Here is a 66,074-nt window from a genome sequence, read left to right as displayed (position 1 = left end):
CATTCACTTTCTCTCTTACTAGCCACCCTTAGTACAAAGTGGCAACAGTGTTGGTAGAGACGGGTGGTGGTGTCAAGAGCAAGCTTTGACCTTGAGGGACCCATTTTCGTTTGGCCAACTATAACTCCTACCCATGAATTACATTCCTGCTCGTCTCCGAACCATTCCACTCTGTAGCTTTTTTGTTGTATTTGTTTCTCCTTCCTGGTCTACACTGCAAACAAAACAAATGTAAAGTTAAGTAAATGAAAGTCAAGTATACATAACGCACAGAAAGGACTCTTGGTGAATGGTAAGGCTAGGCATACACCAGTTAGTCAAGACAAGACAAGATCAGACACGTTTAGTCACAATACTTCACATTGCTGCTTATGACGCAACTCACACTGATTAGTCATTGCAATCAGACATGTCTTCATAAGCAACTATGTGAAGTATTGTGACTGAACGTGTCTGATCATGTCTTGTCTTGTTTTGTCTTGACTAACTGGTGTGCGTGCCTAGCCTTATCGTTTGTATAACATTCATTCATTTATTTCATTGGCAATTACAGATCATAATTATAATATGATTGGGAGAAGACAACAGGCATAGCCCATAACTGTCTTCTCCCAAATTTTTACAAATAAAAGTTTCAAAAAAGAATAAGGTTAAGATTTCACTTTCACTTCAAAAAGTCCAATTTCCACTTCAAAACTAATGACTAAACTAAAAATTTTGAATTTTGATATTTGAAAACTGATTAAAAACAAAAATATTTCACTCAAATCTCTATAAATTGGAAATTTTTGAGTTATTTTGCAAAATTTTGAGCCAGAAAAGATTTCACTTAACTAAAGATTTCTTATTCAGTATCAAGATTTAGTATTTTAAGTAATTTATTTGCTAAAAAAAACTATAAGCATATTCAAACAATCAAATACTTTACAATAACGATACAACAACATGAAGTACGGTAAGTGTAACTCCCTACTTGCAGCAATGTCTATGACTGTACCCAAAGTAATTGCCTCCTGAATTTATTGAGTACAGTCCGTTGAGGCATTCTTCAATGAATTTCAGCATTAGGCCCACGTTACCTATACGATTGCTGTTGCCGCGGCGTTGGCAACACTGAACCAAGTTATGCACAGCGTTGTTAAAGCGCACTATGGAAGTACCATATTGTTTTCTATTGGACTAGTAAGTCGACTGGCCTACTTGTTTCTTCTTGTGTTCTCATGACGTGTCCCTGGGTGTTTTATGCCCACCTTATGGACTTATTGTGTTGAATGGGATAAAAATTTATTGATTGATTGACTTTCACAAGCGACTTCTAGCACGGCACGAAGCGAGCTGAATTTGCAGTGTATGGCGCTAATCTTGCCATGCCAAGCTGGTCGTGCCAATACAAAAAAATGGCAGGATGTGCAATGCGCGAGCAGTGTATGGGCCGCTAAAGAAACATAGTATATTTTCTTCCCATCAGCTTTTGATGATGCTAGTTTACAAATACCATATTTGATACCAAAGATACCATACATTGACAGCTGGTCGTGCCAATACAAAAAATGGCAGGATGTGCAATGCACGAGCAATGTATGGGCAGCTAAAAAAACATAGTATATTTTCCTCCCATCAGCTTTTGATGATGGTAGTTTACAACAGATGATTAGCATTAATAATAATAATATATTTATTACCATTTGGTTTACAATAAACATTGGTAATCGTCACAAGTATACAAAATAATTAACAATACAAAAGTCTACACAGCTAAAACACAATTACATCTAAAATTTACTTATTAAACAAGATTACAAACTAAGTATACACAGCCTAAACATACACAATAGTAACAGATTTACATAGACTGTGAAATATTATAAAATTCAGGTACCTTGTAAAGTCCACCTCTTATTAGGCCTTTCCTAACTCTATCTTTATATTGGGTGGCATCTGGGTCTCTTACCAATGACGGAAGGGCATTATCAAATCTGAGAGATTGGGCCCTGAAACTTCTCAATGATGCGCTGGAAGAGCACCATTCGACACCTATATTACTTGCCCCTCTTGTATTGTATGTATGCCTATCAGAGTTGAGGCTAAATTTACCCAGGTTCTTTTTGACATAACACAGACATTCCAGGACATACATAGAAGGAAGAGTCAGAATTTTATTCTCAATAAACAATGGTCTACAATGACTACGTGGCTCTTCATTGTTTAATATTCTAATGGCTCATTGTCGATACATCAACCCAAACAGCCATTAGTCGATTTCACACCGATATCTCGCCGACACAACAGGACGAGGTTTACTGTTCACAACGAAAATCGATGTTTATCTCACGATCGTGAATTGTCCTAATGAATTAAGATTAAGGCATGGTTTGAAAAGGTTCACTTACTTATTTGGTTGTGGTATTTTCCGTTGTTATCAGCCTCAATGACTCCAGGTCAGAAGGGGCATTTCGTTCACCCTTCCCCACACTATTTGGTCGCACGAGTCTGCAAAACAATAAACCAAAATGAGATTTCTTCAACAATACTACGATTCATATAACATAAAAATTATTAGCCGAATGGAAACATTTCATTTCACAAACAATAATCCAAAATGTGATTTCTTCAACATTACAACGATTCATAGAACATGAAAACCATTAGCTGAATGGAACATTCACATTAGCTCATTTCACACACACAAACCGAAATTTGATTTCTTCAAAAATACAATTTTTTTTAGTTTGCAAATGATGCCCACATGAGCTTTTTGCTTGTGCGTGGGAAAAGGAAAGTGAAAGGGTGGATTATGAGAAGATCAAACATTCACGTCTATTCGATGGAATTCAACGAGATTCGAACCCGAGACAAGGTAGCACTAGCAGACTGAGGCCCGGTTGCACAAAAACCGGTTGAATTTTAACCGTGATTAATTTCACAAGAACCAATCAGAGAAGGCGTTTTTGAAAAGACGGCTTCTCTGATTGGTTCTCGTGGAATAAATCACGGTTAAAATTTAACCGGCTGTTGTGCAAACGGACCTGAAGGGTGCAACGCCTTAGTCAACTCGGCTATCTGGCCGGCAATATAAAAGCCATTGGATAAATACAATTAAACCAATTCGGATTAGCAACTAGTTTATAAATCTTGTCTATTCTTCTCAACCTTATTATTACTATAGTGAGATTCAATTTACACAATCAGGATTCCTAATAAATACCATCAACTTGGCCCATTGAATACAAGCTGGCAGTTTCAAGTAAGCTGAAACCACGTGGGTCAGCTTTGGCTCTAAATCTAAATGAAAATTAATCAATCAATCTAAAAAAATTAAATCTCTTCAAAGTTAGTGTAGCAATAACATTTTTCAAGCAGAAAAATAGAAATTGGGAATCAAAAAGTACGGTATCAAATCAACAGCTTTCATTTAGGTTATCGTAAACAAGACTTCAATTATTATATATATTACTTACAGTGTTTTAATAATTAGCTGATATGATTATAGGATGTTTGGCTCCAAATTGTTTAGTTTCACAACAAAATTAATATATTACACAAAATTTACACAGACAATCCACACTACAGCTAACGGTTGAGCGTGCAACTCCGAAACTGCAGTCGCAGTGACCACTGACCAGTGAAAGTAATAAGCTAAGCAACGACGAAATCAAGGCTCCTTTCTTCGAAGATTCAGACAGCAGAACGTCTGCTTTCAATATTATCCGCTTGGTAGCGGCACTAATCGAGACCTTCCAAACGTCTTTCTCTCTCGAGGAAATTACATCATAATGCGCATGTTCTATAGTGAGGACCACGTTATAATGGCAATTGCTAATGTTTGATTAGCAATTTATTGTATTGCTATTCTTGTCTATCATTCAACAAAGCGGATAGCGCTATCACTTTCTCTCTTTGCTTTGTTGCCAGATTGTTTCTTAACAATGTAGAAAAATATAATTAATTAACAAAATATCCAATCTTGATTAGGAAAATTCCTTATGAAATCATTGAAAAATATAATTTTTCACTTTATAGACCTAATTCTTTCAAAGAACATGATTATTTCAAACGAGAATGAACAGTTAATACTACATCAATAAACCGGTATCAGCTAGTATCCTATAGAAGGAATTGGCAGGGCTGAGAATCGGCAACGCTGTTCCCCTATCTTTCTCCATGGTACAACGTGGACCTCTCTATAGACTGCTTATTATTTTAACTCAAGCTGCCTTACCTTTTATTTCACTTTTTAAACATAACAAATAGAAATCTTGTAGTCTATATCTAAGAAACTCCCACAAAGTTATAATTTAAGATTTAATATTATTCTTTACGCAATGTTAATCACCTACAGTACACGTCCCATAGCTTAGCCTCAGTGACTTTGAAACAGCATACAGGCAAGGTTCGCGGGGTAATATTCACAGCTTTTCAAAAACATCGAGCTTCAGAGACCCTAGATCGAGCAAACTCCCTACAGAGCTCCCTTGAAGGAAACTCCCTACATAACTCTCTTGAAGGAAACTCCCTACACAAATGAATGATTGACAATGATTCCTAATGAATGAGAGAGTAGCAACGTATCACCAACAATGGAAAGAGCATGTTGAACGAATGTCAACTGATAAGCTGTGTTGTGCTGAAAGGACGAAATTCCAAAATGCTCCTCTTTAAGGATACAACACGGCTGCTTTTAAGAAGTTACAAAAGAGCATCTGCTGCTTATGGAAAGATACATCTTCAAAATGTTTGATGTTTTTCTCACTCATTGAACAGATGAGAGAAAGGTCTGCCAGACTCATTGAGGAGGCCAATAAACTATTATTTCTTTAAACAAATTGAAGCTCAATGAGGATAAAACGAGCACCCAGGTTTGCTCATTGGAGAGTGAAGCAGCTGCAGAAGAACTGTAGTGAGATCCATGTTATAATGACAGTGGAGAAAGATAGGAGATCAAAGTTGCCGATCAAGCTTGTCAATGCCTTCTATAGACGGTATAGCTGATACAGGTTTAATTATGTAATATTAACTGTTCACTCTCGTTTCTAATAATCAATTATACTTTAGGTCTATTAAGCAAGAAATCCATATTTTTCAATAATTTCATAATGAATTTTCATTATTAAGATGAAATATTTTGTTACTTTAGTTTACTTTACTTTTCTTGTTCGTCACTATTACTGAACTGCATTAAGGGAGCAATATATGACACGTCAAAGTTTAATCTAATATCTACCATCCCTCCTATTTCAACACAACAGATCCCACATAACATACATCAATCAAACATTATTCAACAAGGAAGTCTGCTAACCTGTACGGACACAATACACTAAGGAATTCCCTGAGTGTTTTTTTGAACTCCTTCAAGCCATCAATTTCTCTTATGCGAGATGGGATTGAATTAATTGATTTTCATTCCCATATAAAACGGGCCACTCTCCAGCAGGCTTAGTCTGTGATGTGGGTAAACAAAACCTCTAAATCTTGTATTGTGGGGATGACTCACCTGCCAATTATTGTTAATTAGTTATCAATTCTACATTGTCAAAAGGTAATCTATAGCAACAGAGCAAAGCAAGAAATAATATAGCGCTATCTGCTTTGTTGAATGATAGTCAAGGATAGAAATACCATTGCTAATCAAACACTGCCATTATAGAGAGGACCTGACTATATTGAAGCTGCTGGTTTCCTGGATGGACAGGAGGATGAGCTGGAATCATAGTGCTCAACAGGTGTGCAGGAAACTTTCAAGGATATTATGCCTCCTGAGAAAATTGAGACACCTTGTTGACCACATCATGGCATACATTACCATTCACTTTTCCAGAGCCGCATTAACTATGGGTTACTACTGTGGGATCATTCACCAACCATCCATGATGTTCTGCTCCTTCGGTAGAAAAAAGCCATGAGGATAATGACCTTCTCAGACTTCAGGGAACATTGCCGGCCTCTCTTCAGGAGTCTTGAAATCCTCACTGTGTACATCTAGTATGTACTGCGCTCACTGATGTGGGCTACATAAGGGAAAACTGGGATCTGCTTCACAGAAGAGGTGATATACATCAATACAATACCATACCGTACATGCTGCCTCAATCAGCTTGCTTTTGTTGTAATTTTTAGTGGGATTCATTTTATAAAAGTCAGTGGTCATGATAGGACTGCTTAACTTATTAGTTGACAAACTTATTTTTTCACTCTGTACTCTTCAGTAGATAGTTGTCACTCAATTATTCATTCGGGTATACATGATATAATATATGAGTTTTTTCAATTCAATTTATTTCACCAAAAACACAAAACAATACAAAGTTATGACAATTGAAAAAAAAAACAATAATTATTATTCTAAACAGCTATAATTATCACCTATCTACATAAATATAAATAGTTGATTATTGTTGATAATGGTCCAGTATTTTTAATAGAATATTAATGGTTGATTCTTGTTACAGTAATATAACGGTCAAGTACCGTATATTTGATTCACCTCCCTATGAAACCGGTACTGGATAAATGTGATTCAAGTGATCAAGTCATTTCAATATATATGATAGAGAATTAATTGTTGCAGAATAAATTTTACAGCATTTAATTTGGTTTTTCGTTTAATAATAATAGTTCATTGTTGATAATAATCGATTATAACTTGAAAATATATCATACCAGAAAATAATATCTCTTTTCATTAATTGATACGGCAGTAAATTTCCTCAATAGAGATTGTGGTATAGCCTAGGTTATTAAAATTCACACTTCAAACAGAGATAATACTTGTGAAAATACTTGAGGACTGAAAATTTCATGAATTGAAGAACTACAAGACTTAACCTATTTCGGACGATATGTGTTATCTAAATTTGGGAGAGAAAAAATAAGGTAACCTTGTGCTATTCCTCTCCCTATCATTTTGATAATGTACTTATTGTATAAATGAATAAATAAAGATATTGTAGAATTTCTCCATATTAAGTTGGAATAAAACAATATTGTCAGTTTCACATGATTTATTTCAGCCAAACTTAAGTCTCAATACACTAAGGCATCATCTCCAGTGGTATCTGTATTGAGACCAACCAAAGAAGACCACTGAAGATGATGATTATGGTGCATTGAAAATCAAGTTTGGCTCAATAATTTATTTTAATAGGTAATAAATTTGGTTCATGTGGAACTAACAATACCTATCGTTTTTATTTCACCTTGATATAGTTTATCATGTTTACCAAGAAAATATACTTTTCCATGATTTGATAAAACAGTTTATATACCTGAGATGGAATATTCTGGTGGTTCATTATATTTTTTCATACCAACAAACGTCTTGGCAACAATGCGGCAGTAGTAGAGGACTGCGTTGTCTAATGACTGACAAGGATAGCAAATCTATGTTAATCAGGTGCTGACTTTATGAAGTAAATTATTACACTGATAACATGTATAAAGAAGTCTAATATAATTCCAAGCGATTGACGGAGTCATATCAATATATTAGAGTATAATTTGAGGAAAGTTTAGAGGAAAAAAGTATAAATAAATACAGCCTAATGTTTATTTCGTTACTTTGTAAGGCCTGCAAAGTGTACCATTGATCAACACCACATTAGATTAAGAATAAGTGCCGGCTGCACAAAATGCGATTAAATGTTAATCGTGATTAATTTCACAAGAACCAAAATTAAATGACTTGAAGTTCTTAAAGGACTTAAATGAATTAAATGACTAAAATTTAACTGGCTCTTGTGCAACCGGTCCTAAGCCTGTTAAAAAAATGTATGCATTTAGAAACAAAAATTATGGTAAGGGAAACACAAACAATGATAACCAGATGCCGATAAAATAATCATTTATTGAACTTACAGATCAAAACATAAATATTGATCGATGTTTAAACATAAATATAATATGATACGACAGTAAATAAACTACGAGTCAAACATACTAAAATATTTACAACAATAGATTTACCAATAAATAATGCCTGATAAATAAACTCATTAAAAAATTCAGTTGCAAAAATTCCATGTATTGTGCGGACTATAGATGAAATTCGATTTAAGTAGTTTTTATAATTTCAAATCTTTCTCTCAACGTGAAAACAATAGACGTGTTACAAAATCGTGATAAAATATTCTCTAAAATGGCGATGATTTAAATCAATCATAAATATAATTATAACCCATTCATCATTCTTATAAAATTAATATCACAGAAATATAAAACAAGATTACTTGGTACGGTAAATGTTAAGAGTATGATTAAAATGAAATGATGTTTTTATGATGAAAAAATATAAGAAGGTAATGGTTTCAGTAGCAAGTCTTGATTACATCAGATTAATAAAACACATTCGTTCATGTTTGTTGCAAAAAAAATAATATTATTTTTAAAATTACTGTATCTTCCACAAGAATTGATGAGTTTTCCTTTCAAAACTCGTTGTTTAATTGATTCCCTAGCAGTCACTTATTTGATAATATAATATTGTTGGAAATGATCACAATAAATGATCATAATAATTGATACAATAATTCAATAAGCATACCAACGGATTATTATGTGACTATCTATTGTGACTTAAGCTGCGTTTACACCAAAGTTATTAAAAAAATGTTTATTTTTTCGTGCTTATAGATTCTATTTGATTGAACAGAACTTGAAAAACACATAAATGTTAATCATTTATTTATTTATTCATAGACAATAGATACAATGCTGCTAAAAACAAGAGGCTTTCGCCCAGAACTGCTCTAAACTTTAATTTGGAATACACTGTCTAGAGGTTATGTAAATGATAACTTAATTCACAAACTATATTATCATATGTGTATGATAAGTTATGTTCAATCTAATAGAATCTAAAAGACGTAGAAACAAACATTTTGTTAACTTTGGTGGAAACGCAGTTTATTAGTGATATTTCTATATGCATTTCTTGTAACCAAATATTTCTTCTATTCGTTGTATTCATTCTTTTCTGTGTCTACTATTTGCTGTTTTCATTAGTTATTGTTTGATATTGTAATGCAGTTGATTTTTCTTCTTCTACTGCAATAACACTTTATTAATTAATTATTTCATAATGGACGTTCATTTGATTAGGGTAGCTCAAGACGAAGAAGTAGAGGTATATTCAGGAGAGCATGTCATTCTAAAATTAATAGATATTAAATGAGAATATTCTAAAACTATTCTGAAATGGTACTGTGATTAATTATTGTGTTTCATGTCGTTTCTAAGAGTTAGAAACTATTCTGAAATGGTACTGTGATTAATTATTGTGTTTCATGTCGTTTTCAAGAGTTAGAAACTATTCTAAAATGAAACTGTGATTAATATTGTGTTTCGTGTCGTTACCAATCGTTGAGTAATATTGGAAAATAATCTTTCATAACAGATTAAACTGCACATTGAACTGGAATATTTTAAATATTTTGATAATTTATAGAAGATTTATCAGAAATTGATGTTGAGCAACTGCTGGAATATTATTACTGTATGGTATTATTTTGCTGGATAATTATTCATTGGATATATTTATGAAATAACTACTATACAGTAATAGGCTAGTTGGATATCTTTTCATAACTGCTCGAAAACATGAAGGATATTGTGTGTGAACACTGACAGCGGTCAGGCGTTCTACGTTCCGGCTGTCTCAAGAGAATAAAAATATTTACATAAATATCTATAATCTATATCCTCCTTAGACCGCTCTGACCGCTGACCGCTCTCTGGCTGCATACACCCTTTTAATTCAATGGGAACTATTCCAAACCATATATCGTTTCACATTATATGTTCAGCTTTATGTAATATGAAATACTTTCTGTCAATGTGAATAAATGAAGAATCTCTCTAAATGGTTCCACACTATATTCTTGTGCTTCAAGAGATCTGGAATACTTTCTGTCAATAAGATGTAATGTGATAGGAAAAATTGATCATATTTTATGTTGTTCAGCTTTATGAAATCTGAAAACTTTCTGTCAATGTAATTTTAGAATCTCTCTGAATGGTTTCACATTATATTTTCTTGTGCTTCAAGAGATCTGAAATACTTCATGTCAATAATAATGTAATAGGAAAGATTTATAATATTTTATGTTGTTCAGATTTATGAAATCTGAAACACTTTCTGTCAATGTAATTAGAAGAGTCTCTGAAATGTCTCTAAATCGATCCACATTATATTCTTGTGTTTCAAGAGATCTGAAATACTTTCTGTTGATAATAGGTAATGTAATAGGAAAAATTTCTCATATTTTATGTTGTGATAAAGCATTTGTGAAATACTTCAACCAATTGCACTAAACTTAAATAATGATTTTCTGTTATAGAGTGACGATTTGTGAGTTGAACGAAAAGATGCGATGAGATTCGTTCCTAGTGAAGCATTCGGTTCCTTATGATGTGGCCACAAATGAATAGAGACGGAAATTGGAAATATCACACACTGAAAAAAGAGAGAAAGACTTAATTTGCGTTGAAAATCACAGAGCCTTTCACACAGAATTCTTCATGTGAAATTATAAATCTCAACCATAATAGTTGATCATCGTTGTGGACCTAGAAAAGGATAGTACCACCTGCTTTGTCAAATGATAGACAATGATAGCAAATCCAAAGTTGAACAAAAATACTGTCATTATAACGTGGACATCACTATAGGATTGATAGTGGTCAAGCACAAATACATAGACATTGAAGTTGCTTTCCATGACGAAACACTATATAATAACTTTGTTGAAGTTCAGACACTGTGTTACTAGTAAATATTTGAGAAAACACTTACTTTTGTTGGAGTATTGAGGAATGCATTTCACTCCTGAAGAGGAGCTTCATCAGCCTGATGCATCATTGCTGGAGTATTGAGGCTGATGAAGCTCCTCTTCTGGAGTGAAATGCATTCCTCAATACTCCAACAAAAGTAAGTGTTTTCTCAAATATTTACGAGTAACATAGTGTCAGAACTTCAACAAAGTTAAAAAAACATAGACTTTGTTGTGATGTGATATAATTGAGCAATATAGTCACCTATATAAATAATTCCACATTTTATTACAAAATCTATATAAAATATGACGGAACAATGCATAGAGAATGATATTGGCATGTAGGTCTAATATATATTATACAGTAGAATTTTCTCTCATTTTTTTCAAGTCTTGAACCATATTCTCATTCATTTGTGAATTTTATTTGAGAACTACAAGACTGAACCTATTTCGGACTATGTGTCAAGTTATCTAAATTTGGGAGAGGAATAGCAAAGGCTACCTTATTTTTTCTCTCCCTATCATTTTGATAATGTAGGTACTTATTGTATAAATGAATAGAGAAAGAATACATTTGACAACTACAGTGATCCTATCTATTTCTGAGGAAATAATTTCTAGATTAATCGGATTTCAGGTTCCGAAGTGGATAATCCTGGTAGGGTGAATACCGAACAGTAATAAATCCGTTAAACTCTAACTGAACAGTGACAGAAAAGCTGTTTTATAGTTTACAAAATCATTGCCGATATATTAACCCCAAAAAGCTTCTCATGCTATCTTCTTTCTATGGTATCACCATAAATGATACAGTACCAACACAAAATGATACAGTATCACCAAAAAATGATACAATATCAACACAATATGAGACAGTATCATCTGAACTTAATACACAACACCAAAATTTGATACAAAACTTTCAAACTTTGAATGAATTCTACAAACAATTGGATATCTTCTTATGCTATCTTTTCTCTACAATGAAACTTACAAAAAATCAATGAGATCGAAACACAGCAGCTAGGGAAGACCTTAGCTGCTAGTGCCACAATATCCGGCCAACTCACTCACGGTGCAGCTGTTCTGACAGCACTCGTCGTAGACTCCTCTGCGCATGCGCTTACGGTAGTTGGTGGGGAGGAAGGCGATCGCTTTGGCGCGAGATTCAAACGGGTAGTCCAAATCACCCCCGTTTTCACGGTCGTCGCGGTATTCGATGCTTGACTCGTCTGAGAAATGAAGAAAATCAAAATTTATTAGTCAATTTAGACATAATATGAAGCATAATATAAACATTAACTGATCTATCACAGAAAATATTAGGAAACATAATTAAATTATCACAGCACGAAACCCAACATGATTGGAAGATATTACCATAGAGAAACAATAGCATAAGTAGATATCCCATGGTATAGGGCGTTTATGTTGTAACTTTTATTGTTATCTCAAGCTGATAGTCCTCCACATAGTTCTTTCCCATGAAGCTGTGTGACACTGGTAGTCTCTCATATTATGCCGTTCATACACTCTCACCCGGCCAAAACAGTAAAAATCGACAATAATCAACAGTAATCGGCTTGAGTTAACAGTGAAAGTTGCGACATAAACGCCCTATACCATGGGATATATACTTACGCTTTTGTTTCTTTATAATATTACACAACATTGTCGCTTCAAGTTCATTATGAGCAGCATTCTGTTTCTTAGCTTGTGGAATATAATTAATTTATAGTGTTAGTGAAGGGACTCTTTTTGGAACACTCTGTATACAATCGGGAAAATCTCAAAAATGTTTTATTATAGAACGAGCCTAACGACCTCCTTCGTTTAATTCACCTAGTCTCGTCAAAAATTACTTTTCCTTGACGAGGCTGTAGTCGGTGTCCGTTTGTGGTGTTCTTTGTATGTTTGACGATAACTGTAAAATGCTCTCATCAATTAACTTCTCATCTCCAACACATATTCTTTGAAACACTGTATATATTATCGAGTTCGTTGGCACAACAAGATTGTCTAGCTCCTTTATCCTTGCTCTATATAACTGTGCAGTATCTATTCGGTACCGAATTCAAACCGAATTACCGTTCTTACTTGTCGGAACCGACCGAAAACGAATCTAACCAAACAGAAACGTATACGTGTGAAACGAGCCTCACCGATTTTTCACCGGCACGACACGACATATCTCTTCGATTAGCTGGACAGGCTAGAATCATCTGTCAGCCAAGACCAATCAGCTGATCGGAGAGCTTTCAGTCCTGTAGTGTCGTGTCGGCGACAAATCGCTAATGGTGAGACCACATTAGGCGTTTTTTAGTCAGCATGAAAAGACAGGATTCTCTCCGATTGGTAGGATGGGGTAGCTCTCTTGAGACGCCAACCCAATCAGCCAATCAGAGAGCTGAAGCCATGCTGTGCCGACCGAAAAAACGCCCAATTTGGTCCCGCCCCAAGTATGTAAACGTCTGATCACGTACTGTTCAACATAGTTGTTATTTGGCTACTGTGAATCAGTAAATCCACTCTTACACACGCATAAATTTTACATAAATCGTCTCTCGTCTCCCAGACCAAACAAGATTTATGAGTGAATAAATTAAATATAGTGATCAATATAGGCCAAGCCACACGAAGCGTTATTTCAGGAGTTTTCAGACGAGTCGGCAAGGCAGGAAGCTCTGCGATTGGCTGATTGGGTTAGACTTCGGGAATCAGCTGATAATCAGTCAATCTGATAGTTTCCTGCCCTGCCGACTCGTCTAAAAAATGCCTCAAAAAACGTTTCGTATGTCTTGGCCCTTTAGGGTCTGTATATACTGACTCTAAAAACGCCCGAGAAAAACGCGTCGTTTTGATCGTTTATGGTCGTCGTCGTTGTCATGACAATGAGCTAAATGTCCTTTTCTGATCATATATCTGATTTGAGGATTATGGAATGTGAATAAATTTAATAAAAAAGCCTGTTTCGACGTTCACCTTATCCTTGGTTTGCCCATAATACAGCATTACACTTACTACTTGTGAATTATTGAACTCACGTTGTTTCAATTTTAATGCTTACTGGACCTACGCTCTTTCAGCTCTGACTGTCTTCAAAACAATCAACTGCAGAGGACTCACATCATCTTGAATCTATACTTAGATTTCGAAAAACTGAACAAGACCCACTAAAACATCATTTTCTCAAAAAATGGACTTACGCACCTCAAGCTCTAAGGTACAGATATACTCATGCTTCTGCCCATCATATTATATAATGAGTGATGCTTTATTGAAGAAGATAGAATATTATTTGAAATTTAGTTGATCAGAACTAACCTCTAACGGACTTCTTATTGTTGTTGAACATGGTGTTGTAGACGCCCTTGCAGACCAGCTGTAAAGCAGCGACCAGGTTGCGACCGCAGTAGCGCCCTCTCTCCTCTCTCTTCTCGTACACGCGGAATAAATCATTCCGAGCCTCTGATTGGTCCAGCAGTGCCATCACGGCTAATAGTATAACCAATAGGAACAGAGAGAATCTGCAAGTCAGCATCTGTAATCAGGTAGACAGAGGAAAAAGATGATAATACGAAATAGGTGATAAGAGTAGGAATAAAATCAATATTGAGCTTATATTTATGTTTTTACATAGCTTTCGATTTTACTGCCACACATTCTGCTATTGTAATTAAACATTTTACTAACGCCAATTCAACAGTTTGTTATTGTCTGCATATTGGTTTACAAGAAGAATCGGCAAGTTGGTATATGTAATCAACTACACATAAAAGAATATTAACTCATGATAAAGCCTGGTTTTCATTAGTAGAGTTAAATGGTAGAGTTCCCTGGTAAAGTACTAACTATCTTGTGAACTCTCCCAATGGAAACGTTCATGGTAGAGTACTAGTTTTTAGTAGAGTGGGATAGCACCGTGGGATAGTACTCTACCACTTGCCTTCCCCCACCACCGCTTCCCACTCTACTCTACCACTACTATGCTGATGAAAACAGTCTCGAGCTAGTAGAGTAGAGTCTTAATATTATAAAAATTCATTATGAAATATTAATGAAACATATAATTTCTTGCTAAATAAAATATAATTGATTATTTTAAACGAGAATGAGCAGTTAATATTACATCAATAAACATGTAGACCTATCAGCTACCGTCTATAGAAGGCATTGACAAGACATAGTTCTAAAATCATAATTAATTGTTCCTCTAACATCATCTTACTTATTTCTGACTTGAACTGAGTTCATTGAGCTTTTCAAGAAATTCAGTTGCAATCACGGAGTTTAATCAGAATGTATATTACGTTCAACAATTACATAGAATGTAATGTAATTATATGTAGTGCATCATGTGTACATTACATTCTTTATTCACTGGGTGTAATTAATATCATCTACAAAAAACCTCAGTCTTCAAACATTCTGTGTTAAATTTATGAGACAAATCAACAAATAAAAAAAATCAGCAGTAGCATTTCCTCTTGAGGAAAGAAAACTGCAAAAAAATTACAAATTGATGCACATTAGTACCAGTTTTTCCAAGCATTTTCCTTGTTTATCGAACACGTGAGTTTATTGATCTTTAGTAAAATCTTGAATGCAATCATTTTCATCAGTGCATCATACTGTTCTATTCCAATTTACTGAAAAAATCTGGCTCAACAATTACTTTTGCAACTGTTTTATTCAGGTCATTTAAGCCAGAGATTTCTAGAGATTCAAGTTCATATGTGTGTGTGTGTGTGTGTGTGTGTGTGTGTGTGTGAGAGAGATTGATTGATTGATTGATTGAGTACTTTATTTATGTAGATTACAATATATACTGGCTTATACACTTATATACAATAGCTTACAATACAGCAAAATTATAGATGAATTTACATAATATAGACTAGGAAAATAACTATTGAACTGTATATGGTATGAAAAAGCAATTTGTAATATAATAACTATAGATAATAATCATATTGTTATGCATCTACATAAATTAAAGAGAGAGAGAGAGAAAGAAAGAAAGACATAGAGATAGAGAGAGAAACAGAGAAAGTGAGAGAGTGTGAGTGAGTGAGAGATAGAGCAAGACAATACAAGTCATCACAGTTCAGTAGTTTGGATATGAAGAGACAGAAAATATTAGATGACTAGAATATCTAGGCGTTTTTCTATTTTTGTAGATGGTTTTTCCAACAAGCTAGATATGATTTTATCACTTAGATGCTCTATTTTGCAACCGTTATTTTAAGAATATATTTTTGCTACTATTTTTGAACTTGGCTGATCAAAATGAGAATAATTGTCCATGTTATCAATCCATGATAAAACAGTTTAACCATTATATAGAGAAAATACTACTAATATCTAATCTTTAGTGAGTTCCATGTTAGAATGGCAGTGGAGAAAGATAAAAGAAAAACGTTGCCGATCCTCTGTCTAGTCGATGCCTTCTTTAGACCGTAGCTGATACAGGTTTATTGATGTAATATTAACTGTTCACTCTCGTTTCAAATGATCAATTATATTTTATTAAGCAAGAAATTATATTCTTCAATAAATTCATAATGCATTTTCATAATTAAGATGAAATATTTTGTTCATTAATTATTAATTCTACATTTTTGAAAGACGATCTGGCAACAGAGCAAGGTGAGGAAGAGATAGCGCTATCCGCTTTGTTGAATGATAGACAAGGATAGCAATACCATTGCTGATCAAACACTGTCATTATAACGTGGACCTCACTATATCAAATCTCTGATAATTTAATTAAAATTATATCTATTCAACAACAGAAAGCTGGATTAAACAATCAAATTTGTACCTTGAATGGACGGAATATTATGAGAAAATTGAATTTAATGGAGGTGGAAAGAACAGTATATCTAAGAAATACTTCTAACAGAAGAAACTGACTGAATTTTAAACTGAATATCAAATTTCAATCAAATCTTAAATTAATATAATATAATCAATATAATAATGTTACACTTTCTTGATAAGGACTTCTCGTATTTGCTTACAGATGAAAATCGAAGTAACCTTTTTCCAACGTTTTATTATGATTTGTGTATATTTTCAATGATAAAGGAAAGCTTAATAAATTTATTTAAATAAAGGTTGAAGTGATAGTAAAATAAATAAATAAATGGCAGATTTTAAACCAACTCACCGTTGCCAGCTAGTATCTTTCACCAGGTACAGTTTATAAAATTTTTCCGAAGTGATTTCTTCGTGACCGAAAAATTCTAGAGTCGCCGTTCTTACGTTTGTAGTTTGCCGAAAATAATTTAACATGTAATTTTTTGAGGGCCGCTTTAAGTTTAGACGCCGCGTACCGATTTCCCTAGATTTTCCTTGTAAGAAGAGGATAAACCGAGTTTTTCTTCGATTTTTCCAGCGACTCTGCCAGTCAATGGAACGAAAGTGAAAATCGCGTAATCACTGACAATTATCGGACAATTCTAAAAGCGGTTCATCGATTTAGCAAGCAATTGTCGTGAATTATTGAGCATAACATGACTGGAAGCGAATGAATGAAAGCTGATGGCCTAGACAGTCGGGTGACGTTTAGTTGACTGACTGTTGAGAGAGCAAAGCCGGCATTAATAACTGTTACCCCCACCAAGTAACGTTCTTGATAATTGTTACGACTGGCCCACTGAGTAACTGTTACTTCTGAGGGTGATGAGTGCAGAAGTGAACAGTCAGAGAGACTATAACACCTAGTTGAACAAAAGTATGTTAACTTTTAATCCCGATTAAATGCCAGGAGAACTAATCAGAGAGTCTTAAAAAGAACCTTCTCTGATTGGTTCTCGTGGAATTTAATCACGGTTAGAACCTTCACTGATTGGTTCTCGTGGAATTCAATCATACGGTTAAAATTTAACAGGTTTTTGTGCAACCAGGCCTAATTCTCTTAAGACTTAAGACAAAGAGACACAAAGAGATGAGGTGGTAGAGAGGACATTACTGCCCAAACTTCGCCACGTGATCAGATAAAAAGTCATTCTATTCTATTCTAATCTATATCATAGAGAATAGACAGCATAAGAAGATATCCCATGTTATAAGTCGTTCATGACCCAATTTTAAAGCTGAATTTTGTTAAATCAAGCTGATCATTGTCGACTACTGTCTATTATCTGTTTTGTTGGGGTGAGAATGTGAGAACGGCACAGTATGAGAGACTACCAGCGTCACATAGCTTCACCAAAAACAAACCAGCACTAACAGCTTGAGTTAACAGTAACATTTGCAACATAAACGCCCTATACCATGGAATATCTTCTTATGCTATTTTATTCTTTATTATATGCTATAAGTAATAAGTCTGACTCAAGATTTAAGACAAAAAGAGACTGTGGTTAAGTGATAGAGTGGACATTACTATCCAAACTTCACCACCCCATCAAATGAAAAAGTCATTCCATTCTAATCTTCAAACTGTAGTAAGAATTCACTTGATAAAGCCAGTGTAAATTATAGGACTACAGGGTTGTCGATTCTCTGTTACCACAGCCACAGCCTCTATAGTAGATAACTGTAAATCAAGTTATTCCAGTATTAATTTCTGTTGTAAAATTAATTTTCAATTCTTGTTTATAAAGATCAACTCAATCCCAAATATACTCTACTAGCCGTCAGGCTCGCTTCGCTCGCCATATCCGTCTAGCCAGGGGGCTCCGCCCCCTGGACCCCCGACTGGATAGTCCAAGAATGAGATCAGCAGGCTCGCTTCGCTCGCCTGCATTTTTCATTCGAGCATTTTTATCATATGTTAAGACAATCCAGTCGGGGGTCTAGACTAAAAGGTATGGCTAAACGGATATGGCGAGCGAAGCGAGCCTGACAGCTAGTAATATAATATTCCCAGGAATAGCTCTGATTGAAGTAGTAGTGCCCAATCAATTTTTCCGCGATAAATGCATTTCAATCTTCAACTTGGTGCCAACCTAACAAAGTCAACTCAACTTAATGCCAACCTGACAAAATTATTAATTTAGTTGTCAGTTAACAACTGTTTCGAAGAGGTACTCTATCTAGATTATAGTTCTATAGTAACATATGATGTGGACATTTCAATATTATAATTAAGAGATTGGGAGAAGAAGAATATACATGCTAAAAGACGAACTTCAAACCCTTAAAAACAACCCTTAGGGTTAAAATACTGCCAAAAGATTTCTTAGTGCGCCTCTAAAGGGCCAACTGAACATACCTACCTAATTTGAACGTTTTTTGTCCGGTAGATTTTTAGTTCTGCGAGTGAGTGAGTGAGTGAGTGAGTGAGTGAGTCAGTCAGTCAGTAAGTGAGTGCCATTTCGCTTTTATATATATAGATTTGCCAAGAAAATATATTTTCTCATGATTTCCATGATTGAGATAGAGTATTTTGGTAGTTCTTCATAGTCAACAATCGATATGACAACAGTGCGGAGGTGGAAAAGGATAGATCCATCCGCTTTGTTGAATGATAGACAAGGATAGAAACACCAATGCCAATTAAATAATTCCATTATAACGTGGACCTCAAACACTATATATAGTGAGATTCACGTTATAAAGTCATTGGAAATGATAGGAAATTAGCAGAGGATATAGATATATAGATGATAGAGATATCTGCTCTGTCCGATGGCTCTGTTAATAAATGACTATCGAATTCACTTTTATACCAGTATAATGACTAATTTTTCATTAAATAATTGATTTCAACATTGCAAGAACCATATCAAAAACTGATATAGCAAATTCTCTATCATGTTCTACTTTCACAGAAAATCTCTTATTTCCATTGGAAGTTTCCTATCTCACTCTGGCAACTCGGAACAAGCTAAAACCATTCTATTTCTCCCTCACGCGGAAGAAAAAGCTTTATTGTGTCCCTTTCAGTAGAAACTTCCCTCTTCACTCCTCTAAGCCCTCATTAACTCCACGTTCCCTCTCATTTGACCGTCTTACAGGGAAACACTTTCTCTGATTCTGATAGGGTTCATTCTTGATTTTCAAAGAATACTTTCTTGATCTTCATAACACTACAATTCTAATCTTGTGAGAATTGAGATAGATATCGAAGAGTTATTAATAATTATAAGATTTTCCATCTCATTTGACCGTTTCATAGGAAAACACTTCCATTGCTTTTCTGATTTTTGATCTTACCATAACACTTGATAGAACCATAGCACTTTTAATTTTCATATTGTGATAATAAATAATAGCTCTCACAGATTTCTTGAATTTCTCTGTAAATAAATTCGATGTATCGGTATGAATAAAGCCCTGTACACACACATCGATTCTTGTTTGTACGATATTTTCCGACCTTATGAATTCTATCAGATTAATCGAAAATTGAAAAACATCATCTGTTTGAAATCAACTATTCAAATCCAATGGAATTTATAAGGACAAAAAAATATCGTTCGAACAGAAATCGATGTATGTGTAGCTAGCCTATAGTTATCTATATATATAAAAGCGAAATGGCACTCACTCACTGACTGACTCACTCACCCACTCACTCACTCACTCACTCACTCACTCACTCGCATAACTAAAAATCTACCGGACCAAAAACGTTCAAATTTGGTAGGTATGTTCAGTTGGCCCTTTAGAGGCGCACTAAGAAATCTTTTGGCAATATTTTAACTCTAAGGGTTTGTTTTTAAGGGTTTAAAGTTCGTCTTTTAGCATGTATATTCTTCTTCTCCCAATCTCTTAATTATAATTGAAATTTCCATATCATATGTTACTATAGAACTATAATCTAGATAGAGTACCTCTTCGAAACAGTTGTTAACTGGCAACTAAATTAATAATTTTGTCAGGTTGGCATTAAGTTGAGTTGACTATATTAGGTTGGCACCAAGTTGAAGATCTAAATGCATTTATCGCGGAAAAATTGATTGGGCACTGCTACTTCAATCCTGGAATATTATATTACTAGCCGTCAGGCTCGCTTCGCTCGCCATATCCGTTTAGCCAGACGTTTAGTCTGGACCCCCGACTGGATTGCTCTAACATATGATAAAAATGCTCAAATGAAAAATGCAGGCGAGCGAAGCGAGCCTGCTGATCTCATCCTTGGACGATCCAGTCGGGGGTCCAGGGGGCGGAGCCCCCTGGCTAGACGGATATGGCGAGCGAAGCGAGCCTGACGGCTAGTTGACTATAAGGTTTTCAAACTCATTTGACCATCTAATAGGAAAACACTTTCTGCAACTTATAGGGTTTTTGATCCTTGATCTTGGTAGAATCTCATTACAATCTGAATCTTTATCTTGTGATAATAAGGTAGCTCTCACGGTTTCCTTGTATGTTTCCTCTCTGAATGAACTTGACGTATTATCAGTATGAATGAAAGTAGTATTATATTACCTGAATATTTTAATATATTACCATAGAGAAACAATAGCGTAAGTAGGAATCCCATGTTATAGGGCGTTTATGTTGCAACTTTTACTGTTATCTCAAGCCGATTACTGTCGATTATTGTCGATTTTTACTGTTTTGACCGGGTAAGAGTGTATGAACGGCACAATATGAGAGACTACCAGCGTCATAAAGCTTCATAGGAACGATCTACCTGGACTATCAGCTTGAGATAACAGTAAACGTTACGACATAAACGCCCTATACCATGGGATATCTACTTATGCTATTGTTTCTCTATGATATTACTTTCTTATCTGGTATGAGTTATATTTTGCCGTGAAGATGATATTGTTGTAGATATTCATATTCAATTAAAACTACTTGATATCACCGAATCACTAATTTATTCAAAGAATTTCAGATTAATGAGAACCTTTTTTCAGATGTAGGAGATACAGTTGCAGAGGTGATTGTTTAGCAAGATTTTCCCTGTAAATTTGGAATAGGAAAGTATGAAGCATTGATGGAAATGATTGCATTCAAGAGTTTTCAAAAGATCAATGTACTCATGTGACCGATAAACAAGAAAAATGCTTGGAAAAACGAGTTGTAATGTACAAGATATACATTTTTCCTTCTCTTTTTCCTGAAAGGGAAAAATACTTGAGTTGACTTTTGATTGGATTGTGAACTGGAGTTTTTTGTAGACAATATCATACCTTAATTGCAATAAAATTGGCCAAAAAGTGCAATGAACTCACGCCTCGAATAATATGAGGAAAATGATTTATTGTAGAAGAGTTTTATTGCTTCGATCTTAGTTCGAATGTCAGTCAATGTGGAATGTATGAAACAATAAGAAAGTAAGATGCAAGAAAAGTATGAGAAGTAAGAAGATAACTTTGAATTTTTCAATTTATAATTTTCCTATTATATTAAGCGAGCAATTTCTGTATATATTTATATATTGGTTTTTTATATGGTTATTTACATCCAACGGATCTCGAAAACGGCTCTAACGATTCTCAGGAAATTTTGAACATAGTAGGTTTATGATATAAAAATTCGATTGCAGGTTTCCCCCCTGAGAAAACTCGCTGAACGACATGAAAAGGATAATAATTATTCATCCTTGGAAAAACAGATGATAATTTCGTCGTCTGTCGATAACAGAAGATGTGGGAGAGGGACAGAATAATGTTCAGCTGTTCAACTATTTGAAAATCAATCAGCTTATCTCACGAGAAAAATTGTAATCTAGAAGTTTTAATCGACTTGATCAAAATAATCTGAGTTGTTGACATGACATGGTATATCATTTTAAATTAGAGTATATCATAATTTTCAAAGTTGATCATTATTTTACAGTTTTAAGTGATTCAAATCAAATCAATTTATTTTCACATGCATTACAAAAAAAAATTAAAATTTCATGAATTCAATTATAAATAGAATATATCAATTGAAATAAAAAATGATACATTATTACATTAAGCTAGTATATCGATGGCGTGGAATTCCCAAGAAGACAATACGTCTGTGAATGGGGAGTGTCATTTTTTATTCAATTTGGTTTGTAAACAATCTAAATGAGAACTTTTCTGTTTTCAAATGTTTGGACTGAAAATTGGACCTGAATTAAAATGTATGGAACATAACCTACTTTTTGGACTACTTAATTATAGTGTATAAATAAAAATTCGGGGAAGAAACAGTTTTGGGCTGTGCCTCCTATTGGTCATTCCAAAATCATTTTGAAGAATTGTGTTCTGTTTATCAATAAATAAATAACGAGCGAAGCTCGGTGCCTCGATATTATACTTTTGAGGCTATGAACACTTCACTACAAGTTTAGACCATTCAACTCAAACCTTGATAAAAACTTGAATACAAAAATACAAGTAAACTTGTCTAGTGTAAACGCCCTTTAAATCAAATCAAATCAAATAACTTTTATTGTCAGAAACACTTTCACATGTTAAAACAATCGTCAAACAAACATTTACACCAATCAATAGGTCTAAAATCATAAAACACTTTCAATTATAGGTAAGTATTGAAAGCGTGCTACTTAACAAATATTGTATTAAGGCTATACTAAGAATTCCTCAACTGAATAGAGGCATTTTTGTAGAAGAATAGCTTTGATAAATCTTTTGAATTCTTTGATTTCTAGATGCCTAGTCTCTAGAGGAAGTTTATTGAACAGTTTTATAGAATTAAATTGCCAGTTTCTCTGAGTGCCAGTATAACGTTGTGAATCTACTCTCACGTCCTCCCTGTGTCTAGTACAATAATAATGATGTATATCAGTATGAATGAAAGTAGTATTATATTACCTGAATATTTTAATATATTACCATAGAGAAACAATAGCGTAAGTAGGAATCCCATGTTATAGGGCGTTTATGTTGCAACTTTTACTGTTATCTCAAGCCGATTACTGTCGATTATTGTCGATTTTTACTGTTTTGACCGGGTAAGAGTGTATGAACGGCACAATATGAGAGACTACCAGCGTCATAAAGCTTCATAGGAACGATCTACCTGGACTATCAGCTTGAGATAACAGTAAACGTTACGACATAAACGCCCTATACCATGGGATATCTACTTATGCTATTGTTTCTCTATGATATTACTTTCTTATCTGGTATGAGTTATATTTTGCCGTGAAGATGATATTGTTGTAGATATTCATATTCAATTAAAACTACTTGATATCACCGAATCACTAATTTATTCAAAGAATTTCAGATTAATGAGAACCTTTTTTCAGATGTAGGAGATACAGTTGCAGAGGTGATTGTTTAGCAAGATTTTCCTGTAAATTTGGAATAGGAAAGTATGAAGCATTGATGGAAATGATTGCATTCAAGAGTTTTCAAAAGATCAATGTACTCATGTGACCGATAAACAAGAAAAATGCTTGGAAAAACGAGTTGTAATGTACAAGATATACATTTTTCCTTCTCTTTTTCCTGAAAGGGAAAATACTTGAGTTGACTTTTGATTGGATTGTGAACTGGAGTTTTTTGTAGACAATATCATACCTTAATTGCAATAAAATTGGCCAAAAAGTGCAATGAACTCACGCCTCGAATAATATGAGGAAAATGATTTATTGTAGAAGAGTTTTATTGCTTCGATCTTAGTTCGAATGTCAGTCAATGTGGAATGTATGAAACAACTGAATAAGAAAGTAAGATGCAAGAAAAGTATGAGAAGTAAGAAGATAACTTTGATATTGATTGGATTTTTCAATTTATAATTTTCCTATTATATTAAGCGAGCAATTTCTGTATATATTTATATATTGGTTTTTTATATGGTTATTTACATCCAACGGATCTCGAAAACGGCTCTAACGATTCTCAGGAAATTTGGAACATAATAGGTTTATGATATAAAAATTCGATTGCAGGTCTCACCCCTGAGAAAACTGGCTGAACGACATGAAAAGGATAATAATTATTCATCCTTGGAAAAAAAGATGATAATTTCGTCGTCTGTCGATAACAGAAGATGTGGGAGAGGGACAGAATAATGTTCAGCTGTTCAACTATTTGAAAATCAATCAGTAGCTTATCTCACGAGAAAAATTTTAATCTAGAGGTTTTAATCGACTTGATCAAAATAATCTGATTTGTTGACATGACATGGTATATCATTTTAAATTAGAGTATATCATAATTTTCAAAGTTGATCATTATTTTACAGTTTTAAGTGATTCAAATCAAATCAAATCAATTTATTTTCCACATTGCATTACAAGAAAAATGTAAAATTTCATAAATTCAATTATAAATAGAATACATCAATTGAAATAGAAAATGATACATTATTACATTAATGCTAGTATATCGATGGCGTGGAATTCTCCCAAGAAGACTATACGTCTGTGAATGGGGAGTGTTATTTTGTTATTCAATTTGGTTTGTAAACAATCTAAATGAGAACCTTTCTGTTTTCAAATGTTTGGACTGAAAATTGGACCTGAAATCAAATGTATGGAACATAACCTACTTTTCGGACTAATTATAGTGTATAAAATAATTAAAATTCGGGGAAGAAACAGTTTTGGGCTGTGCCTCCTATTAGTCCTTCCAAAATCATTTTGAAGAATTGTGTTCTGTTTATCAATATATAAATAACGAGCTAAGCTCGGTGCCTCGATATTATACTTTTGAGGCTATGAACACTTTACTACAAGTTTAGACCATTCAACTTAAGCCTCGATAAAAACTTGAATACAAGTAAACTTGTCTAGTGTAAACGCCCGGTTGTTTTAGTGTTCAATTGGGTTAATCAATAAGTACTAGGTTTTGATTGAGATTTAGAGGTGTTTATTCTAACAAATTATATCTTAGTGTGAAGTTTTATTATTGTATGGTGTTAATATAAAAGTTTTTAATTTGATTTGCTTCTGGTGAATCTTTGTTTATGAGCCTTGATTTGTTATATCATACATAAACAACAAAACAATGAAGTTGTACACGTGATGAACCCGTGATTGACCAATCAGAAGCCTGCAAAAGACTGATACAAGTGATTATGTATGCAAGTGGTGTGCACTCCTCCAAGCCTAAGCTTTTCCCCTCAGCCCTAACAAATATTGTTGAGTGGTTCTTGGAACAGTTTACCAGAGGTTATTGGTTTGTGAGGAGTATATCAGTAGAACGAGGAGGAGGAGGAGGAGGAGGAGGAGGAGGATGAGGAGGAGGAGAAAAGGAAGGAGAAGGAAAAGAAGAAAAAGAAGAAAGAGAAGAAGAAGGAAAAATAGTAGATGATGATGATTAGAATTGAGTTAGTAGTAGATAGTAGAATAGATGATTAAAACGTGTTACGGAACAAGCATAAATGGAAAAGTGGAAGAAAGTAATCATGAGCTAAGAAAAAAGGGAAAAGAATGGTTATTGAGGAGAAAAACACATTTATGGATGATATATGAAAAGAGAATGTTTAGAAAAAAAAGACAGAAATAATAAGGAGAGAAAAGAGAGGCTACTGAATGACAAGAATGTGAGAAAAATGTGGATTAGAGGTTTAAAGTGAGAGATGTGGATTACTGTGGTAATTATGGAGCAAGTTTCTCTATTATTCTTTATTGATTCATACAATAAGTACATCATCAAAATGATAGGGAGATTTAATCGATTTAAAATGGTAGGTATATCGATTTATACATGACTCGTATCAATTTGATCATGGAAGATGAAGAGGTAAGTCTAGAAGAAGACAAAAACCAATGTCTGAATAGGAGTGGAGTGTTGTAGAGCAGAACATAAAAGTGGAAATAATTGATAGATAAAGTGATACAGGAAGTATGTGAGGAAATGAGGAAGAATGACTTCCCAGGTGTTGAGAAGATACAATTAAATACTAGCTCCGCAAGGGTCCATCTTAAGACTTGGCAAACTTAAAACTTGTCGTAATGAAATCTTGAAGAATCGAGAATACGCCTATAACCATCCTCAATTAGTTAAGAATCTATATGCAAAAATTTCAAGTTAATCAGCCCAGTAGTTCAGACGTGATGATGCGTCAGTCGTGAATTTTCCATCCCGTACGTGTATAAGCCAGTTCTTTCCTTTATTATAGTACTAACCATCAGGCTCGCTTCGCTCGCCATACCGACTGGGTCGTCCAAGAATGAGATCAGCAGGCTCGCTTCGCTAACCTGCATTTTTCATTTGAGCATTTTTATCATATTATGTTAGGACGATCCAGTCGGTGGTCCAGACTAAACGTCTGGCTAAACGGATATGGCGAGCAAAGCGAGCCTGACGGCTAGTAATATAATATTCCCAGGAATAGCTCTGATTGAAGTAGCAGTGCCCAATCAATTTTTCCGTGATAAATGCATTTCAATCTTCAACTTGGTTCCAACCTAACAAAGTCAACTCAACTTAATGCCAACCTGACAAAATTATTAATTTAGTTACCAGTTAACAACTGTTTCGAAGAGGTACTCTCTCTAGATTATAGTTCTATGTTAACATATGGTATGGCCTTTTTTCAATTATAATTAAGAGAATAAGAAGAATATACATCCTAATGGTCGAACTTTAAACCCTTAAAAACCACCCTTAGAGTTAAAATATTGTCAATATTGCGCCTCTAAAGGGCCAACTGAACATACCTACCTTATTTGAACGTTTTTGGTCCGGTAGATTTTTAGTGAGTGAGTGAGTGAGTGAGTCAATCAGTCAGTGAGTGAGTGCCATTTCGCTTTTATATTATTATAGTATATAGTATAGATAACACAAAGGAAATCACAGTTGAGAAAGACAGAAGGAAAGAAGAAAGTCTAGTATCGAGGCTAGTTTGTTGTGAAGAAGATTATGTGGGTGTAGGCCAATGATAACGTTAATAAAAGTTGTATAAGAAGAGTGCGGTTGGAGGGGAAGAAGGGGGAATGTGCAGAGTAGAACAGAACAGCTGACTAGATAAACAACAAACAAACAATTTAATCTAGAAGGTGCTGGGTCATTGTCTATTACTAGGGGACCCATCTATGAAACAATGATGAATTATTGTCCTTGATTGATGCAAGAAGAGATGTCCCCTATTCTCAATTTTGAAGTCTCTTCCTCACTCTCTCTCTCTCACACACACCCCTCTCTCTTTCTTTTTCTCTTCTCCTCTCTCACATCCTCTTTTTTAAGAGTATACTCACACTCACCCATCCACTTTCTCTTTCTAAATAAAGTACTCAATCAATCTCTCTCCCTCTCTCGTTCACCCTGGCTAACTTACTCTCTCCCTCACTCTATGAGTTAATGATTGACCTTGTCTTTGATCAGTTCACTATCCCCTGGTCACTTTTGTTAGGTGCTTCATTTCCATTAATATTTCACTTTCATTCAGCAAATGAATTTCACTCTCAATAAATGCACTTTATCTCAAATGAAAATGAGCTATATTAGGCGAAATTCATTTATTCGTTTATTTGTTGATATAATTACAAATCATATGAATATGATCGGGATAGAGCACCAGGCATAACCCAAAACTATTCTGTTCCCAAATTTTGATAAATAATAGAATGTCCGAAATAATAGGAGACCCATAGTTTAATAAAGTTGAGACCTTTACTAATACGATAGAGGAATCTTCATTCCTCTAACGTATTGGTATAGGGATCATATTGATTCAGTGGGTGGGATTTATAATTTTTACATTTATTTCCAGTTGTAAATGTTTTCACATTGATTATTCAATCAATTTTGACAAGTTTGGGAATAATAAAAATTGTGGAGAAACTCTATATATAGAGAGGGTCACGTTATAAAATAGCAGTGATTAGCTATGGTATTGGTATCCTTGTCTATCATTCAACAAAGCGGATAGCGCTATCTCTTTCTCGCTTTGCTCTGTTGCTAGATTGTCTTTTAACAATGTAGAATTAATTATTAATTAACAAAATATTTCATCTTAATTATAAAAATTCATCATGAAATTATTGAAAAATATAATTTCTTGCTTAATAAAATATAATTGATTATTTTAAACGAGAATAAACAGTTAATATTACATGAATAAACCTGTATCAGCAATCGTCTATAGAAGGCATTGACAAGACGGAGGATCGGCGACGTTGTTCTCCTATCTTTCTCTACTGCTATTATAACGTGGATCTCACTATAGAATTTGAAAGAATAGAAAGGTTCTCCCGATTGATTTAATAATAATAATAATGTTTGAAACCAACATTGATTCCCATTAATTTTATTGGGAGAATATTTTCTTCTTATGTTTCCAGTAAACTTAACAATTTTCCATGATATTTACAGGTTCCATTTTCATTCATCACCTTTCTTCACTTCTCCATGATCTACATACTTTTTCCAGCTTCATCAGTTTTAACAATTGAAAAAAAAATGTTGAAAACTTACGAACTTCTTTTAAAAAATTCATACTCCCTTCTCATCGTAAGTTGGGAATTTTATGAAGGTAGTCAGTAGTAAATTTCATAATAGTCGGGCCATTCTCAAAATCTCAATAATTTTTGGAAATTTTTTAAATATTTTAAATATTGTTGATTTTTTTAAAAATATTTTAAATATTGTTGATTTTTTTTAAATTTAGATTTTAAATGGTGTGATACTTTCCATTTGTAATTTTATCAGTGGGGCCAATTTTCCTTTGTTGCTTATGGGGTTTTTATGGCGTTTTCTCGAAGTCTTAGTATAATAAACTCACGACCGTCACATATACTTCTAATAATTTTTTTATGTAAATCCCAAACATTTGAGTATTGTTTCCATGGTTATAAGGTTATAAACACTTATTTTAATGTCAAACTAACATAAATTTGTTTTAAGTCCTGTTTAATTTGCATTTATATATTACATTTTCACACCAATTGTATATTTTGTAAGGTAATAGACTAGGTTTTTTCCAATTTACAATATATCTTAAGGCTCCCTATAGAAATTGACACTATTGGAGAAAAAGGTAAATCAATCTTATTCAAAATATAATGTCAAGATATTTTAAAATACTATACATTTTACTAATTTTATTATATTTTAGTATGTGACGGTTGTGAGTTGTGTGTGACGGTTGTGAGAGAATTGCGACGGTCGTGAGAGAGTTGATGTCTCGGCAAGAACAATGTTTGGAGAAATAGGATAATTTAATAAACAGTGTTAAAATCTGTATAGAAGTTTAATAAAAAAAGAAAATTAATATATTGTATATGTATAAAGAGAGCAGAGAAAAATATAAACAGATTGTAAATAGATGAAAAGCCAAACTTAAAATGTCAATACTATGACTCAATTTTGAAAATAGATGTAGAAGCACTGACATTGAACTCATTAAGTCTCAACAAATTTCAGTACAATTTAACGGAGAGAATACTATTTTTAGAAACCCTATAAACGGTGTGAGTGGGTGCACTAGATTGGACAGTACATATACTAATACAGATATACATATACAAAACCATATGTATGTACGATGAACGCTTATTTATAAAATGATCATCTCTACTAGAGTGACATTCTCTTTAAACTGTCGGCATTGTATGAATGGGTAGCTTAAATGTTATCCATATGCTGATAGTTTGAAGTGAAGATTGGCAACACGTGTAGCAGTTTTGATTTTTGTTTGTGTTGAGAGAGAATAGCGACGCAGTAACTGTTTCAATGATAGCACAGTACGCTGCTTGAATTTTAATGAGAGATCTTGACTGGTACTCTACTATAAGTTACTAGTAATATAGAGGAAAGATAGCATAAGAAGATATCCCATGGTATAGGACCATGGTTTATGTTTCAAATTTCACTGTTTACTCATGCCGGCAGTCCTAGTAGTTGTTTTTGGTGAAGCTGTGTGACGCTGGTAGTCTCTCATACTGGTAGAGAGTTAGTGGGGAGGATATTTTTAATATTCTTTCCGAAGAATGGACATTGATATGTCCAAAGCTCCGCCAATTTATGTAAATGCATAACAATATGATTATTATCTATAGTTATTATATTACAAATTGCTTTTTCATATCATATACAGTTCAATAATTATTTTCTTAGTCTATATTATGTAAATTCATCTATAATTTTGCTGTATTGTAAGCTATTGTATATAAGTGTATAAGCCAGTATATATTGTAATCTACATAAATGAAGTACTCAATCGATCAATCAATCAATACTGTGTTGTTCTTACACTCTTACCCCAACAAAATAATAATGATGATAGACAGTAGTCGACAGTAATCGGCTCGAGTTAACAAACAATCGGCTTGAAATTTGCAACATGAACGACGATATAGGATACCATGGGATATCTTCTTATGGTATCTTTTCGCTATGGTAGTGAAGGGAGATTTACACGTATTTTGACTATAAAAATGATGTGAGTTGTAATTTTGGTCAAGGTGTGCAGAGAATATTATCGACAGTAATCGGTTCGAGTTAACAAACAATCGGCTTGAAATTTGCAACATAAACGACGATATAGGATACCATGGGATATCTTCTTATGGTATCTTTTCGCTATGGTAGTGAAGAGAGATTTACGCATATTTTGACTATAAAAATGATGTGAGTTGTAATTTTGGTCAAGGTGAGCAGAAAATATTATTTTGCTCCTCTGATATCACTAGAGAGTGGAAACTGAAAAAGTTTACAAGAGATTGATAATGGTGTAGCAACGTAAACAGGTGTAAAGTAGTGGTTTTGTCAATATTGAGACGCTTTTTGTGTAGTTGAGAAGTTGATATTGTGGTAATTATTCATATTGAATGAAAAATACTAAGAAATTGTCAAAAAACCACTGATTTAAATCAGCCTTAGTCTTTTTCATTCAATATTGAGACGCTTCAATTCCATATGAGAATACCTACTGTGTAGCAAGAATACTGTATATAGTGACAATAACAGCCTATGATGAAGTTCATTTCACTTTCATTAATCTTTGTGGAATTGCGTGGAATTCATTTTCAACCAATTGCGAAACATTATCATCATCTTACGCTACAGAAATATGTAAACAAATTAATCAAGATAAATGCAGTGCAATTACTGAGGAGTTAAAAACAAGTACAGAGGAAATATTTTTGTTGAATTATCATCGGCATTTTTGCATTTTCATAGTGAGTTTCAAATCAAGCTCTTAATAGCGTTTCTTTTGAATAACATCAAAGCTTCCTAATTGAAAAAAAAAACAAGTTTTTTTACTGTCACAAGAATAATTAAATGCATTTTAATAGTGAGTTTCAAATCAAGCTCTTAATAGCGTTTCTTTTGAATAACATCAAAGCTTCTTAATGGAAAAAAGGTATTTTTATTGCCACAAGAATAAAACTGTTTTTTCAATCATGGAGAAATTCCACAATATCAATCAATCCTCATTCAAAAAATGCTATCACCAATGCTTCTCATTTGAACAATGATGTCAATTTGAAATGAATTACACTGTAGTAAGTGGACAATGTTCTCAACTATTCTCTATATTTCTCTACTATATCTAAGTATATCTCAACTATATATCAGTGATGCGATCACTCTGAATTAATAACGATTAGAGTCTGAATGCCCTGTGAAGCTCATTATCCATTTGAAGATGTCACAACGCAAATTACAACAATTACCAACGAGCATTTCAAAAATAAAAGGAGGAACAGTATTATTGGAGACTAACCGTCTGTCGTCTCATTATTATAGTGAAGTCCACGTTATAATGGCAGTGGAGAAAGATAGATCAACATTGCCGATCCTCAATGCCTTCTATAGACGGTAGCTGATACAGGTTTATTGATGTAATATTGACTGTTCATTCTCGTTTAAAATAATCAATTATATTTTATTTAGCAAGAAATTATATTTTTCAATGATTTCATAATGAGTTTTCGTAATTAACATGAAATATTCTGTTAATTGATTATTAATTTTACATTGTTGAAAGGCAATCTGGCAACAGAGCAAAGCGAGAAAGAGATAGCGCTACCCGCTTTGTTGAATGATAGACAAGGATAGCATTATCATTGCTAATCAAACACTGCCATTATAACGTGGACCTCACTATACTTGGAGAATGAGCAATCTCTCTATAGTGAGGTCCACGTTATAATGGTAGTATTTTTTTTGTTTCTCCTATCTTAGTGATAGTCCCTAGTGATAGTATAATTCTTCCACCTCTACATGAATCCTCCTTGGAACTCTGTACACCATGAGATAATATCTTCCTATGCTATTCACCATCGTAATATCATGGAGAAAATATAGCATAAGGAGATATCCCGTATATAAGTCGTTTATGTTCCAAACTTCAAGCCGATTTTTTGTCAACTGAAGCCGATTACTGCCTATTATTACTGTTTTGTTAGGGTGAGAGTGTAAAGGTGCGTACAGATACACGTGCCGCGAACATGAGCAATTTACTTTTAATCAGCTGACTATATCTTTTTACAGAAACTGTATAAGATATAGATATAAAAAGCTTGGCACCAGCTGATAAAAAGTGAATTGCTCATGTTCGCGGCGCGTATATCTGTAAGCACCTTAAGAATGGCACAGTATGAGACTACCAGCGTCACATAGCTTCACCAAAAACAACTACAAGAACTATCGGATTGAGTTAACAGTGAAATTTGGAACATAAAAGCCCTATACCATGGAATATCTTCCTAAGCTGCGTACACATATTCGCGCTTCCAACCCGCACCGAGCACGCTCCTCCCTCGTACCGCCCTCGTACCACCATCGAACCACAGTCGCTCCGCCCACGCACCCATCATGAACGTTACGGAAGATGTTAGATCTTCTCGCGTTCCCCGGTCGAACCACTCTTGCTCGCCGCCGATCATCAATCGCTCTGCTGGAGTGACGTTCGGTTGCGGAGCAGAGCGAAAGTCTGTATATATGCTAACGTTTATTGTTAAATTTTGGAGTTGTGTATCAAGTTGAAAAGATAATGTATCATATTGTGTTTCATAATGTATCCATCATTTTTTTGTAATACTATATAATTATTTATGGTGATACCATAGAGAAAATATAGCATAATTGTCCAGTCAACGAAGGGCTATAAAAGTTTGGAATACAATTTCTGACCCCGCAGTTCTCCTATGAACAGAATCGGCCACGCACTTCTCCTATCTTTCTCCACTGTCATTATAACGTGGACCTCACTATAATTATGCTGCTAGCCTCTCAATCAGGGAAACTAATTAAACATAGTGTGATCTTGAAGCCAATATTTAATTTATAGTTTTTCATCCTCTGGTGATATTCGATATTTCACGAATTTTGTATATTTAAATGAATATAATAATTCAATGCTACACTAACTTGATAATCACTTAGTTATGACAGAATAATTATCTTCTCATGCTATCTTCTCTCTATAGCATCACCTTAAATGATACAGAATCAACACAATTTGATACAGTATATCATCTCAACTTGATACACAACACCAAGATTTGATACAAAACTACCAAACTTTGAATGATTTCTACAAACTATGGGATATCTTCTTATGCTATATTTTCTCTATTGTCATACCCACTCACCTTTACAAAATTTTGGAAGCCCGATCCAAACAAAACCCTGAGTCCCTTGTGATAGAGTTCTTCCACCTATATATATCCTCCTTGGAACGCTCTGACCGCTAACAGCTGACCGCTGACCGCTTCGGTGTACAATCGTTGTATGACACAAGCCTCTAAAGATTGTCTCTTTTTATATATCGTTCCAACAAACCCGTCAGAAAAAATTACATAGAAAAGGGCATGCATGTATCAACATGTATGTGTGAATATGTTCATGAGTGTCTGTTTGTTTGTGTGTGTGAGGTTGTAGGCGGTAAACAAGGCTAAAATAAACAGGGGTTTATTTACCCCTTATCCCCCTTTGAACCCTCTCACCCCTGAACAAACAGGCAGTTTCCTTGAATGAAACAAGTTGGCTCCCTTATTTCTGAGGGTTGGGGGTTGAAGAGGTTTATTTTTAATCTTTTTCGTACATATTTTTCGCCCTCGTATGTCTGACAGTGTTTGCATATTGATGGGAAATTTATTATCAAATATTTGCCAGCTGATTGGGCTTTGAACAGTTATTATTTTTTCATCATTGTGTGGTGCGGGAGAGAGAGAGAGAGTGACGAATGACCTCGTTATGTTATGGTGAAGCTATTTACATTTATTACGTTGTCTGCTGGCTTCTGAGATACAAGAGAGGGTGTGAGAGAGACAGAGAGAGATAGTTTGTGTGTGAGTAAGAGATATGAAGTTTGTGTGTGTGTGAGAGTGGTAAAGATTGATTGATTGATTGAGTACTTTATTTATGTAGATTACAATATATACTGGCTTATACACTTATATACAATAGCTTACAATACAGCAAAGTTATAGATGAATTTACATAATATAGACTAAGAAAATAACTATTGAACTGTATATGATATGAAAAAGCAATTTGTAATATAATAACTATAGATATAATCATATTGCTATGCATCTACATAAATTGGCGGAGCTTTGGACATATCAATGTCCATTCTTTGGGAAGAATATTAAAAATATCCTCCCCACTAACTCTCTACCAAAACGTTAATTTCGTTATTTAAACTAAGGATTTATTTATTAATGGAAATATTGTAAAAGTTTTAATCAATATGAATATTGAAGAGAAAAAAAAACAAAAAATTGATAATGTAAAATAATTATATAGGTAGATAAGATCAAATAATTGATTAATAAAATGAAGTAGGCTGAAAGTAGAACAGGGTTATCAAATTTCAGTAATATACAGCAGTATGCAGTGGATAATTGAATAACATGAGTTTATAAATATATATATATATACAATTCGTTCTATAACATGGTTTAAAGGTTTATATTGGTGGAATGGGTGAGGGATGGTTGTCATGTGATCGTTCTAGGGCCGGACAGTTTCAGTCATTTGTTCAAAATATGTTTTTTAAAGTCAGGTTGAAGCTCGCTCGGCTCTCGATAGACCTGATAGAAACAGGAAGTGTATTCCATGCACGACAGGCACTGACTAAGAAGATTTTGTGAAAATAGTAGTTCGATGATTGGGTATCCTTAAAGTACTTTCTCCGGTTCTAGTATGTGAAGCATCTATCCTCCTACCTTCAGAGACAAATTTGAAATCATCTTTAAAATAGTTCGGATTACCGTATTCAAGATATCTCTAACAAGCTTGACTATTCGAAAAAGCCTCTGATCGGGAAGCTTCAATGTTGAACTAGCAATGTGGGCTGGGGTGATATGATCATGGCGTTGGAGAGAGTAGACGAAACGTAGACAATAATTTTGGCAACGCTGTAGTTTATCATTCAGAGTGACTTGCATATCATTAAGAACAGAATTACAATACATTAAATGTGGGAAGATGAGAGATTGAACCAATAATAATTTAATGTTTCTAGGGAGGATATCGTGCATTTTCTTCAATGCATGCATGGCTGAGAATACCTTTTTACAAGTTTTGTTCACTTGTTCTGACCAGTCAAGAGTATTATTCATAATAATGCCTAAATTTTTAACTGAGCTACAGTAAGGAATGTCATTACCGTCTACACTAATTTTGTGAATCGATTCAAGGTCAATATTGTTTATAAGACGAGAATATCCAATTATAATGGGTTGTGTTTTGATGGGATTAAGCTTAAGGCCATTTTTCTTTGTCCATTCCACTATCGAATTGATATCCTGATTCATTATTCCAACTGTTTCATTAATTTTTGTTATGGGACAGCTTAAATAGATTTGAAGGTCGTCTGCATAAGTATGGAAACTGGAGAATTTGATAATGGAAGAAAGGTCATTAGCATACAAAGTGAAGAGGAGAGGGCCTAAAATTGAACCTTGTGGTACTCCATGCATAACGTTTTTCCAAGTTGACTTTTTGTCACCGACAGATACACATTGTTTCCTACCTAATAGATAGGATTTAAACCAAACTAACGAGTTGTGACTGAAACCAAGAATAGCCAACTTATTCAGAAGGACTGTATGATCAACAGTATCGAATGCTTTAGAAAAATCAAATAGGGTGAGGATGGTGCATTTTCTTTGGTCCATAGCTAACCTTATATCATCAGTGACACGAAGCAGAGCTGTCTCAGTTGAATGGAATTTTCTAAAGCCTGATTGAAAGTTATGAAGCTTACTATTGTTGTCTAGAAATTTTACAACTTGAGCATGAATGAGTCTTTCTAGCACTTTGGACAATGCAGGTAAAATACTGATTGGTCTAAAATCCTCAACTTTATTGGGTGATGGAACTTTATTTAGAGGGCGAACCAGAGCAAACTTCCAGTTTTCAGGGAAAATGCCTTCTTCAAGTGACTTGTTGAAAATGTATGTAATGGTTGGTAAAACAGCAAATAACATCTTCTTGATAAATTTAATAGGAATTTTGTCTACACCCATAGCATTACTATGAATATGTTGAATTGCTCTGAAAGTGTCTTCTTCTGAGATTGGATGGAAATGAAATTGATCAGTGATTGGTAAATCTAAGTTTGTAACCTGCTCTTCAAGATCATCTATATGATTAGCAATGACAATTTCGTCGCGTTGGTTAGAGTGTGAAACGAAATGGTCATTTATATTATTCAATGGTAAGTCAATTTGTGGATTCGATTTCTGTTTGCCAAGCCCGAATTCTTTTATTCCCTGCCAAAGTGATTTAGAGTCTTGTCTATTGTTTGTCATAAACGAATTCAAGTACCTAATCTTTGAGTTCCGTAATTCCTGTTTAACCCTATTTCTAAGGCTCCTATACTCTATCAAACTGTCCAAGTCAAATGTCTTTTTAAATTTTCTATGTGCTTTGTCTCTACGTCCCATCATCTTAAGTATGTCTTCAGTCATCCACGGTACTCGTCGTTTTCTATTAATCCTCCTTGTCACATAAGGTGCATGTTTGTCATACAAAGTCAAAGTCCAATTCTCGAAAGTCTTGACCATGTCATCAACTGAGGGTAATGCTTCATTTGATGCCATGGAGTCTGAGCCACATCAGTCAGGAAGGCGGCTTCATCAAAGTTTTTGAAGTCTCTATAAGTGATAATTTTCTGTTCTGGCTTGGGTATCTTATGGGAAAGTACACAGTAGATCAAATCATGTCTAGAAATAGCTGGGACTGAGATTTGGCCTGCTTGAAAACCTCATTGGGATCACTAACAATGAGAAGGTCAATGAGTGTGTCTGATTCATTAGTATGATGAGTTGGATCGAGGGGTAAAATAGTCATGTTTAGGCATTGGAAAATTGTAGTCAGTTGAAAGTAGTCAAAGTTACGATTCGTCATGTTCAAGTCGGTGTTCATATCCCCCATAACTAGTATACGGTTATAACAAGGCATAAGAGAAAGCAAGGCATTTTCGAAATCTGTGAAATGACCTATTTTGGTGGGCGATAACAGATACCAACGAGTAATTTATCATTACTAGATAAGGATAATTCGAGTAGCATAAACTCTGGTCTGGAACAATACTCTTGTTTAGATGTGATTAAAACTTTTGTTTTGATACCATCTTTCACATAAATTGCTACACCCCCACAAGCTTTATTTAATCTATCATTCCGGAAAAGATTATATCCAGGCAATGCAACAAAATTTGATGAAATACTAGGCTTCAAAAATGATTCGGAAATTCCGATTATATTAAAGTCCTGAAAACGGAAGATTGCTCTGAGTTCATCAATGTGGCAGCTGAGGGATTGTACGTTAAGGTGAGCAGCCTTGAAAAGTTTTTGAAAGAGTGGAGCTTATTTGCTAGAAACATACCTGCGTCATTATTACTATTATTGAAATAATCATACCTACTTGAGGGCGAGCGAGCTGACGTGTCAGTGAGAGGCATCATGGAAGCAGCAGACCAATCGTGAACCGACCTCAGAACGACACATGACGGGGAAATGGGGATGAAACTGATAAAACTTAACCTAAATGAAAAAGTCTCTTGATTCGAGTGCATTCAGTATGCCATGACAGTTCGGCTCCCTTCACTATTTAAAGCACTAGTTCAAAATTCACTAAACACAATAAGATGTAGATGTGTGGAGTCTCGGTCACAATAAGATTGAGAAAGAACTGGTAGTGGGAGATCTGGTCCAAGTGGAGATAGAGCGAGTAGGTATCCAGTAGTGGAAGAATCGGGTCCAAGTGGAGGTAGAGCGAGTAGGTATCCAGTAGTGGAAGAATCGGGTCCAAGTGGAGGTAGAGCGAGAAGGAATCCAGTAGTGGAAGATCGAGTCCAAGTGGAGACAGAGAGAGATGAAATCCAGTAGTGGAAGATCGTGTACATGGTGGAGATAGAGCGAAATGGGATCCAGTAAAAACTGAAAAAGAGAAGAAGAAGCCAGCAGAAACACGAAAAATCTTTGAAGAAAGTTATCAATAGAGGAAAGATACTTCTATCTATTGTGTCTATTGTGTAGTCTATTGTGTATTGTATCTATTGTGTAGTCTCTCAAAGATAAATAGATATAGAAAGAGAAATAAACATTTGAACATGCTGGATAGCTAGTGGAAAAATCACAGGGAAAATAATGATAATAATAGGGAAGAAAAGAAGAGAAAGAAGGAATGTGCACAAATTGCGAAGAACTTATGAAACTGAACTATAGAATAAGAAATAGAACATCGTATTGTGATCTTGAATTAATCAAGGAGAGAAGAAAAAGAAGAAAAGAAAAAGAAAGAGAAGAAGAAGAAGAAGAAGAAGAAGAAGAAGAAGAAGAAGAAGAAGAAGAGAAGAAGAAGAAGAAGAAGAAGAAGAAGAAGAAGAAGAAGAAGAAGAAGAAGAAGAAGAAGAAGAAGAAGAAGAAGAAGAAGAAGAAGAAGAAGAAGAAGAAGAAGAAGAAGAAGAAGAGAAGAAGAAGAAGAAGAAGAAGAAGAAGAAGAAGAAGAAGAAGAAGAAGAAGAAGAGAAGAAGAAGAAGAAAAGAAGAAGAAGAAGAAGAAGAAGAAGAAGAAGAGAAGAAGAAGAAGAAGAAGAAAAGAAGAAGAAGAAGAAGAAGAAGAAGAGAAGAAGAAGAAGAAGAAGAAGAAGAAGAAGAAGAAGAAGAAGTAGAAGAAGAAGAAGAAGAAGAAGAAGAAGAAAAGAAGAAGAAGAAGAAGAAGAAGAAAAGAAGAAGAAGAAGAAAAGAAGATAAAGAAGAAGAAGACGAAGAAGAAGAAGAAGAAGAAGAATAGAAAAGAATAATAATTATCATCGCAAACAACAATATTCAAGTAATCATTATAAATATAAGATCAAGAAGAGAAACGAGAAAGAAAAAATAAGAAGTTGAGGAGACGATGGAAAAAGTGCTAGACTGTTTTAGATGAGTTTTAAATAGTATTGAACGGTGAAGTGTGAAAAATATTATATAGTATTAGAAGTATAATTAACTATTGGGAGTTGCAATAACGATAAAAGTAGTAAATTGAGAGCTGTAATAGTTTAGTGATGAATGTCTAAGATAACGTTAAATGAAACACAGCCCCTATATAAGCATATGAACAGACTACCCACCCCTCTGTTCTATCAATAATTCTTCACACATTAGCTTTTATTGTTCAAGCTGTGGCAACAGTAGAAGATACCATTATATAGGAGATTACTATCTTTACCTATAGATTACATCCATATCTATAACATATGTTAATCATCCAATTTATTTGAAAGTAGTAAATTGAGAACTGTAATAGTTTAGTGATGAATGTCTAAGATAACGTTAAATGAAACACAGCCCCTATATAAGCATATGAACAGACTACCCACCCCTCTGTTCTATCAATAATTCTTCACACATTAGCTTCTATTGTTCAAGCTGTGGCAACAGTAGAAGATACCATTATATAGGAGATTACTATCTTTACCTATAGATTACATCCATATCTATAACATATGTTAATCATCCAATTTATTTGAAATTCAGCATTTCGAAAATTATCAATTATGGAGATAATTTTGGTAAGAGATGTAATAATTATTAGTAAGAATAGAGATAATGATTCTCTAAGTACCCTCTGGAGTATAGTAGTTGATGCATTGAACGTAGTTTTGGGAATTAATATAAAGATAAATTATTAATCAGTATTAACAAATGTGGATCTCCTTAGTTTGAAATAATTGCCTCATATATAATCATAAATAGCAGTGGAAAGATTCATTTATAGAACAGAAAGCCAGCTCATGAAAAATGCCAAGGTATATCTACTGTGAAATGTATTAATACGAATTTCCTATTATTGTAGTGAAGGGCACCTGAGTCATCAAATCCTGAAATGATTTAATTTACCTTTATTTTCTGAAGGTCGGTCATCCTCTCGACTGTGTGGACCCTCTTGGATCCTCCCTCGCCGATAGAGATCTTGATCCTCCCGTCCGATGACCAGACATTCCTATGCCCATGACGGTCGGCCGCAGCGTTGAGGATCTTGAGACGCTCCGCAGTCAGATCCTCGCGAATGGTGACGCCGGAACCCTTCAGCTTCCTCTTAGCGTCGAAGATCATCTTCCTGGTCCGGTAGCTGCAGAGTCGTACTATGATGGGTCGGTCCTTGGGTTTAGCTTGCCCTTGTTGAGGTGGTTGACGCCTTCCAACGCGATGCGAGCGGTTGACATCCGCCAGAGTCACGGGCACGTTCAGCTTCTTGTTGAAGACATCAAGCGCCATCAAAAGAGGGTTGAAGACATCAAAAGAGGGAGAGAGAGAGAATGTGGTGAATGGGAAAAAATAAAGAGGAATGCTTCAGAGAAATAGAAGAGTGAAGAAAATAATGTAAGAAAGTAGTTAGGTAAGGAATTCAGGTAAGATGGAGGACGAAGATGGGTAGAGAGAAAAAGGGAAAGTGATAAAGAGAAGGAGAAAAAAAGACAGAAGGTGATAAAGAAAGAATGGGAGTGAAAGTGAAGATGGGCGAAGGAGTGAGTAGGGACTGGGATAGAGAAGTAGGAAGTGGGGAAAAGAATTTGTAAGGAAGGAGTTCGGTAAGTGATTGAGGTGATATGAAGGGAAGGAGTGTGAGTGAGAAAGGGTAGTGCAGGAGGAAAAGGGAGAGACAACCAACTACAGTGGAATAGTGAAGATAAGAGAAGAGTAATAATAGAGAGTGAGAAGGTAAGCGTAGTCTTAATACAATATGGCAATAATATTTTGTATTCTTTCTTATGAAGGCAGGAAATTGAAGTGGGATGAAGGGATAAGAGACAGAGATAGAATGAGTGGAGAAGAAAAATGAGAGAGGAATAAGGAATGAGTAGGAGAGAGCGTGAGTTGAATAGGGAGAGTGTTAGAAAATGAGAGTTAGTAGAAGCATAGAGGAAAGATAACATATTTAAAGTGAAATATTTACCTATTTGGTAATCCCGTCCTGTCCCCAAACCTATGGATTGGAGTACAGTTAAGATTTAATTCACGAAAACGTCGACAACCCCAAAAGTAAGTCTTTAATTTGCACTAACCTTGGAACTGGCGAGGAAGTGGACTGTATCTCGTGTGTAGAAGGTTACTGCTGACGATATCCTGTCTTTATGCGTAGGCCTATATGATATTGCACATATATCACGAAACGAAACGAGGTAATTACGTTCAACTCGAATGCCACGGAAACAGGAGACACGGAACGAAAAAGATGCTGACTTCTCGAGCACTATTCTTGAAGTGGTGGGTGGAAAGATAAACGGGAAGGATGAAGGAGGGGCGAGGGAGAGAGGTTATCTTGCCTCTTTGGGTGAGGGGGAGGGGAGGAAAGCGCAAACTAATCAGCCCACAATCAAGGCTGCCGATCGTCCGTGAATCCACCATCTCCGCCCGCCTTGGAATGCCCCATTTCCAAGAACATAAACTCAAAACTAAAATTTAAAGGTAAAAGAAAAAACAGAACAACAAGCACTGAACGGTAGGAAAGGAAAAACTAAGGGTAAAAGGAATAGGAAAGGAAAACGGAAAACTTAGGGTGTGGGTTAAACTAATAGGGAAGTAAGGGGGCAAGTTTCCTAACTGGCCTAACATACTCACCAGAGTTAGTTTTCACGTGAGCTGAGCGCACAACACCCTTAGCATCACTTATGATTGGGTGACTCTACCTAACGGGTATTATAAGGGTGATGAATTGTCCTCTTTAATCCATACTAACTGCCCTACCTGAAGGTTTGTGTCACTCTCAAACCACTTATTCTTCTGTTGAAGAGTGTGGAGGTATTCACTCTCCCACCTCTTCCACAATCTCTGAGTGAAGCGATTAACCTTTTCCCAACGAGACAGTCTGTGCTCGTTGACATCACTCACGTCAATTTCAGGAACCGCCAACAGAGGGCGATGAACAAGGAAATGTCCGGGAGTCAGCGCCTCGTAGTCATCAGGAGATGAAGAGAGCGCATACAACGGTCTCGAATTGAGTATCGCCTCAATTTTCACCAACAGAGTGGAAAGCTCAACAATAGTTAGGACCGAATTTCCCACTTCACGAAACAAATGGAATTTCACATTTTTAATATTAGACTCACAGATTCCATTCATGAAAGGAGCATGTGGAATATTAAAACGAAATTGGATGCTTTTAGATGACATCGCATCACAGACGTTGGATTGATTTTCTGATGATCTGAGAAATTCAACAATTTCCTTCAATTGTCGCGCAGCACCTTTGAAATTCGTCCCTTGATCACAGAATATTTCTTTAGGCAATCCACGCCTAGAAACAAAACGATGGAGAGTGTTAATAAACTCTTCGGATGAAAGACTTGTAAGCACCTCAATGTGACAAGCTTTTGTTGCCAGACAGACAAACAGTGCAAAGTATGCCTTGTACGTACGAGCTTTGGGCCGAATACTCTCTTTGACAGTGAAAGGACCAGCTAGATCGACCGCAGCCTTCAGAAAGGGAGCACTGGGAACAACACGAGAGCTGGGAAGATCACCCATGACGGGAGCAACAGGAGTTGCATTGAATAAACGGCAACGAGTACAATTGAAAATCACATTTCTGATAACACTGTGTGCTCCAACAATCCAAAAATAACGCTGAATAAGAGCACGCACTATTCTTGGTCCAGCATGAAGATGAGAAATATGATAATACTCAATGAGGAGTTTAGTAAAATGACTATCTTTATGTATCAAACAAGGATGCTTGGCTTCATATCCTAAAGCACTATTAACCAATCTGCCACCAACACGAATCACACCATCACAATCCAAGAATACAGACAATTTTTGGAAACTCTTATCACAAGGTTTACCCTCTTTCAATAGGTCGAGTTCACGATTGAAATGACACTTTTGAACAATTTTAACACAATAAATTTGTGCACATTTCAACTCTTGAACACTAAGTGCGCCTGATTTACGACAGACACCACTAATTGATGCTTTACAGTTATTCACGAAACGTAAAACATAAGCACAGGAACGTAACAATCTCATGTATGAGGAGAAACGTGTTATCTGAATAACAGCAGTCTCTTCAGTGATATTCAAAACAACACCTTTATTTTGTTTCACATCAGGCAGAATTTCAGTAGCAGGGTAAGTCATAGATGACAACGGCCAACATGACAACGAATTAGAACACCACGTTGGAGCATTGAACCAATCTTGCGAATTGCACAAGTTTTGGGGAGAAAGGCCTCTTGATCCAACGTCGGCAATATTGAAATCAGTACCAATGTGATTCCAATCTGAAATATTAGTCAACTCTAATATTCTCACAACACGATTTGCAACAAACGTTTGCAACTTGTAAGGAGGTATATGCAACCAAGATAAAACAATAGTTGAATCACTGAACAGAAACGTAGATTGAAGATTGATTTTTTCCAGTGAAGGAAGGACTGAAACATACAATCGCGAAAGCAACAACGCAGCTTGAAGCTCTAATCGAGGAATAGACAGAGTTTTCAACGACGCAACTTTAGTTTTAGCTTTCAACAGGAAGCATTTCACCGTAGATTCTGACGACACAACTCTCAAGAAGATACAAGCACAGATTCCTTTCTGCGATGCGTCGGAAAACCCAAGTATTTGACAAGAAAAAGCATCACCATAAACGCATCGAGGAATTGAAATTGAACTTAGAGCAGGAAGCTCTCTCATCAGCTCGTTCCAGCATTCGTTGTAGTCAACAGGAATCGGCGTATCCCAATCGATGTCCAACTTCCACAGCTCTTGTAAAAAACATTTCATTTCGAATATTACTGGAGCTATAAACCGAGAGGGTCATACAGACGCGCGATAACGGACAGAACAGTGCGCTTAGAGTTTTTCTTTTGAAACTCTGGAACGGAGACTTTAATATGAAAACAATCAGTAGTTGGGTTCCACATTATGCCAAGAACTTTCACATTTGAATTAGGCTCATCACTGATATGAAGTGGTACTTGAGTGTTTTCAGAACGAATCAAATCCAAGAACTCAGGAGAATTACTGCTCCATTTATTCAACTTTATATAAGCACAGTTTAGAAGATTACAAAGTTGTGATTTTATTTCACAGATTTCTTCCAACGAATTAGCATCTGTGAGAAAATCGTTGTGATATAAATCATCACAAATAGCTGCTGCTGCCAACAGAAATTTATCTCCTTCATCATTCGCCAGTTGAATGAGAGCACGTTGAGCAAGAAAACCAGACGGTTTCAAATCATATGTGATTGTTTTGAGCTCATAAACGACAATATCATCAGAAGGATCTTTATGAAACAATATGTGAAGGAAAGAACGATCTTCTTCATCAACAAGGGTGGCACGATACATTTTCGTAACATCACACGTGAATACGAATGAGTGAAGTCTGAATCTAGTTAACACATCACATATGTCATTTAACAATTTTGGACCTGAAAGAAGAACTTGATTCAACAAAATGAGACTCTTTTTAGCAGACCCATCAAATACAACACAAACCTTTGTTGTAGGTGATGATGGATTGAATACACAAAAATAAGGAATAAAATATTTACCTGGTTTTTTAGCAACTTCCATATGATCCAAAAAAAGATACTCTTCTATAAATGATACGCAACCAGATTTCAAACAAGCATCACGCAGCATACGATGCTCCAACGACAGAAAACGATTTAAAGCAACATCATGAGATTCATGAAACTTGAGTTGATTAGTGTCAACTTTGAAAGAAAGACGATCAACATATCTTCCTTCAGTATCACGCGTGTGAGTTTCAGCAAAATGTTTCTCACAAAACTCATCATCGGGACTAGGAAATTTATGATTAGGAATTTCTTCACTTTCCCAAAACTTATGAACCAAATTATTCAACGAGTACTCAGAGGTGGGACACGTCATTAATGCAGTCAATGACTGATTAAGAAGACCGGAATGATTTGGAAATTCACCCAAAATAATGTCACCAACACGGTAGGTATCACGCAAAACTAACACTCTTCACTAGATGAGACTTGACTATGATGACGTAATATTTTGTTGAATAACTGACATCCCAATAGAAGATCAATGGAACGTTGTTCATAGAACACAGGATCAGCAAGGTTTTATTCTTTCAACTCATTTTGCACTTTCAACCTGAGATAAATAGGGGGCAATTAACCAACTATTTTATTAATCACGTAAGCCTCAGCTTCTAGACGAGGGTGATTTGAGCCCTTAGGTTTCAACAAACATTTCACAACACCAGAAGAATTCCCTACACTCGAGGAATTCAAACCAGAGAAAATTTGATGACAATCATGAACAGATAAACCAAGTTTCATAACAAGATCTTTTGTGATGAAATTAGCAGTACTACCAGAATCAATCATTAAACGAACACCAATAAACGAACCAGATGAATTTTTAATAACTGCTTGAGCAGTACCTAGAACAACACTCGTTTTAGGAATTAAACTAACAATTGATGACTTATCAATAACATTATCAGTGATACCACAATGCTTAGAAGAATTTGAATTCTCAACAACATTCATAGTGCTATCAGTTTGAGTAATTGAATCAACGGATTTCGATTTCAAAGCAACTTTAGAGTTGTTATAAGTAGATTTCTGATAACGAGCAGGAGAATTCGAACGGCTATTATCACTACTACGAGGATAATGAAGTAATTTATTATGCCTTCAGCCACAATAACACAACGATTAAGACTTGCATTGGTTTACAGCGTGAAATTTGGAGAAACAATTGAAACAGACTCTCAATGATTTAATAAATTCATTCCTAGCTTTTGGATCTCTTTTCAAGAAAGCAGGACATTTGAATAACAAATGATTCATTGAGTTGCAAAGTGAGCATTTTGTTTCAGCACTATCATTTAATTCACAAGTAACTGAGCTTCAAATACAATTTAAACAAAAAAATTCAAGTGGAAAAGATTGAGGATGAAAATCTCTACAAAAAATTATCAGTAACATTTTCACCTAGAATTGAAAATAAGCTTGAAATTCGAGAAAATGTTATTATTTCAATTGCAAACTGTTGGCAACTGTTGATTCTATTGAATAAAATATTCATTATGAAGAGATAGCAGACTTCGTGTGTCTTCTGGTTATTGTCCTGTCACCAGCTGGCGTATTTCTTTGAATAATAGTAGACTGTGATGCGCGTGAACACTAGCGTCAGGTGATCAATTTTCATAACGGCAAGGAAAGTTCTGTGAGTGTGCCACACCAGATTTTTCTTATTACAAGTGCTTTCCTCAACATACGTTTAACACCAATTGATCTAGCTCTGGAATTGAGGTCCTCGTATTGTAAGGAGTGTAGATATCCATATAAAAAAACTTTAATAATTTCCATTTTCTAAATAAAACAATGATTGCTAAGATTAGTTCAGGATAAAATTCCAGACAGAATCTTCGAGGATATCCCGAGAGGTTTCTGACTTAACTATGAAGTTGACAAATCTTGTAAACTACCTATAATAGAGTTAATGTATCTTTCTAGTCACAACCTGACTTCAATTATTCGAAAGACTGTTACTGAATTCCACAAGTCCAAAATTGCTGTAATTCCAGTTAGTAACTGTTAAAATATTGGAAGAATAGCTCCAGATAAAATTGTAGTCACTTTAGAAGTTTTTTTTACTTTTAAGTATTTCGAGATTATAAAAAAAATATACCAATGAATCAATCAACTTCCAAAATAATTGAGTTATATCTATACAAAATAATAAACTAATACTCTGTAAGCTTATTAACAGAAGTGTTGTGGGCTCAATTAAATTGATTTCACCCTGTTTTATCAAGAATAAGTGTAAAGTATCATATACTGTACATTGTATCATTTTCACTTTATTAATACTAATACAAATCTATTCATTCATAGTCTCTGATGCTTTTGAGTATTTATTTATTCAAAATTATTTAATTTTGAAATAAAAATTCCTAAGTGAAAAAAAGAAAATGGTAGCTATAAGGATAACCGCTGAGTTTTGGATACTTCAAATACGACATTTGCAGTCTCCTATCATCCAGGAACAATACCCTAGAATGTTTGACACTACTTCTGAAATACTCTGTATAATAGTCTTTGTAGTATCATCCTTAAATGTACGGCGATGCGTCGATGTTTTTCACTTATCGATGTTAAGGTGAAAAAAACATTGATGTTTTGTCTTTTGATACCCATCCCTACTCATCACTGATATGAAGTGGTACTTGAGTGTCTTCAGAATGAATCAAATCCAAGAACTCAGGAGAATTACTGCTCCATTTATTCAACTTGATATGAGCACAGTTTAGAAGATTACAAAGTTGTGATTTTATTTCACAGATTTCTTCCAACGAATTAGCACCTGTGAGAAAATCGTCGTGATATATATCATCACGAATGTTGACAAGAAGGAAAGCTCTTATCAGCTACCTCGAGCTCAAACGATTCACGTGATATTTTGTCTAATTGACAAATAACCAATGAGTACAAGATATAATCAGCCAAATCAGGAACTTTCAACGATTTCAGAGTGGTAATACTATCACCTACTTTAACAAGAAAATCTTGAAGCGATTGTAACGAAGGTTTAAATGGGATTGAACTAGTTTTCAAAATCTCATTTACGTAGTAGTTAGCTAGCACCCTATCACTTTCATAACGCTTGCATAGAGTTTTCCATGCCAAATCAAAATCACTACTTATCTGAAAAGATTTTACTACTCTAGCTGCTTCGCCTTTCAACAAATTATGCAAAATATGAGATTTATGAACAGGAGAATAATATTTATCATCCACAATCAATGATGAAGAGATATTTTTGAATCTAGGCCAGTCTGAAATATCAGAGTCATCAAACGGTTTTATTTCAGTCGGAGGTAATATCATGTTCAAATGGGGAGAAAGAGAGGTTGAGGTTGAGGGTTCACTTTTCTCCTTCGGTTTCTCATTTTTAATTTGATTCAATTTATCACGAGCATTCATTATTGCACAGGATAAATTATTAATAGCGGTAAGTGATTGATATTCAGGTTCTTCAGTAGGTTCAACTTGAATAGATAATTCATTGATTTCATCTAAGAGTGCAGAATATTCTTTCACAGCATTTTCAATAGATATGCTTCTTATCAAAAATTGAGATTGAATTTTAGGATCATTGATGTCCTTCAACAAGTCATAAGCTTGTTGAACACTGCTAAACAAAGTTTCTTTCTTCTTCACACGAATAGTAAGCAAGGCTTGTGGGCTTGCCATTGTAACTAAGTAACTGATTAGATAAACAAGGAGATTTGGAAAGGAACTTTGTAACTGGATTTAACATGGATATCAGTGCATGTATCAACAAGTAACTCCACTATTAACAAATTGAAATTTAAATTGAAAAATAAATCTCTTGGAAATAGAACATATCCCAGGCCTGGTAGGACCATGTGGTGATCCCGTCCTGTCCCCAAACCTATGGATTGGGGTACAGTTAAGATTTAATTCACGAAAACATCGACAGCCCCAAAAGGAAGTCTATCAATTTGCACTAACCTTGGAACTGGCAAGGAAGTGGACTGTATATCTCGAGTGTAGAAGTTACTGGTGATATCCTGCCTTCATGTGTAGGCCTATATGATATTGTACATATATCATGAAATGGAACAAGGTAATTGCATTCAACTCAAACGCCACAGAACGAAACGTTGTTGACTTCTCGAGCACGCTTCTTGAAGTGCTGGGTTGAAAGATAAATGGTGAGGATGAAGGAGGGGTGAGGGAGAAAGGTTATCTTGCCTCTTTTGGAGAGGAGGAAGGGGAGGAAAGCACAAACTAATCAACCCACAATCAAGGCTGCCGATCCTCCATGAATCCACCACCCATATTATTATTCAATATATGATATAAATAACATTACATCACCCAAGAAATTCCCCCACGTCTTCGAACTGCCAGAACATCTGTTTATTGTTTGGTACTACTATAAGCGAGCAGTCATTGTTTGTTTACTACCAGCTAGCTCACACTCCCCCATCGGCCAGACAATCCTCCCTTTCACTTTCGCACCCCTTCTTCTCTATCTCAACAATTGACTTGTCAGTCACTTTCACTAACTCTTGACTGCAGTCTCCTATTCTAAACCTTTACTATGAAAGTTATTCTTAGTTGCCGTGGAAAGTATCCTATATTTAAAACTTGAGATAAAACCCCAATCAACTGCTACACTTGTATATTCCTAACTATGTATTTCTAAAATTAGCAAACTCTTGACATGCGGTCAATTCAAAAGCAATTACTACTAGACTAAACTACCTATAACTATTACTTGAGACAGGTATCCAGATCTGCAGGAGTCTACAAAATAAACTTATAACTATGTTGTTGTTGCCACTGGTATGCTACATAAACTACCTACAGTACCTAATAATTCAAATATTCCGTTCATACTTCAAATCAATAATAGGCTACACTGTATCTTTCACCCCATTATTTCAAAAATGAATACTGATAACCATAATTCCTAATTATCAACATAAAAATTACTTACTAATTTGCACAGAATAAAAAACACACATTTCTCTAAAATGACTAATCAATTCTAATCGCCACATCAACTATTTATATCCAACCTACTTCATGTGATCATCCCTATATCTCGTAATTATTGCAACTATATGATTACTTGATAACCCACTTACTAATTCAGTTTTTGATTTCTTAATGAACTTCCAGTTTGAATGAATAACAATCTATTTCTAACTTCAAAAATTTCCAATTATAACCATTAAGAAACTCACATCTACTTTCCCATTTTTAGTTTATATCCCCCTGATTTTCATAGATCTCCCAAGAATTAAAATAAAATAATAATAAACAATGATAAATCGAATAGTAATTCGTGCCTTATTATGGTATAATCCCAGGTTACTCTTGACAGTATTTGCCTCATGTTGATGAGCCAACTTTGTCTAGATCTACACTTACTGATTGCTTAATATATGGTGACTTTGAAATTTAAATAGTAATATGAAAATTTGATAATATAAAATTTGAAATTTATAACCCAGGCGCCACATTAATTACTAGGGAACGACCCTCAAAATTTGAATAAACAACTACCACAGCATAACTCTTTAGCAGAGACACGAATTTATTTGAACTATATAAAAACAATGTACATCACTTTAATAAAGACGCAGTCCAGCAATCAATAAATGAGGAGCTATACATCTTTCCCAACTATATTGCTTCACAACATGATTAAAACAACACAAAATTCACAATTATTTATTTTCGCTTGAAGACTGGGCAGTAGGAAACTACTGTTCTGAGAGTGCATGCCTTTTTACAGCAACTGTGGACTATTTCGTCGCGTCGACTTCTCCTGAAAATATCGACTTTTTTCTCGATCTCCTCCGAGTTCAACTCACTATCGTCGTCCTTGTTCAGAAGTAACCATTCTTCCTCATCCAACAGTACCAGTTCTCCTGTTGTCAACAGAAAAAAAACACGTTTTTTGAAACAGTTTTTATAAATTGAAATTGACAATTTGAAATTCACTCACTAGAAACAGACATATTAAGGAATTCTTCAATCATATTTATTTATTTATTTTGAGATACATATGTGAGCACAAGGATTATAGTCCCTTAATATTAGGGTTATGAATAGAGTAGATATTGTCAATTTTGCATGTGATTCATTTTAAAAACCAAACTGTGTTTGGAATTTATTGAGATATTGCATTTTTCAAATGCCAATGAATTAATATTATTATTATTAAACGAAAATCCCAATTAAATGCTGTAAATCTTAAGTTTAATGCTATTATCTGTTCTGATTAAATTTGCATTATTATGTAGTGTTATTATGCAATGAGTCTTGCAATTGGGACCTAGCAATACATTGTCATTTGTGATAAAGAATCAACAAATCACCCGAAGACTTCTGCTACTGCAAATATTGACAACAGGGTAAACAGCTAGATGAAAATTCGATGAACGCTACTTTAAGGCTGTGCAAAGGCTGAAAATAAACTTTTTACTCGTGATATTTTTCGAAGTTTTTTGATTTGTATATCATCAAGCTATCAAAATGAAAAAGTTTTCTTGGGAAAACATTTTTTTCTGAACATTACTTTTTGAGATATGAGCGCCTGAATTTTAAATTTTTGGGACAGAACATTTCAAATTCGGTACGATATTGTTGATATAGTAAAACCAAAATTTTCTGAAAATATCAATTTTTAAGATAGTTATTCAATTTACTAAAAATAACCAGAAATAACTTTCAGTTGAGTTATTTTTAGTGAATTGAATAACTTTTCCAAAAATTGATATTTTCAGAAAATTATTGTTTTACCAAATCAACAATACCATGAAGAATCCATCCTCTAAATCACATGGATTTATATCGTACCGAATTTGAAATGTTCTGTCCCAAAAATGCAAACTTCAGTCGCTCATATCTCAAAAAGTAATGATCGGAGAAAAATGTTTTCCCGAGAAAACTTTTTCATTTTGATAGCTTGAAGATAGACAAATCGTATAACTTTGGAAAATATCATGAGTAAAAAGTTTATTTTTAGCCTTTGCACAGCCTTATTAACAAACAATATAATGTCCGGGCTGACAATAGTTATTTGTGCAACTAGTGCGCAAAGTGACAGTTTGCTGCACCGAAAGAAAACGTTTACGCCCGAGCCGTAGGCGAGGGCGGAATGGTTTCTTGAGTGCAGCAAACGAACTTTGCGCACGTATTTCACATTAAATTTTTCCTACAGTTACCATTGAATATGAAAAGTGGATAATTATGGGTAAAATTGCCTGAATAATGTAGTAGTGTTTGAATGGCGAGGCAGCTGTGTGGTGTGTGCTGTGGTGGCACTGTGCTGTTGCTGTCCTTGGTTATAATATATAATAGTAATAATTAGCGCGTTGTGCTTCGTTTCACCTCTGCTCACTATAGCAGCCACAGCAGTCACTGATACCAACTTAATTTTGATTTTGCTGCACTGGTGCTCCATATAACCTACTAACTATTTTGCGTTGTCATGCTGCAAATCTGGAGTACGCAAAGTACTCACTTTGCGCACTAGTGCGGAAAAGTGATTCTTTGCAGCCTGCAATCAGTGCACAAATGGTCACTTTTCAGGGTATCTGTAGGAAAATAATATTTGCATAGTGGCGCTCATCGAATTTTCATCTAGCTGTTTACCCTATTGTCAATATTTGCAGTGGCAGAAGTGTTCGGGGTGATTTACAGCATTTAAATGGGATTTTCGTTTAATAATAATAATTAACCAAACTATAGTTTTGTTGCTCAAGGCAACATCCTCAGTGGTTGGCTAAACTCGAAAAAAAATCGGAGAAATCCGTAATTCCTCCAGAACTCCTCAGTTTGATTTGGCAGGCATAAGTAGTACTCAAAGGAGTATAAGGAGAATAAGCTATAAATTCAGGAAAATAATTCGAAAAACTCAAAATTGTGCTCAAAGTCTGAGCTTTTCTGAATTTTTCCAGCTTTTTTCAACAAGTAATCTACATAAGATATTCAAGTTTGGTACACAGATACTCAGGTCCTTTCCGCTAATTAGGCCTATACATAAAAAATATTCCTTTCACCAACGTTTTCCCGTGTTTTCTAACCTTTTTTAGAGTTAATTGCCTGAAAATTCTCAACTTGATTCACAATTGTAGCTGAGGTATTTGAGATGCTCGTTCAGCGGGCTTCCACTACTTTTTACTTTCCTTGCCCTATTACCATAGGTAAGGAAAGTATTGCTCTGTAAAAATTCCAGGAGCTCCGCCCCATCTATGCAAAGTTTGATTTAAGATTCTCAGGCTTCATAATACAATTTAAACAAAAATTTCAAGTGGAAAAGATTCAGCATGAAAATCTCTACAATTAATGTTCAGTAACATTTTCACCTAAAATTTAAAATAAGCTCGAAATTCGAGAAAATGTTATTATTTCAATCGCAAACTGTTGATTCTATTGAATCATTCACTATGAAGAGATAGCAGACTTCGTGCGTTATTGTCCTGTCACCAGCTGGCTTAGATCTTTGAATAGTAGACTTGAGATGCGCGTGAACACTAGCGTCAGGTGATCAATTTTCATAACGGCAAGGAAAGTTGTGTGAGTACGCCACACCAGATTTTTTTATTGTTGTCTATTCTCTGATTCTTCCAAATACTGTAAATGTAAAACAAGGGCTAGATATCACGAAATCTGCAATAATTCTCAAATGAGAACTGTATTTTTTTACGAGTTGCGGTATTATCCTGTTAAATTATTTATTCAAGAACTGATCTACAAAATATATTCAAGTTTGGTAAATATATACGCAGATCCTCTCATATCTATAAATCTACGAGAACTGCTACTGTCAGGTCCACGTTATAATGGCAGTGTTTGATTTTAGCAATGGTTTTGCTATCCTTGTCTATCATTCAACAAAGCGGATATCGCTGTCTCTTTCTCGCTTTGCTCTGTTGCCAGATCGTTGAATTGATAATCAATTAACAAAATATTTCATCTTAATTATGAACATACATTATGAAATTAATGAAAAATGTAATTTATTGCCTAATAAAATAAGGTAATAAATTGTAGATTATAAACGGGAATGAACAGTTAATATGGTACATCAATAAACCTGTATCAGCTACCGTCTATAGAAGGCATTGACAAGACAGAGGATTTTTATTTCAAATTCAAATTTATTTTCAAATTTATTCAAGTAAGTTACAATACATTCTGGTTCATACACGAATCTATAATAAATTACAGTACAACAGCCAATTATGCAACAAATTTCACATATTATGAAAACTTATTGGCAACATTGTTCTACTATCTTTCTCTACTGCCATTATAACGTGGACCTCACTATAGAACTACGTCAAAAATATCAAGTACTGGCCGTCAGGCTCGCTTCGCTCGTCATATCCGTCTAGCAAGGGGGCTCCGCCACTACCTCCGTAAACAAAGCCGTAGTGCATTCGTGTTACGTCAGCACAGGTGGGGCTCCTACACCAATAAAAATTCGTTGGTTTCAGCTGATCTATATCAGCTAGAGTTTTTATTGGTGTAGGAGCCCTACCTGTGCTGACGCCACACGAACGCACTACGGCTTTGTTTAAGGAGGTAGTGGCTCCGCCCCCTGGACCACCCACTGGATCGTCCAAGAATGAGATAAGCAGGCTCGCTTCGCTCACCTGCATTTTTCATTTCAGAATTTTTAACATATGTTAGGACGATCCAGTTGGAGGTCCAGACTAAATGTCTGGCTAAACGGATATGGCGAGCGAAGCGAGCCAGACTGCTAGTAATATAATATTCCCAGGAATAGCTCTGATTGAAGTAGCAGTGCCCAATCAATTTTTCCGCGATAAATCAGGAACTTCTAAATAGGTATTTAGGAGGTACTGGATAAATTGGTATTTAGGAGGTCCTGGATAAATGCATTTCAATCTTCAACTTGGTGCCAACCTAACAAAGTCAACTCAACTTAATGCCAACCTGACAAAATTATTAATTTAGTTGCCAGTTAACAACTGTTTCGAAGAGGTACTCTATCTAGATTACAGTTCTATATTAACATATGGTATGGACATTTCAATTATAATTTTAAGGTATTGGAATAAGAAGAATATACATGCTAAAAGACGAACTTTAAACCCTTAAAAACCACCCTTAGAGTTAAAATATCGCCAAAAGATTTCTTAGTGCGCCTCTAAAGGGCCAACTGAACATACCTACCAAATTTGAACGTTTTTGGTCCGGTAGATTTTTTAGTTCTGCGAGTGAGTGAGTGAGTCAGTCAGTCAGTGAGTGAGTGCCATTTCGCTTTTATATATATAGATTAAAAATACGGATTGCTTTGTTTACCTAGAACAGATTTGTTTTCGACTGCATCACTGTGACTGCACACCAAAGACATGAGCTTGTAGAGATGGTTTCCACATGACCTGAACTTGTATTCACCGGAAGCAAACACTTCTCTGCTGATGTCGAGATGCCCCAAAGCTGGACTGGCCGATACCATTCCATTGCAGGAAATCAATGCAAGAACTAGTAATGTGGCTGTCAACATCTGCAAAAATCACCAAAATTTATTTATTTATTAGAACAGTCACAAACACGATATTTGGAAAGAGAAACAGGCAATTGCCCAAAACTTCTTCAATTTCTTGATTTTGGCACATAAATAGTCCAAAGTGAGGTTAAGTTTAAAATTTCTGTTTTCACCAAAGATTAACACTCAGAGAATACGTATTCGAGATATGACTGATGAATTTTGAATTTCGAAGGGTTGATAAGAGCCAGAAATAACACTAAACAATCCGAAAGTTTCAATAATATTGAAATAAACTTGAAAATTTTTAGCAGAAAATTTAAAACTACTATCACTGCAACTATTAGCTGATTTTTTTGAATTACTAGAAGTAATAACTATAGTCAACCGCAGGTAAATAGTTCGATCGACGGTTGAGTACCTCCTCATCCCCTCGCACACATAGACGTTGCCAATTCGTCAGGTGTATCATAAACATATTAATTGAATCCCATTTATAATCAGCTGTAGCCAACGTCGATCAACTCTTATTTGGCAACATTGCACTCATCCGTTCCAATTTCCATCAGACTATTTTCGTGCGGTTGACTATTATAGTAAATCCCTCAAGATGAAGAACCCGCTCGGAATACTATAATATGTGAATATTTCCTATTGTAGTGATAATAATGTGAAATTTTTCTTCTATGTTTGGTTTTGAAGCATCTAAATTTAAAAAATTACTTTGTGAAAATAATTAAGAACTGAAAATTTTGTGAAGTGAACAACAACTACAAGACTTAACCGATTTCGGACTACGTGTAACCTTTTCTGAATTTGGGAGAAGAATAGCACAAGGTTACCTTATTTTTTCTCTCCCTATCATTTTGGATGATGTACTTGTTGTATCAATCAATGAAGAATAAAGAATGCAACTGATAACTTGTCATTGTAATTATGTTTTTGGGACGAATAGAGATTTGATTTGATTCAATACTTGTTTCGGCTGGACACGTTAAGCCGTCGGTCCCGGCTGCCTAAAAAGCAGTCGTTAGGTCATGTCAGAGGCCCTGAAATTGATCAGTTGCGACCTGAAAACTCTGACACCAGACCTGAGCCAGCCAGGTCACTCGATATTATTATTATTCAATACTAAACTACTACGGTATTAATACTATAATATACCCAATAGTATAACTCTTATAGGCTATTGAAGGATATGATATTCAAACATGATTTTTAAATAATATCGATCAACTCCCGACTTCTGATTTCAGTTAGAAGCTCCCGCATGCTCAGTTTAAAACGCCCATTCTATGATATAAAGTGCAGGTGTATTCTATGTATATTTTTGAATAAATATAACGGCAATCAGACTCAGGGTAATGAGGGCACATTCAATATTCAAAAATTTCTGACAAGCTCTATCAGGGCACAAAACTAAACTGTATACTACTGTTTATAGCTATAGTAAGAAGAATTTAGGTTTTCACTATAGTGAGGTCCACTTTATAATGGCAGTAGAGAAAGATAGAAAAATAGCATTGCCGAATCTCTGCCTTGCCACTGCCTCCTATAGAAGATATCTTATACCGGTATATTTGATGTGATATTAACTGACCATTCTTGTTCAAAGCAATCAATTATATTTTATTCGTCGAGAAGTATATTTTTCAATGATCAAATAATGAATATTCAAAGTTGAGATTGAATATTCTGTTGATTAATTATATTTCTACAAGATCTGGCAACGTTGCAGAGCTAGTGAAGGATAGCGTTGTCTGCTTTGTCGAATGATAGACAAGGTAAGCAACACCAAAGTTAATCAAGTACTGCAATTTTAACTTGAACCTCACTAGAATATAGAGATGATTTTCAGTTACACTTTTGCTTTCAAGTTAATTATATTCAAAAACGTCTATCGCTTGGTAAAGACTGAGTTCACAGTAATGCAGGTTTCGTTTCCTTTTTTCCCCCGTTCACAATGGTACCAATGAAATGGTATAATATCTCATTTCCTCTATATTCCTAAATATGGCACCTATTATTATTTAGCGTATGGCAGATATACGACACATATATATGTAGCTTATAAGTTCCAAATGCTCATTATACACAAAATATTTCCAATCTCTTTGAGCTTTTAGAGCCTGTGAATGATTGAAAGTGAATATGAAAATTGCAAAATCATTAAAATAAATTAATTTCTCCCATTGAAAGTATTCGACTGTCAATATTGTAGAACCGTTTCATAATGAAATAAAAGAAGCCATGATCCTGTATCAAATAAAACTGTAGAATTTGACAATATATGAGTGTTTTTATTCCATTGAAAGTACTCTCAAATAACGGTACTTTCAAATACCTGTACTCTGTACTTGAAAAATATTATATGAATATTATTTATGTTACTCATGCAACGAGAAAGTATCTTGTAATATTTTGTGAAGATTGTTGATTAGATCATACTCCACAAACTCACCTATCTTACCTGTTTTAGTTTTAGGAAAACTAAGGGCCGGTTGCACAAAAGCCGGTTAAATTTTAATCCTGATTAATTTCACGAGAACCAATCAGAGAAGCCGTCTTTCCAAGAAGGTCTTCTCTGATTGGTTCTCATGAAATTAAGAAGACCTTCTTGAAAAGACGGCTTCTCTGATTGGTTCTCATAAAATTAATCACGGTTAAATTTTAACAGACTTTGTGAAACCGGGCCTAAATCCAACAATTTTCCAATAAATTCAGCAACTCAAGTGGAAAGTTGTGTAGGAAGCTAATGATGTTGATGTTCTTATGATGATTCCAATGATGATGACAGTTGAGAGGAATTTTTAATTTTCCTGTCAGAAAAGCGTTTACATACATGACTGCCTCCAATACACACGTTAAATGAAGCTATTTTTTGTGGAGGTCGTATATTTATTACATGTAAAACAAGGATATGATATGCCGATCAATTTTCTATTCCAGCTCAATATTATCATAGAGAAAAAAATATGCTCAACTTCATTCATATGGCCCAATATCATAGAGAAACAATAGCATAAAGTAGATATCCCATGGTATGGGGCGTTTATGTGGCAACTTTTACTGTTATTTCAAGCCGATTACTGTCGATTATTGTCGATTTGTACTGTTTTGTTGAGGTGAGAGTGTATGAACGGCACAATATGAGAGACTACCAGCGTCACACAGCTTCTTAGGAAAGAAATGCGTGGACTATCGGCTTGAGATAACAGTAAAAGTTGCGACATAAACGCCCTATACCATGGGATATATACTTATGCTATTTTTTTCTCTATGATATTATTTTGAGCTATCTTGTGTGGAGGACGTAAAATTATACCAGAGAAAACGGATACTCAAAGATAAACAGAGAAACGAATAAAAGATTAATTGACAATGGTGTAACAACCGAAACCTGTCTTTCCAACTTTCAATAAAATCTGTGATTTTTGACAATTTCAGTCTTTTCATTTGATAAGAACAAAATATTGTTAATTCTATGACAATACTTTTAAAACGAGGATATAATAAGACCGATCAATGTTTTATTACAGTTTAATATTTTTCTTGCATGGCAAATGATGTATTCAACATCAAGGTTCGCGTAAAACTCCTTTGATATGAATCATAATTCGATTCATTTTCTTGTTTAAGTTTGTAGTGTGTATATTGATGTTGCGGAACTTTTCTATAAGAGAGACTTGAGATGTTGTCAAAAAATCCACATTGGATTCTTCCAAATATTTGGACTTCGGATTTTTCGACAATATCTTAAGACTCCTCAATCATTTTTTTGTTGATCTATTGATGCAATTGTAGGCTACACAATTCATTGAAACAATATTGAGGGAGAAACTCAAGGAACTACAGCACAAAACTGTAATGATATAGAAATCATCAAGTATCACTTTGATAACGATTCTGGCTCTAAAAAATATTGAAAGACTGTTAATTCTAGAACAACTAGGCCTATTTAGGCTAACATAGCAATTATCTCCCTGTATCTCCGTATAATGACAGTGGAGAAAGATAGTAGAACAACGTTGCCGATCCTCTGTCTTGGCAATGCCTTCTGTAGACGGTAGCTGATACAGGCTTATTGATGTACCTATATTAACTGTTCATTCTCGTTTAAAACTATCAATTATATTTTATTAAGCAAGAAATTATATTTTTCAATAATTTGAAAATGAATTTTCATGATTGAGATAAAATATTTGGCTAATGAATTATTAACTCTACTCTCAGACGATCTGGCAACAGAGCAAAGCGAGGAAGAGATAGCGCTATCCGTTTTGTTGAACGATAGACAAGGATAGCAATACCATTGCTAATTAAACACTGTCATTGTTATAACAGTGTCCTGACTATAGTTCGAAAATCCAAGTTTGGATCGAATTCATCTACTTCCCTTAACTATCATAAGATATTTAGTTATATGATTACGGCCTTATTGAGAAAGATTAAGTGCCGGTTGCACAAAAGCCGGTTAAATTATAACCGTGATTAATTCCACGAGAACCAATCAGAAAAGCCGTCTTTTTAAAAACGCCTGATTGGTTCTCGTGGAATAATCACGGTTAAAATTTAACCGGCTTTTGTGTAACCGGCACTAAGTAATTTTGTTATTTTTAGAGCATCTTTTGAACATTGCCAATATTTTCCACGCTTGAAATTCCAAGTTTGGATCGAATTTATTCACTTCCCATTACAATCAAAATCTATTTAGTTACGTGATTAGTATATATTTGAATTCCGTACTATGATAAGCTGAGAATGTCACGAGCGTAAACTAGCCTTGAATTCATATTATCACAAAGTTATTCTCTATGATAATATGATATTATACTTGTAAAAGGTTCATTGAGAAGACCAAGGCAAACGAAAGGACATCATAACCGTTTCAAAACAGTTTTTTCGGACTACCTGACACAATTTATTTTGTATTATTATTTAAAATCAATAGAGAATAGAATAGAAACTTCATTTGTCACAGAAACACAGACAATACGGTTTGATATACAAACAAATTCGAATAAAAATAAAAGGTAGAATAATTTTGTCGAGGTATAAATATATTATTCAACTAAACAATCTGAACAAATTGAATATCAATCTAATTAAATTCAAACCGGTTTCGGGTTTTCTGACGATTTAGGCTACACTGAGAGTTGAGTATAAGAGAGGCCTGACTACGCCCTAACTTCGCTCTCTAGGAAAAATAAAGACAGAAATTCTATTCTGTTCTACACTAAAAACAGATATAGTGTGGGATTCATTCATATTAAGGTGGAATGAAAGAGAATTTTTGTCAGTTTCACATAATTTATTTAAGCCAAACTTTAGAATAGTTACAATACACTTAAAGCATCATCCGAATTGCGTGATTGAAGCTGGATTTGCACACAATAGTGAAAGTTGACAGTGAAAATATGATTTCCATAAGTTTCAATGGGACTATCCACAGTCACTCATTAGAATAGTCCAATTAAAACTCGTGGAAATCATATTTTCACTGTCGCTGTTGTATGCGAATCCAGCTTCTAAGTGCATTGAAACTGTTCTAAAGTTTGGCTTGAATAAATTATGTGAAACTGACGACAACATTCTATTTCATTCCACCTTAATATGAATGAAACCCACAATATATCTGTTTCTGATGTAGAATAGAATAGTCTGTCTTTATTTTTCTTAGAGAGCGAAGTTAGGGCGCAGTCAGGCCTCTCTCATACTCACTATAACTTGTAAGAACCGCCGAAACTGGTCTCGTAATCCAATGATATGATTTGTTCGAATTCTATTAGACTGATTCAATTCAATTAGATGAATCCTATTATATGAAGCGAGCAATTTCTGTATTTATATATCTGGTTATTTTTATATCTGGCTATTTTTATATCTGGTTATTTATGTTTAACGGATCTCGAAAACGGCTCTAACGATTTTCACGAAATTTGGAACATAGTAGGTTTATGATATAAAGATTCGATTACACAAGGTCTTATCCTTGAGAAAACTCGCTGAACGACATTGAAAGGATAATTACTCATCCTTAGCTGAAACAGCTGTGGATAGTAAAAAAGTGAGTGAGCGAGTGAGTATGTGAAAAATCAAAATATCGCATCCCCGAAATTCATAAGATGACGTATAGCCAGCTGTGAAGTATAAACACGATCATTTTAGAGAATTGTGTTCTGTTTATCAATAAATAAAAATAACGAGCGAAGCTCGGTGTCCCGATATTAATATATTATACGTTGATAATACTTCTTTTTTTATTCGAATTTGTTTGTATTTCAAGCTGTATTATTTGTGTTTCTGTGACAAATAAAAACATTTTCTAGAGTTCAAATGAATCATGATTTGAGAAATGAAATTTATTTGGGTCGTGTCATCGGAGAACATAAACTTGATTTATAACGTTTTAAACAAACTGAGTCTCTTCGAAAACTCTTCAGTAACTTAGATATTGTCAAATTTCACTGAAAATTTATTAAAAACTTTAAAACAGAACCATGGTTTCACGCAGTTAACCAACGCATCATCAGCTGTACTATGCGTTGGTTAACTACGTGAAACCATGGTTCTGTTTTAAAGTTTTTAATAAATTTTCAGTGAAATTTGACAATATCTTTGTTTTCTTATTATGGAGAGATTTCTCAACATCACCATCAATTCTACTAATTTTATCTTCAGTAACTGACAACTGAACTTAAAAAAAGATAAAACAATTTGCTATTTGGTATGATAATTTATTTTATATAGATGTTGTTGAAATTGCAGCGAAATAGAAGCATCAATGAAAAATAATATTTGGAAATGAAAATGATTTATACCTTTTCAAACTGAGCCTCTGAAAACTATTTGATAAAGTGAGAACTGTCCGGGAGGTGTTGATAACTTTCTGCAGCGCTCAAACACTACACTACAATCTTCATTACCAGACTGAGATTCGGAAATACTCGACTTATAGTATCATTACTTGAAAAAAAAGCGTTACAATCATCAGATCATTGGTCATCACGTACACAAATACCGCTGTGCACTTGTGTTAGTGAGTGATCCATGCTTTAATGGCAGTATTTGATCAACATTGGTGTTGCTATCCTTGTCTATCATTCGACAAAGCAGATAGCGCTACCCTTATCTGGCCCCGCAAGGTTGCCAGATCGGTTCTTAACAATGAAGAAATATAATTAATCAATAATTGATACATTATTCAATAATTAAAAATATATATATTTTCTCAACCAATCGATCATCTTTAACAAGAATGAACAATCAATATTAGGTCTACATCAAATACACCAGTATCAGCTATCCTCTAAGGCAGGCAGTGGCAAAGCAGAGAATCGGCAACACTGTCCTACTATCTCTCTCCACTGCCATTTTAACGTGGACCTCACTATAGTGTACACTCACACACGCTCACACCGATAGTGGATAACTTGTGTTGGTGTGCACTCACACCAATACAATTGATTATAGAAGGTTATCATACAGCATGGGAACAAGCCAACTGATTATACAAATTAATTAATTATTCTAATTATAGCTCCGTAACCAATTAATCATTGTTAATTCGAGTATTGTAAGGAAGAAAACAATAGTATATTCATTAGTTGTTATTCTGCAATTGGATGAAATAAAGAAAGGTTAAAAATTTTTTCGGAAATTTTCAAACTGTTTTTGTTTGGGATAAACCATCTAGCGTTGGTATCACACACACACACACACACACACACACACACACACACACACACACACACACACACACACACACACACACACACACACATGCCGAGGTTCTTCTTCTTCTTCTTCTTCGTTTTCTTCTTATCCTTCTTCTCCTACTTTCCAAGCTGATGGGAAATTTTTATGAGTAATTTCTGCATATAGAGATAGCCTCTCTCATTGTCACCTTATTCTCATTAATCTTCATCTCTCTTCTTCTTATTTTCCACTTCTTCTTTTCTTCTTTACCTCTTCTTCTTTTCCTCCAATCTTTTCTTTTTTCTTCTTCTTCTTCTTCCCCATCTTCTTCTCTTCTTCTTCTTCTACTTCAACACCAACCCCTTCTTCTTCTTCTTCTTCTTCTTCCCCATCTTCTTTTCTTCTTCTTCTTCACCACTTCCTTCTACTTGTTCTTGTTCTTCTTCATCTTCTTCTTGTTCTTCTTGTTCTTCTTCTTCTTCTTCTTGTTCTTCTTCTTCTTCTTCTTCTTCTTCTACTTCTTCTTCTTCTTCTTCTTCTACTTCTTCTTCTCCTTCTCGCTGTGTAACTCGATGATATATATGATGGGGAAATCCCTGTACGAGTTATTTGTGCAGAAAAATATTTCAAAGTTATTGACATTTATTGTGATTAGCGTTGATAGGCTCTATCGATCATCCCATTATACTCTTTGAGTAATGAAAGCTATTAATACATTGATAAAAAATTAATTTCAGTTGAATTCTATTGTTTTATTATTTGACAGCTGCCAATCTGTCTAAAATGAAGATAATGGTAACCATCGGTACCATTCACGCTGGAGAAGAACGTGTGTACTTCAGCAACACAGATGACAATTATTTGAGAAACGTTCCTCCTACATGGAAGATGAACTCTTCAACCAATTACAATTTACCAATTATAATCAGAGAAAAGGAGAGTAAGTATTACGGATTTCACGAACGAGTTGACTCGATTTCGAATTCGATTTCAATTAGCCCGTACAGAGAAAACTTAGATTCTATAGTGAGGTCCACGTTATAATGGCATTGGAGAAAGATATGACAAAAATGTTCCTGATCCTCAGTCTTGTCAATGCCTTCTAAAGACGGTAGCTGATACAGGCTTATTGATGTAATATTAACTGTTCATTCTCATTAAAAATAATCAATTATATTTTATTAAGCAAGAAATTATATTTCTCTATTATTATATCATGAATTTTCATGATGAAGATGAAATACTTAGTTCTAATTATTAATTCTACATTGTTGAAAGACGATCAGGCAACAGAGCAAAGCGAGAAAGAGATAGCGCTATCTGCTTTGTTGAATGATAGACAAGGATAGCAATACCACTGCTAATCAAACACTGCCATTATAACGTGGACCTCACCATAGTAGGATGTATTGGTTGATGGGAAGGAATTCAAGCTTATCACCCTTCAATAATATTCTAATAATATATAAACAAATACTGAAGCCTTTCTGGTTGTGGAGCAGAGCAATATTGGCATCATCCAAAGATTCCAAAACAAGTTTCTGTGAAATGCTGTCAATGCTCCATATTTCATCAGGAACTCCGACCTTCATAGAGACCTCCAGGTGGAGACAGTCAAGGAGATGATTGTAAAAACAGCAAGGACCTATGAAGAGGCTCTACATGACCACCAATATGTTGAGGCAATCCAGCTTTTGGACAACTCAACATTGACGAGGAGATTGAGAAGGAAGAAGCCAACAGATCTGGTGTAAACCTCCAGGAGTGCTTAGTGAAACAGGAAAAAATTAATATATTAGTTTAGTGCAGTGATTATTAATGAGATAAACTGAAACAAGGAGAAGATATGACAAGAATATTCTCGTGCAATAACTTGAGGTATTAATTCAGGATAGAAAAAAATGATCGTTAGTCCTAGTACTAGTATCAGTTATATATTATTCAATTAAAAAAAAATATATTCATAGTCTAGTTGACTTATGCTACGGTGATATCCACATTATAATGGCAGTTGAGAAAGATAAGAGAACAGCGTTCCCATTCTCTGACTTGCCACTGCCTTCTATACAGGATAGCTGATACAGGTTTATTGATGTAATATAAACTGTTCATTCTCGTTTAAAATATCAATTATATTTGACCGAGCGAAGTGAGGTCTAAGGTTCAAGTTGACGGTTTGGCATTTCTCTTAAAGTTTAAATGTTTAAATGTTTTTATGTTGCGCATTTACGGCGAAACGCGCTAATAGATTTTCATGAAATTTGACAGGTATGTTCCTTTT

The 66,074-nt window shown here is 34.7% G+C and overlaps 2 protein-coding genes across 4 annotated transcripts; both read right to left on the bottom strand.

The window, feature by feature from the left end:
• Positions 1-8,362: 8,362 nt before the first annotated feature.
• On the bottom strand, positions 8,363-34,335 carry LOC111053537 (LIRP). Of its 2 annotated transcripts, none has more exons than XM_022340440.2 (4): positions 34,180-34,335; positions 14,097-14,313; positions 11,767-12,004; positions 8,363-10,450 (listed from the first exon to the last, which is right to left on the bottom strand). In XM_022340440.2, exons 2-3 carry the CDS (start codon positions 14,311-14,313, stop codon positions 11,808-11,810), a joined length of 414 nt encoding a protein of 137 aa, XP_022196132.1. In that variant the 5' UTR covers positions 34,180-34,335; the 3' UTR covers positions 8,363-10,450; positions 11,767-11,807. The 2 variants fall into 2 exon arrangements, with proteins under 2 accessions (XP_022196132.1, XP_022196133.1); XM_022340441.2 differs by lacking the exon at positions 34,180-34,335 and adding an exon at positions 16,945-17,355.
• A 16,949-nt stretch (positions 34,336-51,284) lies between these two features.
• Positions 51,285-63,179, bottom strand: LOC111053538. 2 transcript variants are annotated; one of them, XM_039438629.1, is made up of 3 exons: positions 62,917-63,179; positions 55,909-56,113; positions 51,285-51,500 (listed from the first exon to the last, which is right to left on the bottom strand). In XM_039438629.1, exons 2-3 carry the CDS (start codon positions 56,111-56,113, stop codon positions 51,301-51,303), a joined length of 405 nt encoding a protein of 134 aa, XP_039294563.1. In that variant the 5' UTR covers positions 62,917-63,179; the 3' UTR covers positions 51,285-51,300. The 2 variants fall into 2 exon arrangements, with proteins under 2 accessions (XP_039294563.1, XP_039294562.1); XM_039438628.1 differs by having other exon boundaries at positions 55,909-56,120; positions 62,922-63,069.
• Positions 63,180-66,074: the final 2,895 nt, after the last annotated feature.

The sequence above is a fragment of the Nilaparvata lugens genome, chromosome 12, assembly GCF_014356525.2.
Source record: "Nilaparvata lugens isolate BPH chromosome 12, ASM1435652v1, whole genome shotgun sequence".
Classification (NCBI taxonomy): Eukaryota; Metazoa; Arthropoda; class Insecta; order Hemiptera; family Delphacidae; genus Nilaparvata; species Nilaparvata lugens.
The sequence above is the reverse complement of the archived record's forward strand: the minus strand, read 5'-3'. Positions and strand labels throughout refer to the sequence as shown.

What these genes read in the sequence shown, in the direction of transcription:
- LOC111053537 (XM_022340440.2), bottom strand. Translation starts at nt 14,313, where the DNA reads ATGCTGACTTGCAGATTCTCTCTGTTCCTATTGGTTATACTATTAGCC. An exon ending in CAATAAGAAGTCCGTTAGAG is followed by an intron (nt 12,005 to 14,096) that starts GTTAGTTCTGAT and finishes TTCATTTCTCAG; the next exon opens with ACGAGTCAAGCATCGAATAC.
- LOC111053538 (XM_039438629.1), bottom strand. Translation starts at nt 56,113, where the DNA reads ATGTTGACAGCCACATTACTAGTTCTTGCATTGATTTCCTGCAATGGA. An exon ending in CGAAAACAAATCTGTTCTAG is followed by an intron (nt 51,501 to 55,908) that starts GTAAACAAAGCA and finishes TGTTGACAACAG; the next exon opens with GAGAACTGGTACTGTTGGAT.